Source organism: Scatophagus argus, chromosome 23 (assembly GCF_020382885.2).
Source record: "Scatophagus argus isolate fScaArg1 chromosome 23, fScaArg1.pri, whole genome shotgun sequence".
NCBI classification, from domain to species: domain Eukaryota; kingdom Metazoa; phylum Chordata; class Actinopteri; family Scatophagidae; genus Scatophagus; species Scatophagus argus.
In genome coordinates, this window is record NC_058515.1 from 4,185,337 (window position 1) to 4,252,705 (window position 67,369).

The 67,369-nt window shown below is 39.1% G+C and overlaps 11 protein-coding genes across 21 annotated transcripts in view; 1 reads left to right on the forward strand and 10 right to left on the reverse strand.

Annotated features, from left to right (window-relative positions):
* LOC124054445 overlaps window positions 1–18 on the reverse strand; it is a 5,124-nt gene extending 5,106 nt beyond the window's left edge. Inside the window, exon 1 of one of the 2 annotated variants that reach the window (XM_046380453.1) lies at window positions 1–18. This exon is cut by the window's left edge and continues 126 nt beyond it. The gene's annotated coding sequence lies outside the window, so the exon portion shown is untranslated. The other variant, XM_046380452.1, reaches the window with a different exon arrangement.
* A 4,363-nt stretch (window positions 19–4,381) lies between these two features.
* Window positions 4,382–6,843, reverse strand: LOC124054447. Of its 2 annotated transcripts, none has more exons than XM_046380457.1 (5): window positions 6,502–6,843; window positions 5,661–6,359; window positions 5,363–5,482; window positions 5,240–5,277; window positions 4,382–5,126 (listed from the first exon to the last, which is right to left on the reverse strand). In XM_046380457.1, exons 1-5 carry the CDS (start codon window positions 6,557–6,559, stop codon window positions 5,007–5,009), a joined length of 1,035 nt encoding a protein of 344 aa, XP_046236413.1. In that variant the 5' UTR covers window positions 6,560–6,843; the 3' UTR covers window positions 4,382–5,006. The 2 variants fall into 2 exon arrangements, with proteins under 2 accessions (XP_046236413.1, XP_046236412.1); XM_046380456.1 differs by having other exon boundaries at window positions 5,363–5,485; window positions 6,502–6,839.
* A 4,164-nt stretch (window positions 6,844–11,007) lies between these two features.
* On the reverse strand, window positions 11,008–12,540 carry LOC124054454. The gene is made up of 5 exons (XM_046380464.1): window positions 12,483–12,540; window positions 11,631–12,338; window positions 11,372–11,500; window positions 11,249–11,286; window positions 11,008–11,135 (listed from the first exon to the last, which is right to left on the reverse strand). Exons 1-5 carry the CDS (start codon window positions 12,538–12,540, stop codon window positions 11,016–11,018), a joined length of 1,053 nt encoding a protein of 350 aa, XP_046236420.1. The 3' UTR covers window positions 11,008–11,015.
* A 2,800-nt stretch (window positions 12,541–15,340) lies between these two features.
* Window positions 15,341–18,734, reverse strand: LOC124054446. Its single transcript, XM_046380454.1, has 5 exons — window positions 18,279–18,734; window positions 17,453–18,145; window positions 17,026–17,154; window positions 16,892–16,935; window positions 15,341–16,771 (listed from the first exon to the last, which is right to left on the reverse strand). Exons 1-5 carry the CDS (start codon window positions 18,331–18,333, stop codon window positions 16,652–16,654), a joined length of 1,041 nt encoding a protein of 346 aa, XP_046236410.1. The 5' UTR covers window positions 18,334–18,734; the 3' UTR covers window positions 15,341–16,651.
* Window positions 18,735–22,140: 3,406 nt separating this feature from the next.
* LOC124055041 lies at window positions 22,141–26,320 on the reverse strand. 2 transcript variants are annotated; one of them, XM_046381635.1, is made up of 5 exons: window positions 25,771–26,320; window positions 24,944–25,636; window positions 24,471–24,599; window positions 24,341–24,384; window positions 22,141–24,226 (listed from the first exon to the last, which is right to left on the reverse strand). In XM_046381635.1, the coding sequence occupies exons 1-5, from the start codon at window positions 25,823–25,825 to the stop codon at window positions 24,107–24,109; spliced, it is 1,041 nt and encodes a 346-aa protein (XP_046237591.1). In that variant the 5' UTR covers window positions 25,826–26,320; the 3' UTR covers window positions 22,141–24,106. The 2 variants fall into 2 exon arrangements, with proteins under 2 accessions (XP_046237591.1, XP_046237592.1); XM_046381636.1 differs by having other exon boundaries at window positions 24,341–24,381; window positions 25,771–26,314.
* A 4,226-nt stretch (window positions 26,321–30,546) lies between these two features.
* Window positions 30,547–32,350, reverse strand: LOC124055051. Of its 3 annotated transcripts, XM_046381648.1 has the most exons (6): window positions 32,256–32,350; window positions 31,888–32,121; window positions 31,429–31,794; window positions 31,023–31,151; window positions 30,894–30,937; window positions 30,547–30,773 (listed from the first exon to the last, which is right to left on the reverse strand). In XM_046381648.1, exons 1-6 carry the CDS (start codon window positions 32,308–32,310, stop codon window positions 30,654–30,656), a joined length of 948 nt encoding a protein of 315 aa, XP_046237604.1. In that variant the 5' UTR covers window positions 32,311–32,350; the 3' UTR covers window positions 30,547–30,653. The 3 variants fall into 3 exon arrangements, with proteins under 3 accessions (XP_046237604.1, XP_046237603.1, XP_046237602.1); XM_046381647.1 differs by having other exon boundaries at window positions 30,894–30,934; window positions 31,429–32,121; XM_046381646.1 differs by having other exon boundaries at window positions 31,429–32,121.
* Window positions 32,351–34,146: 1,796 nt separating this feature from the next.
* On the reverse strand, window positions 34,147–39,402 carry LOC124055025. 4 transcript variants are annotated; one of them, XM_046381618.1, is made up of 5 exons: window positions 38,662–39,402; window positions 37,868–38,560; window positions 37,462–37,590; window positions 37,332–37,372; window positions 34,147–37,227 (listed from the first exon to the last, which is right to left on the reverse strand). In XM_046381618.1, exons 1-5 carry the CDS (start codon window positions 38,714–38,716, stop codon window positions 37,108–37,110), a joined length of 1,038 nt encoding a protein of 345 aa, XP_046237574.1. In that variant the 5' UTR covers window positions 38,717–39,402; the 3' UTR covers window positions 34,147–37,107. The 4 variants fall into 4 exon arrangements, with proteins under 4 accessions (XP_046237574.1, XP_046237573.1, XP_046237572.1 ...); XM_046381617.1 differs by having other exon boundaries at window positions 37,332–37,375; XM_046381616.1 differs by having other exon boundaries at window positions 37,868–39,402.
* A 1,551-nt stretch (window positions 39,403–40,953) lies between these two features.
* Window positions 40,954–46,395, reverse strand: LOC124055011. The gene is made up of 5 exons (XM_046381598.1): window positions 45,979–46,395; window positions 45,084–45,776; window positions 44,636–44,764; window positions 44,503–44,546; window positions 40,954–44,344 (listed from the first exon to the last, which is right to left on the reverse strand). The coding sequence occupies exons 1-5, from the start codon at window positions 46,031–46,033 to the stop codon at window positions 44,225–44,227; spliced, it is 1,041 nt and encodes a 346-aa protein (XP_046237554.1). The 5' UTR covers window positions 46,034–46,395; the 3' UTR covers window positions 40,954–44,224.
* A 2,446-nt stretch (window positions 46,396–48,841) lies between these two features.
* Window positions 48,842–51,013, reverse strand: LOC124055058. Of its 2 annotated transcripts, none has more exons than XM_046381654.1 (5): window positions 50,801–51,013; window positions 49,978–50,682; window positions 49,752–49,886; window positions 49,542–49,579; window positions 48,842–49,182 (listed from the first exon to the last, which is right to left on the reverse strand). In XM_046381654.1, exons 1-5 carry the CDS (start codon window positions 50,853–50,855, stop codon window positions 49,075–49,077), a joined length of 1,041 nt encoding a protein of 346 aa, XP_046237610.1. In that variant the 5' UTR covers window positions 50,856–51,013; the 3' UTR covers window positions 48,842–49,074. The 2 variants fall into 2 exon arrangements, with proteins under 2 accessions (XP_046237610.1, XP_046237609.1); XM_046381653.1 differs by having other exon boundaries at window positions 48,842–49,185.
* Window positions 51,014–53,480: 2,467 nt separating this feature from the next.
* Window positions 53,481–56,085, reverse strand: LOC124055006. The gene is made up of 5 exons (XM_046381595.1): window positions 55,975–56,085; window positions 55,170–55,859; window positions 54,912–55,040; window positions 54,791–54,825; window positions 53,481–54,665 (listed from the first exon to the last, which is right to left on the reverse strand). Exons 1-5 carry the CDS (start codon window positions 56,015–56,017, stop codon window positions 54,540–54,542), a joined length of 1,023 nt encoding a protein of 340 aa, XP_046237551.1. The 5' UTR covers window positions 56,018–56,085; the 3' UTR covers window positions 53,481–54,539.
* Window positions 56,086–63,130: 7,045 nt separating this feature from the next.
* LOC124054637 (prostaglandin D2 receptor 2-like) overlaps window positions 63,131–67,369 on the forward strand; it is a 5,154-nt gene continuing 915 nt past the window's right edge. The window contains exons 1-2 of one of the 2 annotated variants that reach the window (XM_046380886.1): window positions 63,131–63,259; window positions 66,300–67,369. The exon at window positions 66,300–67,369 is cut by the window's right edge and continues 915 nt beyond it. In XM_046380886.1, the coding sequence (XP_046236842.1) occupies window positions 66,316–67,369 (1,054 nt within the window). In that variant the 5' untranslated portion in view covers window positions 63,131–63,259; window positions 66,300–66,315. Of the gene's footprint in view, window positions 63,260–64,976; window positions 65,050–66,299 lie in introns of those variants that run through there. The other variant, XM_046380885.1, reaches the window with a different exon arrangement.

A 67,369-nucleotide genomic window follows, 5' to 3' on the forward strand; every position in this document is an offset into this window, starting at 1 on the left:
TGATTGGCTACTCTGAAGTGACACAGTTGTACTCTGTAGGAAACATGAGCACATGTTCACCAACAGCTACTGTGTCAAGTCTGAGTTTTGAAAAAAAAAGGGAAAAAAAAGATTCACATGCTTAAACATATAAAAAGAACATTAAGGCTTCTTATTGGAATTAAAGTTTGAAGCACTGAAAATGAATACATCTTTATATCAATAGTGACACCAGTAACAATACACAAAACATAATATTCATGTTCAATATTTCATCATAGACTGATCATCATTATGTTTAACAAAAGAAAGATTTCGAGCAGTTCACCTATACTAGATACTAAATATTGATATACTTACTTACTTAACTGTATAGTCTCTTGTATTTAACAGGCAATTATTTGCAACATATCTGTCCTGTTTATCCTGAGAGTCGTACTCTCAATCACATGCATCTGCAGCAGCAGCTTATCCTATGTTTTTCATACATTTTTACATTTAAAGAAATATTGATTGAAATATTTGATAGTGACACTTTCACGAGCTGTATCTATTTTTCATCCTTATAATTTATATATAGTATATTGTGTAATATCCCTTTTAATGAAACATTGGTGGAGGTACAGCAAAAGATTAAATATGAATTCCTTCTTATTAGCCATCACACATGCAAAAGTGTCTACACTGGGTTGCAGGTCATACACATAGTCTGGCACTAAGTGCACTTTGTTTTTATCTACCTCACTCTGTATTCTGTAGTTTGTACTTTGCATTTTATATTTTTATATATTTTTTTCTAAGGTGTGCAATTTTAATTTTTTCTATTTATAAGTGTGTTTTGAAGCTGAGAATCTGCACAAAATTTCGTTATGCTTGCATAATGACAATAAAGACTCTTGAATCTTGAATCTTGAATCTTGAGGTGCTCTCTGTTACAACTGGCCTTAATATTTAGAACACACAATGCAGAACACACATACACTGAGGCGGGGCAATACGTAAAAGTAAAGTCTTTATTGTACACAACGTTCTTATCTGACAAGGAGTGTGACTGATTAGAGCTGAGTCCAAATGGTAAGCAGACAGCCAGAAGGAGTCTGAGAGAAGCAGGCTTGACAGATGTTTCTGTGGAATTGGATGACTAGGTACGACTTCCTAGTTATTCATCCTAGTTATGACCAGGAACTTCCAGAACTTTCAGATGGCTGGAAGTGGAGCTGAAGCTGGAGCTGGATTTGGTAGTCAGGTAGAAAGCTGGACTTGAGGCACATGGAGAGAGATGAATGGATCATAATTGAGAACTGGCACAAAAAATGCACAATGAGATATGCCTGAGACATAGTAACAAGGCATGGAACTGTACAATCTGGGGAGGGGTGGATGAACTCTTTAAATACTACAGGCAGGTGGTGAAGTTCATGAATGAATCAGACTTGGCTGTGTAGGTGAGTTGGTGGGAAACACGTTCTTGCCAAGATTAATGTTGCACATTAAACTCTTGTATTCACACTGTAGCAGTACCATGTCCAATGCTGCATTGCAGCTGTGTACTGCTGTCTGCATATTACCTCAAATAGTGACCAGGGCATTTATTTACCTACATTGCAGCATGGGCTTCTGTTTGACGCATTTAATTGGTCATATGATAGTAGAGAGCCTTGTTTTTATTTTTATTTTTATTCACTGTTTCAGTGAACAGAAACCTATAATTTCTTAACAGGGCTTTCACATAAATGTCCAATTTTATTGCACAAGTTTTAACATAAGTGTGCAATTTACATTAAAGCAGTTTACTATCTGTCTATGTGATGGCTGATGTCAAAATATGTCATAACTTTCTGTCCTCTGCATGCTTGCTGCACTGCTCTGCTGCAAATTTTATCCTTGAATTTGCATTCAAATCTCTATCTGAGTGCCAAGCTACTGAAATTCGCTGTCTTCTGTATTGTGGAATATTCAGTCACTGCACCAGGTGGGATTCCCATGGTTACTTCAAATGTAGTTACCGCCATCTATTGGTCCTTGTCACATGTCTCAAAGCCATCTTTCCGTCAGGTCCCTGTACCTCTTTGGCTATTGAAATATCTGTTTTCTCACCCCCATTCTTTGATATTCATTCTGATCTAGTAAGTTATGGCATAACAAATGCAACTCTTTCCTTTCTTTCCACGCACACAGACATCCTCAAAAACCTCAAAAACCCTAAAAAACATACTGGAATGTGTTCTCACCTTCAAAATTTAAAGTCCATCTCCAATTACCTGTGTGAACCAGTGAACCGTTTCAGTCTGGTTTCTGCTCACAGCTTAGTATAAAAACAGCCATCCTCAAAGTCACTAATATACCACTCCTCAGCACAGGCTAACTGTAACACTCCAAACATACTTGATTCATCAAAATCTCAAAACCTTAAATATTTAGGTTAATCAGAGGCCCGTCTCTGCCAGTTTACTTTGGGATCATGACAACTGAGTTTCACCTTGTTCTCACTTACTGCCATGGGTGATTTCACCATGATAAATGTGGTGTCACCAGGCATATATGTATGAAGGAGTCTGAGTAACTTCTGGACACACAGACACTTATTAATTGGAACTGAAAGCGCCTCAAAGATTTATTATGGCTCTATGATCATTAATGACATAACATTTACATAGAAAACTCTTGCATTATTGGGTTAACATCTATTAATAAACTGGGGGCAGCCGTGGCCTAGAGGTTGGAGAAGCGGCTTGTGATTGTAGGGTCACCGGTTCAATTCCCCCACTGAATGGGCAGGAAAAATTTGGATGTGGTGGAGTGATTAATGCGAAAAAATTGCCCCCCCCCCTCCATTAGCCGGCCGATGTGCCCTTGAGCAAGGCATTTAACCCCCAATATGTTCCCCGGATGCATGTAATTTGCCGGGTATTGCATGTGTGTTCAATTAAGGATGGGTCAAGTGCAGAAGACGAATTCAGTGTGTGTATGTAAAAATATATATGCTGCCAATAAAGTGATTCTTCTTCTTCAAAGAGTATGAGACAGTCTTGATCCTAAAAGCACATAAATGACTTCTGTGGCAACAATGAATCTGAGCTTCTAATATATTTACTAGTTTGCAAAAATGATTCATTCATAGGTGCTAGAATTAACCTATAGTTTGACATGATTATATACAAGAGACAGAGTAAAACCAAAAGGATCCTACACTCTTTAACAGTAGAGCTGTTTAATAGGCCACCAAGAAGTTATAAAAGCAAATTTACCTCAAAGAACACTTTAAAAGGGGCATTACGAAAATCTTTAATCTGAAAGTACAAATATAATGAGTTCAGTTCTATCGGTTTACTCTGTAGTACACACACACACACACACACACCTTCTGTCTTCTTTATCTCTTGTGCAGATTGTCTACTTTTTGGTAATCCTGGTAATAAAATATACAACCCATATAATTGGTTTTTTCTTCACAAAAATCGCAAAATATATTGATTGTGCATTAAAAATTTTAATGGTTATTTAACAGTTAATTTATAGTCAACAGTTTTTATTCATCAGTTATTCAATTATTTTATTCATTCAGGGAGCTGATCATCGCCTCTGCTTATGACACACAAAAAGCTCTTTATTCAAATGTTCAAGACACAAACAGCAACAGTTAACCTGAAGACTGGCAGACATTTCTCTTGTTCATCATGCACAATGTGAAAGTCGGTAAAACAATGAGGATGGTGGTGAATGCTGAAGCTCCCCTCCAGAAATCCACCAAGTCAATCTGTAAGAAAAGACGCCAGAAACACAGGTTTAGCATGTTTTTTGTTTTACTTACAAAAGAAAAATAATTTCCACTTACACAGTCCAGTTTGGTCAACGGAGTAGGTCTCAGCATCAGAAACATTCAGGTTCTTCAGCGCCAATTTGTAGACACAGGAGTGTGTTTGTGTGCTCGGTTTCCTCTCACACTGATCATTCCTGCCTCCATGGGTGTAAATGAGTCCTGGATGAGATTCTCCAGAGTTTTTGAACCAGTAAACACTGTGTTCCCCCTCACAGGTCCCAGTGTGTACTGTCACAGAGCCTCCTGGCAGGATGGTCTCAGATGCTGACTGATGGACCAAAGCTGGGATGTTCGAAGTTGAATCCTTCACACTCCTTTACACTTACAATCCTTCACAGTGTCAAATTCACATTTGTATGTATGGCATCTTACCCAGTGTTACATAACTGCATCTGAAGTGTGTGAATCTGTGATCATCAAGTGATTTTTAGTATTTTTCGTATCCAGTGGATTGTTTTTGAATTTGTCATCAAATACTGCATTTTTTCCATACTTGTAGTAACTTGCAAGGTCAAGTTGTCTCCAGTTTTAACTGAGACAAATCTTCTCTATTGATGAACAAATGAGGGGATTTCAGAGTAGTCGACTGAACTGAATGTTCATGATTATGATAAAGAATTCAGTGTAGTCAGTAAGGTCAAAATATTGGCATAATTAGAAGATCATACATTCAGGCAGATAAAAGTGACACAAATGCTGCCTACGCATTATCCCCAACAAACACGTAAGACAGACAGCAAACACTCCAAAATGTATTGCAGAATGAAACAAACATTCTGAAACAGTCTGAACAGTAACCCATCTTACAGAATTGAAAAACTGTACATAAAAAAAGCACAGATAGGGATGTGTTCAAAACCATGAGATAAAAATAGTCCATGACATACTTGATCTCTAAACATTTCTGAATCTGACCTTCTAAATGCACTGGTTTAATAAGAAATAGAAGAACCGTAAGATTTCAGATACCTGGATTCTAAGTAGGATAATAAAGTAACATAATAGAGGGAAACCACAAAAATACAGGGGTCAGTCTAAATGTGAAAATTATTCCACTTTATGTCTCAGAAAAATCAAATCCTTTAACTAAAAACCAAAAAGGAACAATGATAATTATGTCAAGGTCTACATCTAAATCTACCTCGTTCTTTACTCAGTAATAATAATAGTAATAATGACAGTAATAATAATGATAGCAATTCCAGTTCTACTGCTTCACACTTGAGTACACACACTCACTCTTGGTGTTGTCCCTCTGCCTTCTGGATCTGTTGGGCAGGTTAACATTTAAAGCAGCATAATGGAGGTCGTCAGCGTCTCGATAACCCTGTGAACAAAATAAGTAAAAAATGACAATAACCTGACAAAAATTGGTCCCATAAAACTATTAAATGTTGAGCAATGAAAATATATTTCACTGGAAATTTAGCAAAATCTTACCTCAGCATTTGACATGGAAGGAGCGGAACATCTTGCTTCTAGTTGTGAAACACAGAAAAAAGCTGTTTGTTTAAATGAGATGCTCAGTGAACACGAACATACAGACAATGTTAGTTACTGTACCTGGAGATTGGAAACTTTTGTTCATCCTGCACACCAAGAAAGCCAGTAAAACCAAGAAGACGGTGGTGAATGCCAAAGCTCCACTCAAAAAATACATCAAGACAAGAGAGTCTTCAACAGCTGCTAAAAGACAAACATCAGAAACACGACATTCAGCTTCTATCAATTTGTTCACTTTAAGTTTGATTAGTGACCAACTATGTATTTATCAGAATCATCGACTTAGGTTTAAAAATCTGATAAGGAACTAGTTATGTATTTTACAGATGCATTAACCTTGGCTCAAAAAGTTACTCACGCCCAAAGTCCAGCTTGGTTCCATTTCCAAACAGTATGTGTCCACATATGGCAACAGCACAGTAGTAGATTCCAGCATGAGAAAGATTCAGGCTCTTCAGCGCCAATTTGTAGACACAGGAGGGTGTTTGTGTGTTGGGGTTCCTCTCACACTGATCCTTCCTGCCTCCATGGGTGTAAATGAGTCCTGGAGGAGATTCTCCAGAGTTTTTGAACCAGTAAACACTGTGTTCTCCATCACAGGTCCCAGTGTGTACTGTACAGTTCAGAGTCACAGAGCCTCCTGGCTGGATGGTCTCAGATGCTGACTGATGGACCAAAACTGGGGTATTCAAATTTGAATCCTTCACACTGACAGTAATGCTCTCTGAAATATTTATTGTGTACAAAAAACAACTAATGCAGTTGTACGTAGCTGAGTCTGAAATATGTAAATCTGTCATTGTCAAGTCGTTTCTGCCGTTTTTAGTATCCAGCGTGAATCGTGGATTGTTCTTGAATTCATCGTGAAAAGTGCCATTTTTATCTAAAATGCTAAAGCTAGAGATCAACCTTGGTTTCTGTCCCAGAATTTGTTTAAACCAGTAATACTTTGCAGGAACGCCACTTTTATAAGAACATTGTAAAGTAAAGTTGTCTCCAGTCTTAACCAATACTAAATCTTTGTCTTGATGAACAGATGAGGAAAGAGCAGTTGTTGCTGAAGTGAAATGAGACACAAAGCAAATGCACACTTACTTTTAGGCTGTGATTGATTCAGCATAATCATTACATAAGAAACATTAGTATGAGCAGTGGTCTTAAATTACAACAAATATAATGAAGTCATAAAAACTACTCACTCATTTTCCACAAGAACAAACATTTCAGATAGAAGTCGACAGACAGAAGAGCTGTCATCTTGCTCAACTTCTACTGTTGAATGAAAAAAATCTCAACACTTTCTCCACTCTTAGAGACAAGACTGCATTTGATTGGCCAGCCTAAAATGACTCTGTATGACCTGTAAAGGAAACATGATCACATGCTCACTGCCACCTATACTTTCACGCTTGGTTTTTGAGAACATCCACATATTTGGGGATATACAAAGAACATCATTCTGGAACTAAATTTAAAGTCACTGAAAAACACATGATTCAATACAAACAATGCACAATGGGAGTCCTTGTTCAGTGTGGCTGTCATTATGTCATACATGATCTTTCACAGATCATTTATTGTTTATAATGAGATAAAACTTACTTCAAGCTGTGACCAACATTGTATTTTGTGTTGCACCATAATATGAAGAATGAAGTACTTTGTTTTACATCTTTGCATTGCCCTCAATAAACAGGACATTGATTCTGATATACCACAATAAAAGTCCAAGGAGCTTTAGTGTCACACAAAAGCAACATTATCTGCATGAACAGGTACATGGACCTTTTATCAGTGCAAGTGCAACGGCATATTAGCGGTCATATTTATCTTATATTGTCTTCTCTAGAATGGATGCCTGTAAAATTCAGAATAGAGTTTAAATTTCTCCTCGCATACAAAGCCCTCAATGGTCAGGCACCATCTTATCTCAAAGAACTCATTGTACCGTATTATCCAGGTAGAACTCTGTGCACCCAGGGTGCAGGGTTACTTGTGGTTCCGAGAGTCAGCAAAAGTAGAATGGGAACCAGAGCCTTTAGTTGTCAAGTTCCCTTCCTATGGAATCATCTTCGGTCTTCCGTTAGGGAGGCAGACACCCTCTCAACATTCAAGAGTAGACTTAAAACTTTTTTGATAAAGCTCATAGTTGGGGCTGGCCCATGCTGGCTCCTGGTTATGTTGCTATTGGCTTAGACTGCCAGGGATCTCCCATGATGTCCCGAGTTTCTCTCTCCTCTCACTCTCCCTCTGCACATATTCATATCCCATCAATGCACGTAACTAACTTGACGTCTTCCCCAGATTCTTTGTGCTTTCTCATCTCACAGGTTCACATAGATCATGTCTGGACCTCCTGTGGTCCTGCTAGACATAGACAACTGTTATTACCACTTGTTATAGTTCTACATTGTTATTATACAGTATCTACTACTATAACTACTGCTACTACAACTCTTTCGTCATTATCATTGTTTTATTGTTACTCTGTTATTATCGCTGTTGCTACAAATTTCTATCTGTGATCTAATTGACAATTGAGAGAGTAACAACTTCTGTTGTGATTTGGCACTATATAAATAAAATGAATTTGAATCACGGAGGGACAAGCCCTTGCACGGCATATATATTGACAGATAGAAGAAGTGGTTGATGTCAAGAAACCTTCCAATGGCCGAAGAAGGCTGGATTCTGTGCTGGAAGGATAGCACAGAAATGCTAATCATGGCAGCACATGAACAGACCCTCAGTCCAAGATCAATAAAGGCTGGAGTCTACCACACCAGACAGGACCCCAGGTGCAGGCTGTGCAAAGATGCCCCTGAAACAATTCAGCACATAACAACATGGTGTAAGATGCAGGCAGGGACAGCACACATGGAATGTCATAAAATGTCAAAAAAAACGTCAGGAACATCTGCACTGAGTATGGGCTGGAAGTCCCAAGGTCAGAATGGAAGACATCTCCCAAGGTGACTGAGAATGACCAAGCTAAAATCCAGTGGGACTTCCAGATCCAGTCTGACAAAATGGTGATGGTGAACCAGTTGGACAATGTGGTGGTTGACAAACAACAGAAGAAGGCAGTGGTGATAGATGTAGTGGTCTCAAGCAACAGCAACATCATCAAGAAGGAACATGAGAGCTCAAAAAATACCAGAGTAAAGGCAACAGTGGTGCCAGTATGAGTAAAGGCAACAGTGGTGCCAGTGGTAATCAGAGCACTGGGAGGCTGTGACCCCCAAACTGGAAGAGTGACTTCAGCAGATTCCAGGTACAACATCGGCGGTCTATGTTCAGAGGAGTGCAGTCCTAGGGACTGCTAAGATACTGCGCGGAACCTTCAATCTCACAGGTGTCTGGTAGAGAACCCAAGCTTGATATGGTTTAAGATCAAAAGACAGAAGATGATGAAAGATGAAAGATCAGCTTTTATTTTCTGGTATTTACATCCAGATCACATGAACAGCATAGGAAATAGAACCTTTATGTTCCAGATCACCCAGATTTTCAGTGAAAAGTATTGGAACATGTGACGGGCGGGTGTTTTTGTCATGTGTCCTGTGGTATTAATTGCTTAAACAATAAATAATTCTAAGTGACTACACTTGGATTTGCCTTGCATTTACCTGTGAAGGTATGCGTTGTAGGAGAATGAGAACCAAGGCTGTTCTGAGAATCGAATAGATAGGAAACACCTGGAATTATGAGAGCACAATGACCACTTGTCAAAATGACTTGGATTGGTGTCGCATTGGTGTCACTCTATGGACAGATAAGACCCAAATTAACTTGAATCAGAGTGATGGAAAGGCCAAAGTCTGGAGGAAGAAAGGGACTGTTCCTGATTCAAAACATATAAGCTCATCTATGACGCACAGTGAAGGTAGTGTCATGACTTGGGCTTGCATGGCTGCTTCTGGAACAAACTTACTAGTCTTTATTGATGATCTAAATTGTGATGGTAGCAGCAGAATGAATTCAGAGGTGAACAAAACATTTTAGTTAGCAATTTGCAGGAAAATGCATAAAAAGTAATTGGGAGGAGCTTTATCTACCAGCAAGACAATGATTCAAAACACACTACCAACTCAACAAGGGCTTCATCAGAGGGAAAAAGTGGAAGGTTTTGGAATGCCCAGGTCAATCTCACTGGAGATTTTAAATCATCACTTATTGCAAATGCATCTTATACATTATTGGCATTTTGTTGTAGTCTAATTATACAGCCCTGTTTGCATGTGATCCATTAATACCCAACTTTAGAAATACAATATATGAGCAGCAGCTGAAATATCAAATCCTTGCACCTGTATAAGAACTTCTTTTTGTGTGGTATGAAACCATCTATGTGATCTATGCCATGTAATATGGCTTGAAATGTGTTTACTGAGAAGGTTTTATGGTGTATTTTCAGTTGTGAGCCCATGTTACAAGCCTACACTACAAGTTATTACTCCAATATATTCCAATAATATAATGATCGAGGTAAGACTGAAGTTCTAAAGTTGTATGGAAATGCTTCAGATACATGTAAAGTTTCAGAGTTATCATTTCTATATAGTTCTCTATGAATTAGAAAATGATCAATGCAGATACAGGCTAACTGTAACACTCAAATATACTTTATTCATGATTCACAGTACAACCTCACATTTTTAGGCCAAACAGAGGCTACTCCTGAAACATAATCATTTAAACAGCACAATCCCCTGAAGAACTGATGAATATTGACTGAACACAAGAAAACCAACACCAACTTCTGGTACTGTAATCTAAAGGAGAATTGCAGTGGGCAGAACTACAACTTCATAGTCATTTTAGATGTTTGGTCAAAGTTGTTTGCAAATATGAAGAGAGATCCTTTCTAGATCTTCCAATCAATAACAAAGTCATCAATGCAGGCAGGGGCTGCACTTTGGAATGAAAATAAGCCTTCAGTAACAGTATGAACTGTAGAAAGTCCTACATATTTCATCTACCAACATCTCTAATGATAAAAAGTTGCAGATTGAAAGTACAGATAAGGATGTGTTTAAAACTACTGAGGGCAAAAAAAAGCTCTATGATGTCCTTTCTGAACTACGTTTCTGAATCTGACCTTCTAAATGCACTGGTTTAATAAGAAACAGAAGAACCATAAGATTTCAGATACCTGGAGTCTTCTTAACCCCTTATCGGGCAAGTGACCATATTTGAGCACACAACTGGAGTGCGCACGCGTCCCAAGAGGTTAGAGAACCATGTGATTCTCACCCAATCAGCAGGGCTCCCTGAAATACTGAAGCCGGAAAGGGAACATTTTGTGTTCATATGTGGTCTGTGGGGTCTGCAAGGTCCAACTCTGCATGATCGCAGAGCGCAACTGCTTTATTGCATATGATGAAGCAAAGGCCTAATGTTATTGTTATTGCTGTTTACCAGGAAGGAAAGGCCTAATGTTATTGTTAATGTTATTGTTGTTTATGTTTTGATATGTATTTATTTTTTTTTACCTCTAACAGGCAAGGAACCATATATGGTCACTTCATTCAAATTTATTTTCTACATGAAAATATGTTTTTTTTCAAAATGTTACAAAGTATGTTACAAGTAAAATGGTCATGTTATTTGCTCCAGCATAAATCCAACTAAATCTACACCGTACTTCGTACTTTACTCCATAAAAATACCATTAATAATGACAGTAATAATAATGATAACAATTCCAGTTCTACTGCTTCACACTTGAGTACACACACTCATTCCTCGTGTTGTCCCTCTGCCTTCTGGATCTGTTGGGCAGGTTAACATTTAAAGCAGCATAATGGAGGTCGTCAGCGTCTCGATAACCCTGTGAACAAAATAAGTAAAAAATGACAATAACCTGACAAAAATTGGTCCCATAAAACTATTAAATGTTGAGCAACGAAAATATATTTCACTGGAAATTTAGCAAAATCTTACCTCAGCATTTGACATGGAAGGAGCGGAACATCTTGCTTCTAATTGTGAAACACAGAAAAAAGCTGTTTGTTTAAATGAGATGCTCAGTGAACACAAACATACAGACAATGTTAGTTACTGTACCTGGAGATTGGAAATATGTTCTTTTGTTCATCCTGTACACCAAGAAAGCCAGTAAAACCAAGAAGATGGTGGTGAATGCCAAAGCTCCACTCAAGAAATACATCAAGACAAGAGAGTCTTCAACAGCTGCTAAAAGACAAACATCAGAAACACGACATTCAGCTTCTTATCAGAATCATCAACTTAGGATTGAAAATCTGATAAGGAACTAATTATGTATTTTACAGATGCATTAACCTTGGCTCAAAAAGTTACTCACGCCCAAAGTCCAGCTTGGTTCCATTTCCAAAAACTATATGTCCACATGTGGCAACAGCACAGTAGTAGGTTCCAGCATCAGAAACATTCAGGCTCTTCAGCGCCAATTTGTAGACACAAGAGTGTGTTTGTGTGTTGGGATTCCTCTCACACTGATCATTCCTGTCTCCATGGGTGTAAATGAGTTCTGAAGGAGATTCTCCAGAGTTTTTGAACCAGTAAACACTTTGTTCTCCCTCACAGACCTTAGTGTGTACTGTACAGCTTAGTGTCACAGAGCCTCCTGACTGGATGGTCTCAGATGCTGACTGATGGACCAAAGCTGGGATGTTCAAACCTGAACCCTCCACACTGACAGTAATGCCCTCTGCTAATTCAAAGTTGTATGCAAAGCAGCTTGCGCAGTAATAAGTAGCCGAGTCTGAAATGCGTAAATCTGAGATTGTCAAATGATTTTTACCAGGTTTTGTATCCAGTGTGAAACGTGGATTGTTCTTAAATTCATCATTAAAAGTGCCATTTTTATCTAAAACAAAGAAGCTAGAAATCTGCCTTGGTTTTTGGCCAAGGATTTGTTTATACCAGTAATACCTTGCAGGAACGTCACTTTTATAAGAACATTGTAAAGTCAAGTTGTCTCCAGTTTTACCCAATACAAAACTATTTCCCTGGCGAACAGATGAGGACAGTGTCAGAGCAGTTGTCTGAGCTGCAGTAAAATGAGACACAAAGCAAATGCACAGTCACTTTTAGGTTATGTGATTGATTCTGCTGATATCATTACCTTAGAAACATTGGCATGAGCACTGGTCATAAAGGATAAATACTCGAGTTATAAAAAAATACTACTTACCCATTTTTCGCAATAACAAACATGTCAGATAGAAGACAAACTTTTGAGGTGTCATCATGTTTGTATTCTGGTGCTGAATGAAAAGAATCCTGATACCTTCTTCACTCTTAGAAACAAGGCTGCATTTGATTGGCCAGCCTGAAATAACTCTGTATGGCCTGTAAAGGAACCATGATCACATGTTCACTTCTACCTATCCTGTCAAGCTTGGCTTGTGAGAACATTCATATGGCTGGAGGTATACGAAGAACATCATGTTTCATTTGATTTAAAGTCAGTAAAAAGAAATATGATTCAGTATAGACAACAGCGCCAATGCACAATGGGAGTCCTTGTTCAGTGTCGATGCCATTATGTCATATATGAGCTTTAATAGATCGTTCATTGTTTATGATAATAATAATAAAAAAATTAATAATCATAAAACTTATTTCAAGCTCTAACCAATGATTAGCCATTTATCAACAGGTAAAAACACTCTCTCTACATATATGTATATTAAGAATTAAATACTTTCTTTTACACCATGTTCTGATGTGCCATCATCAAGTCCACTCACATGTCACAGAAAAGCAACACTGTCTGCCCAAACAGATAACAGTTAAGTTATATGTATTGTGGTTTAGAAATGATTTTGTATATCTTTTTTTATTTACTTTGAATTGGAGGCTCATGGTATGTGACATTAGGTTCTAAATGTTAAAGGGCTACTGTTCGATTTCTAATATGAGCTATTCTAACTAGCATCGGTACCAAGTTATATTTTTGCCTGTGGATGCTTAACATTTGAATGCCCCAACTCTTTGTCCAACAAACCTTCTGCAAGACACCATAGCTGAAATGACTTATTGCTATGTGACTTTGGAAGAATAAGTCAAATGCCCAAATTTCAGCAACGCAGTTGTCAGTGATGCTGGTATTCAGTACAGTAGATCTTGAAGTGACTGTCAGCACTGTGGGCAGCCCTATTAGCACGCTATAGACAGGAGAAATTGACTGAAGCAAGGTTGTTGTTGAGGTCTAGTGCGTACCAGTACCAGTACCAGTACCAGAACCAGCCTAGAACCTTTGTATAGTGGCTACCATTAGTCTGCATTCTTATGTTCTTATTTATTATTATATATTTTCCACCATAAATCTACTGAATTGTTCCATTTTGGCTTGATCCAAAACATTTGATTCCTTTCATCATTAGGTAACAGCAATAATACATCTTCATTTACATCAATAAACTCCTTGAGTAGTTTGGAGCAGTCAGGAAGTCTTTGACCCAGGCAAGAGTGAGTGAGGGCAGGCCAACAGTTTGTTAACCAGGATGTCTGGGATGATTGTGTAGAAAGCAGAGCTGAACAGCATTCTCACATAGCTCTCCTGATGTTCCAGGTGGTTCCAAGCACTATGGACAGCTATGCCGATGGCGTCCTCTGTGTATCTGTTTTCCCAATAGACAAACTGATGCGGGTCAAAGGTGGGAGGGAAGCAGGCTTTAATGTGTTGTAAGACCAGCTTATCAAAGCACTTCATGACAACATGTGTAAGTGCTATGGGGCAGTAGTCATTAAGACAGACTGTGACTGAGCTCTTTGGTATAGTGATGATTGTAGCAGACTTCAGGCAGGGTGGGATAATGGCTTGTGTGAGGGAGCAATTGAAGATGGTGGCGCAGATCTGTGAGAGCTCGTCAGCACATGCTTTGAGCACCTTAACTGGGACTCTGTCAGGTTCTGCAGCCAGAGGAATACTGGAGGCTGAGAGGTGGGTGTTGGTTACTGGGGGCCGGAGGGCATTGTCAGGGTGTGGTTGAGTTCTGTTTTGAAGTCTTGAAGCATGCAAAGAAGCAGCAATTCTTCTGCCAGCTGCACACTTGGATTCCCAGTTTGCACATGACAGCCTCGGAAGTTCGTGATGTTCTGTATGCCCTGCCACACCTGCCTTGAATTGTTCTTAGAGAGCTATTTCTCAATCCTCCCCTGTGGTCCGCCTTTGCAGCATTAATTCCCCTGTTCAGGTCAGCCAGAGCAGCACTGTACAGAGCTCTGTCACTTGATCTGAAGGCAGTGTCGCAGGATCTGAGCAGCGCACAGACCTGGCTAGTCAACCCGAATGCATCTCTCCATAGTGGCATTCTTAGTGTAGAACCTGATGTTGGATAGTACAGTTTCTCTGTGTGTGCATACGTCCAAAGACTCAGTCTCTGTGTGTGGTCTGTCTTGTTTATTAGCACAACAGCAACTTTTCACAATAAAGTTCCACTTCCTGTGCATAGGAAAATAAATCACATTAAATGTTCAGCAATATTCCTCAACGTTATACTGAATCTCTCTCTGAACTCCAAAATTATACCATAAAATAATGAATAAACTTGTAACTTGTAAACGGCACTTACACTCTGTGAGGATGTGCTTTGAGTCAACAGCTTAACATGTTCACAAAGCCTCACTGAGATCAAGGTGTCTTTTATATCCTGCTGACAAACACACACACACACACACACCAGAGGTGGCCTCTTAGCTTCTCTGAGTCATTAGCTCAGTTACAACACAGACACCACGCTTTTAGAAAGTGAGATGACTGTGCTTCTAACTGTCAAAGCTCCAGTGGACTCTGGGTTTGACACAAAGAGTCTGACAACATCTGCTTGTGGCTGGTTGGCAACTACCTGCTGGCTGTTCCGACTGTTCCTGTGCCACAGTGATGGTCAGTCTGTCACACTGTCAAAGTTGTTCTACCACATCACATACTATACTAGCATGAAGCCATATCCCCTACAGGGGCAGTCGTGGATCAGTGGTTAGGGTGTCGGACCCGAAACCGGTGTCCATGGCTGAGGTACCCTTGAGCAAGGTACCTAACCACTTCCCCGGGTTTGCTGTGTGTGTGTGTGCACGTCACTTGGGTGGGTTAAATGCAGAGCACAAATTTCGTTGGAGTGAGTTCCCTCCAATGACAAAATATGTCACTTTCATCTTTCATCTACAGTGGTTGTCCCTTGCAGTCCTCTGCTGCATTTTTTTTTAAATCTGCTAGAGAGGGAGTTTTTAGTTATAGAATTTAGTTATATAGACTTTAAATGCATTTATCTTTCCCTCCAACTGGTCTTCTTGCAGTGTAAATCATTGTCTCACCTGTACCTTAAACTGCACACCCCCCCAAATGCAGAGCCCTGTGTGGTGTAACATGGAGCCGTTTTCAATCCGACTGCCCGCTAAGAGCACAAACGCCTCCACGTCCTGTTGAAAACCACAAAGGCTGCTACAGTGAAAGAGATACACAACAAAATGTCCGCAAGGTCAACAGGTCTCAGTGAAGCGTCTGTTTCATTTCTATGTTCACAACAGAAACAGAGCCAAAATAACAACTTAGCATGCTGATATAAATATAATAATTTAGAGCTTCAATTACATCACCTTCCTTTTCTCAGCCAAAGTGATGATTGCAGAATTTCTGAAACTTTTTTGGCTGACCTCTTCTACTTTATCCATAGCAACGAATTTTGTCAGTTTAATCTCTTGATACTGAGTCCTGCGAAGTCAGGTTATGACTTCGCAGGACTCAGTTTATCATGGAGATGGGAAAACAAGTAACCTTGTAGGTGCCAAGTCTTCCAACAGTCCCTGAACTTTCTTTTTTGTATGTTCTGTCATATTAGCAGACAAGCTAGTCACCCATACCTCCAAGAGTCACTTGGGTCAGTATTAGTGGTCTTTTTTTTTTGTTTTTTACTGGTAACTACAGGGAAGTGTAAATAAGTACTTGTTTTAGTTTTTTTCTTTGCTCTTAAATGGAACATATAAAATTATAAATTCCCTCTGCACTGTAGTCCCTGTCGCTGCTAAATCTATTCTCCTAAATAGACTTATAACAAAAAAATGCAATGTAAAAACAAAACAACAAAGAATTCATCTCTTGATTTCAGCAGTCCAGCACTGACAGATCAATACAGCATGTACAGTCTTGTGAAAATGGAAATCTGGCACCTTTACCAGCACATCATACATATAGTTGCTGCATAAGCTTGTTCAAATGGTTGGATACAAGGTTTTACATTTATTATACAGTATATACTATTACTGTTTTATTTTAAGAAAATCTAATGGCATTCATTTTAACAGGTGTTAACACAATTAGATCTTAGACATAAACAAAATACAGATGAAGCGTGTCCAGATCTACTGCCTGACACTGGAGTACACACATTCAGTTTCAGTGTTGTCTTTCTGTCTTCTTGACCTGCTGACTCTGTAATCCCTTAAAGCAGCATAATGAAGATTGTTTGCATCTTGGTAACCCTGGTAACACAAAATATACTCTGGTAATCACAATACCGTAGCCTACATTAGAAAAAGAACAATCTGTCAAAGTCCACAAAACAAGTTGCTGAACAGACATAGAACATAAATGATATTCACCTCTCCAATTGTTGTGGTAGAAACTGAAGCTCTTTGAGACTCCGCTTCAAATGAAAAAAATAAAAACTCATATCATCTTAAATACATTTTCAGTGTATATACAAGGGGATACATAATGACACTACTGCTATTACCTGTGCATTGGCTTCTGTTTCTCTTGTTCAGGTTGTACACTGAGAAAGTCAGGAAAACAACCAGGATGGCGCAGAATACCAAAGCACCACTCAAGAAGTACAGACGGCTGTCAGGAGGGTTCACCTCATCTGCAGACAGGCAGACATCAGGAGTCATTACAAGCCTTTTAGTAGAGCTAAACAGAGAAATCAGTCAGCCCAACTGTAGCTTATTGATATAGATGACAGATTCGGAAAAGTGTCTCCTATACAGTTTGTCCACCAGACAGCACTGTTGAATTTTACGTATCAAAAGTACACGCATCAAGATTGTTTATGTTACTTGTAACAGGGCTTGGAAATCCAATATTGTTCAGGCTATACCTTCTTAAAATTTGATGATGCAGTTATCATAATTATCTCTCTTCTACAATTTTGCTGTACTCACTCTTAAAGTCCAGCTTGGTCCCATTTCCAAACAGTATGTGTCCACATGAGGCAACAGCACAGTAGTAGGTCCCAACATGAGAAATATTCAGGCTTTTCATTGGCAAGTTGTAGACACAGGAGTGTGTTTGTGTGTTGGGTCTCCTCTCACACTGATCATTCCTGCCTCCATGGGTGTAAATGAGTGCTTGAGGAGAATCTTCAGACCTTTTGAACCAGTAAACACTGTGTTCTCCCTCACAGGTCCCAGTGTGTACTGTACAGTTCAGAGTCACAGAGCCTCCTGGCTGGATGGTCTCAGATGCTGACTGATGGACCAAAACTGGGATGTCCAAACCCGAACCCTTCACATTGACAGTAATGCCCTCTGCAAAATCAATGTCGTATGCATAGCAGCTTGCGCAGTAGTAAGTAGCTGAGTCTGAAATGTGCAAATCTGAGATTGTCAAGTGATTTTTACCCTTTTCAGTATCCAGTGTGAAGCGCTGGTTGTTCATGAATTCATCAGTAAAAGTGCCTTTTTTATTATGTATGTAGAAGCTTGAGATGAGCCTTGGTTTCTGTCCCAGGATTTGTTTATACCAATAAAACATTGCTGCAACTTCATCTTCATAGAAACATCGTAATGTCACACTGTTTCCAACATTAACAGATACAAAACCACTCTCCTGATGCAGAGACATAGTTGTCAGAGCTGAATGAAAAGGAAACCAAAGTAGATCAAAATAAGAGCAATGATGGAAATTTAAGTGAATGATTAGGAATTAAATCAGTGACTGTAGTCAATTGAAAATATACAAATAAAACTGAGAAAAGATCAAACTTACTTGTTGTCCACAAATATAGACAAGTCAGGTATAAATCACACTTCAGAGATGTCATTGTGGTCAAAATGTCTTGACGAATGTAGAGAGCTTGGATATTTTCTTTACTCTTAGAGAGAGGACAGCGTTTGATTGGCTAACAAGAAGTGACACTGAAGGTGCTATTTTGGAAACAGTGAACACGTTTCCCCCTGCATTGACTGTGTTGGTTCTTGAGTCAATAAACTTGGAGAGAGGTGCTAGAACCACAACGAGCTTGTAATCTTTGTTTTTGGAACCCTGATCTCTAAAAGTCCATTTCATTAGGTAGCATCATCAGCAGAAATTTCCAAAAACAAATGCACAAATGATGGATTATTGGACATTTATTCTCAGATTAGTATTTTAACTGGTAGTTTAAATATAAGTATACTATAAGTACTGAAGATTTTACTTGTGTAAATGTCATTGGTCAGTGCTAAGCTTAACACCAGTGAGACCTAGATTTTATTGTGTGGATGTGAAGATTTCTTTTCTTGACCAGCAAAAGATTTTTTGATGATATCATAAGCAGATTGTCGGTATAAATTAATCAGTAAATGGGAGTTATGCAAACTTTAAGGAACTAAAATTATTAAAGAGAAAATAAAGCAACCTGACCAAATTTAAAGGATAAAGTTTCTGGTTAGGATGATCTTTGACAAGTTACGCTTCCACATACATTTTCTTTAGGTGTGGGTGCACACGTGCTCTGTGCCGACAGGAAGCAGGTAGTGGTGTGTTGTTGTAGCGCCATTGTTATAAAACACTGGACTTGGAGTCTGCAGCCACATTAGCAACTTTTTTGGGCTGCTAACACACGTTCTAACACATCTTAGTTTAGCATGTTAGCATGCTAATTACAGTTCATCCTGATGAACTACCAAATGCAGCAAATTATCCAGTAACTGTTAGGACATTTCACTCACAATCACCGATGTGAATCTCATTCCAGTGCAAAACCAAATCTTAAGGGATCACCAAAATCAGTAGGATTCATCCTGTGCTAACCATCTGCACCAAATTTTGTGCCAATTCATCATCCATCCATCCATTCATTTTCTGTCAGGGTCGTGGGGAAGCTGGAGCCTATCCCAGCTGACTACGGGCGAGAGGCGGGGTACACCCTGGACTGGTCGCAAGTCAATTGCAGGGCCAACACACAAAGACAGACAACCACACACTCTAGCCAATCAACCTAATGTGCATGTTTTTGGTATTGTGGGAGGAAGCTGGAGTACCCAGAGAAAACCCACGCAGGCACAGGGAGAACATGCAAACTCCACATAGAAGGGCCCAGACCGGGATTCAAACCTGGAACCCTCTTGCTATGAGGCGACAGTGCTAACCACTGCACCACCGTGCCGCCCGCCAATTCATCATGTAGATAGTAATTTCGCAAGATAAAGAAAACTTTGATTAGGCTGGGGCAATACAGGAAAAAACAGGGTGTCACCAATGTCAGTGTTATTCACTCAGTGGATATGGATACCATGTATTCAATTCCCTGGAAATCCATCAAACAGATGTCAAGACATGATACATAAAAACAAAAATATCAACTTCAGGGCAACAACTTAAGACCTGTCAGGGGAATCAGTGATCAAGGTTTGTCGAAATTGGCTTCATGGGACCACGGCCATCTGCAGAGAAAATAAAAAATAATAATAATAATAATCTGTCCAGTAGTTTTTGGAGTATTTGAGTATGGATAAAGTTGACCCTGGACCAGCTGACCAATCAGCATTGCCAACCCAAAATATTTTTCTTGGCAATGGTTACTGATGTTGCAGCTAACCTGGGTGATTGCTGCTCATGAAAACACTGCAGAGACTTCCTGTTTGAAACCAGAGAGTGAAACAGGCTAACTCTAGAAGTCCCAACGTACTTGATTTATCAACATTTCAAAGACAGACCTGATTCACAGTACAACCTCACATTTTTGGTCAACCAGAGGCCCTTATTTGCCAATTTACTTTGGCAGTTTCACCACTCTCACATATTGGCATGGGTGAGGTCAACATCATAAATGTGGTGCCAACAGACACTTATATACAAAGAACCTACAACTTCTGGATAGAACATGCACAGACATATTGTTTGGAACCTTGTTGTCCTGATGATCATTAATGGCATAACATTTACACACAAAGTCACTTGTATTGTTTAAAATCCATGCATAAACATAAAGCATGAGACAGTGTTGATCCGAACAGCATATCTCTCAGGATTTGGAGTTTCTTTAGTTTATTTCCTGCTTTATTTTGTAGATTTTCTCCTCTTGTGTCCTGTTTAACTTTTCATTTCCTGTCTTTGTCTGCTTTCCCTCCTTTTTTGATTGTTTTCACCTGTGTTTAGTCCCCATTTTCTATACCTGCTCTCCATGTGTGATTTGTCTGTGTCTCGAGAGTTTTGTTTGCTGCCTTCTGTGGCCTCTGTGTTCCTCATGTCTTCTGTTCTGGATAGTTTCTTTGTTTTTGACTGTTGTTACTTTGACCATTGCCTTTTGTTTGCATCTGTTTTCCTTTTGAGTAAGTTTTGTTTTATTAGGTCGGTGGTGAATGCTGAAGCTCCCCTCCAGAAATGCACCAAATTGACCTCATCTGCAAAGAAAAGCACCAGAAACATAGTTTTTCTCAGATGCACCAACCTCGGGAAGAAAAGTTACCTACACTCAAAGTCCAGTTTGGTTCCGTTTCCAAACACCATGTCTCTATATTTGGTAACAGCACATTAGTAAGTCCCAGCATGAGAAAGATTCAGGCTCTTCATTGTCAAACTGTAGACTCAGGAGCGTGTTTGTGTGTTGGATTTCCTTAGAGTCACAGAGCCTCCTGGTCGGATGCTAACTGATGGACCATTACAAGCGTCTTCAAATTTAAATCTTTCATACTGACAGTCATGCCCTCTGAAATATTTATGGTCTATAAATGACAACTCAAGCAGTTGTAGGTAGCTCTCTGAGTCTGAAATATGTAAATTTGTCATTGTCTAGAAGTTTTAATTTCCAGTGTTAAGCATGGATTGTTTTTGAATTTATCACAAAAAGTGTCATTTGTTGTAATGGTGCTAAAGTTTGAGATCAGCCTTTGTTTCTGTCTCAGGATTTGTTTATACCAGTAATACTGCAGGAATGTCACTTTTATAGAAACACTGTACAGCTGTCTCTAGTTTTAGTTGAGTGGTAAGTAGATAAGAACAGGGTCAGAGCAGCTGTCTGAGCTGAAGTGAAAAGACACAAAGCAAATCCGCATATACTTTTAGGTTATGTGGCTGATTCAGCATTGTCATTACACATTAGAAACATGAGCAGTGGTGTTACATTAAAACATAAATTCTGGAGTGACTAAAACTTCTCACCCACTTTCCACAAGCGTGTCATTGTGCTCGACTTCTGGTGTGGGCAAGACTGTATTTGACTGACCAATCTGAACTGACTGTGTATGACCTATTAAGGGAGCAGGATGTTCACTACTACCTACTCTACTCATGATTCATTGTAAGTACCACCACCAATGCACATCTGGAGTCCTAGTTCAGTGTGGACGCCATCATGTCATACACGATCTTTAACAGATCATTGTTTATAACGATATAAAGCTTATTTCAAGCCGTAACGGACATTGTATTTTGCGCTGCTATGATCAGCCATTTTGTCTCCTCATTACCCAAGATAAACCTTCTGAAAACACTATAGCTGACATGACTTGTTGCTACACAGATTTTGAAAAAGAAGTCAAATGCATGCATTTCAGCACCACAGAAATTCACAGTGACTAACCCACCCTGAAAGTCCCTGCTGAAAGTCAGTTTGAAAAAACTTGAAATATCTTTTAGCACTGTGGACTTCTCTATTAGCTTGCTGTAGTTGGAAATGTACTATAACAAGGTTGTTGTTATTTTCTTGTGTGTCAGGGGCAGAGATCTTTGAGACTGTGCTTGATTGTGTTAAAACTCTGGAAACCAAGTGAGGGGAGTATGATGTGGTTACAATGAAAGTACTGAGCTCAGGGCACATTGCAGTTTTCTTTTTTTGTCTCGACTATGGGACGGCACATCAACTGCATGACTACTTTCACAGTATTTCCCTGTGAAGGTAGTCAATGCTAACATGTTCACAAAGTCTCACAGAGTTCAAGGTGTCTTTTACATCCTATTGATAAATAACACACAACATCACAACAACACAGAGTTGATAATGATAACTTAACTAGAATTTGTGACATACAGTATATTTATGTTACGACTGAACTTGTTGAACCAGGAAGGATACACTCATCAGGGTGGGTTGGAAAATGCACGCTTTTCTCATGCACATTAAAAAATGAAGAAGCCCAAGGAACTATTTCCACACATACTGCCTGAAGATAAAAGTGTCCATATACCAATGACAGACAATGTAATGTCAGCAGTCAAGATGGTATGTTGGCCAATCACATGGATGTAAGAACACACTGATAATTTCTAAAAACTGCATTTTGTGGGTCGAAAACATGACACATATAAAATATATATAAAATTGACATGACAATGCATCTCAATTTCCTTCCACTGTACAAAAATGAAGACATAAAGCTACAGCTACAGGAATACGTCTCCACACACACACACACACACACACACACACACACACGTGCGCAAACATATGAGAAGCAGCCTCTTACTTCGCTTAGTCATTAGCTCAGTTCCAACACAGACACTACACTACAGAATAAGAGCACAAACACATTCACATCCTGTTGAAAACTACAAAGGCTGCTGCAGTGAAAGAGATACACAAAAAAATATGCGCAAGGTCAACAGGTCTCAGTGAAACGACTGTTTCATTTCTGTGTTCATAGCAGAGCCAAATAACAACTCAGCATGCTATATTATAGATGTAAAATGAACTGTCATTAAGAAAACAGGTTAAAATGTATTTCCCTTAGGGTCCTTCACACACAGCAATGCATCTGGCCTTTTTAATGTACTGATTTTGATGAACCAACAAATCCATTATCAACTAAAATAATTTGAGGGATTATAACTACAAAGTGGTTATTGTAGAAAATTACAATAAGAACTCATTCTGCTACAAATGAAGCAAATGTTTCTAAATATGCATACATCTGACCCTTAGTAAAGCATACAGAGGTTTGATCTTTTCACTGCAGGCGAAGAGAGAAACTGTCAAAGAGTTTTTTACATCTTAAAGCAAAATTTGCAAAAACATTCATCCATCCATTCTCTATACTGCTTATCCATAAGGGTCGCGAGGTGGCTGGAATCTATCTTAGCTGACTACGAGCGACAAGGGGAACACACCCTGCTGACACACAAAGACAGACAGCCACACACGCTCACACACAGGAGCAATGTAGAGTAGCCAGTTAGTCGAATGTGCATGTTTTTGGGACTGTGGGAGGAAACTGGAATACCCGGAGAAAACCCACACAGTCACAGAAGGTCCCAGATTGGAACCTGGAACCTGGAAGCTGTTGGGCGACAATGGTAACCACATGCTGCCCTCTACAACAACATATAAAAACAAAAACATAAAGAATTCACCTCTTGTTTTCAGCCATTCAACACTGACAGATCAATACAGCGGGGACAGTATTGTGAAAATGGAAATCTGGCAACTTTACCAGCACATCATACATAGAGTTGCTGCATAAACTTGTTCAAATGGTTGGATACAAGGATTTACATTTATTATACAGTATGCACTATTACTGTTTTATTTTAAGAAAATCTAATGGCATTCATTTTAACAGGTGTTAACACAATTAGATCTTAGACATAAACAAAATACAGATGAAGCGTGTCCAGATCTACTGCCTGACACTGGAGTACACACATACAGTTTCAGTGTTGTCTCTCTGTCTTCTTGACCTGCTGACTCTGTAATCCCTTAAAGCAGCATAATGGAGATTGTCTGCATCTTGGTAACCCTGGTAACAAAAAATACACTCTGGTAATCACAATACAGTGACCTTCATTAGAAAAAGAACAATCTGTCAAAGTCCTCAAAACAAGTTGCTGTAAAGACAATAAATAATATTCACCTCTCCATTTGTTGTGGTAGAAGCTGAAGCTCTTTGAGACTCTGCTTCAAAAGACAAAACAACTTATATCATCTTAAATACATCTTCAGTGTGTATACAAGGGGATACATAATGACACTACTGCTATTACCTGTGCATTGGCATCTGTTTCTCTTGTTCAGGTTGTACACTGAGAAAGTCAGGAAAACAACCAGGATGGTGCAGAATACCAAAGCACCACTCAAGAAGTACAGACGGCTGTCAGGAGGGTTCACCTCATCTGCAGACAGGCAGACATCAGGAGTCATTACAAGCCTTTTAGTAGAGCTAAACAGAGAAATCAGTCAGACCAACTATAGCTTATTGATATAGATGACAGATTCGGAATAGTGCCTCCAATACAGTTTGTCCTCCAGGCAGCACAGTTGATTTTTACACTGTAAAATTTCCCATTTAGTGTCAGTCAAAATTAAAAACAAACCAAATCAAAAGTAGACGCATCAAGATCGCTTATGTTACTTGTAACAGGGCTTGGAAATCCAATATTGTTCAGGCTATACCTTCTTAAAATTTGATGATGCAGTTATCACAATTATCTCTCTGCTACAGTTTTGCAGTACTTACACTCAATGTCCAGCTTGGTCCCATTTCCAAACAGTATGTGTCCACATGTGGCAACAGCACAGTAGTAGGTCCCAACATGAGAAATATTCAGGCTGTTCATCGGCAAGTTGTAGACACAGGAGTGTGTTTGTGTGTCGGGTCTCCTCTCACACTGATCATTCCTGCCTCCATGGGTGTAAATGAGTGCTTGAGGAGAATCTTCAGACCTTTTGAACCAGTAAACACTGTGTTCTCCATCACAGGTCCCAGTGTGTACTGTACAGTTCAGAGTCGCAGAGCCTCCTGGCTGGATGGTCTCAGATGCTGACTGATGGACCAAAACTGGGATGTCCAAACCTGAACCCTTCACATTGACAGTAATGCCCTCTGCAAAATCAATGTCGTATATATAGCAGCTTGCACAGTAGTAAGTGGCTGAGTCTGAAATGCGCAAATCTGAGATTGTCAAGTGATTTTTACCCTTTTCAGTATCCAGTGTGAAGTGCTGATTGTTCATGAATTCATCATAAAAAGTGCCCTTTTTCTCATGTTTAAAGAAGCTTGAGATGAGCCTTGGTTTCTGTCCCAGGATTTGTTTATACCAATAAAAAGCTGCTACAACGTCATCTTCATAGAAACATCGTAATGTCACACTGTCGCCAACATTAACAGATACAAAACCACTCTCCTGATGCAGAGACATAGTTGTCAGAGCTGAATGAAAAAGGAAACCAAAGTAGATCAAAATAAGAGCAATGATGGACGTTTAAGTGAATGATTAGATATTAAGTCAGTGACTGTAGTCTCTTGAAAATATACCAATAAAACTGACAAAAGATCAAACTTACTTGTTGTCCACAAGCACAGACAAGTCAGGTGTAAATCACACTTCAGAGATGTCATCGTGATCAAAATGTCTTGACGAATGTAGAGAGCTTGGATATTTTCTTTACTCTTAGTGAGAGGACAGCGTTTGATTGGCTAACAAGAAGTGACACTGAAGGTGCTATTTTGGAAACAGTAAACACATGTTGCCCCCTGCATTGACTTTGTTGGTTCTTGAGTCAATAGACTTGGAGAGAGGTGCTAGAACCACAACGAGCTTGTAATCTTTGTTTTTGGAACCCTGATCTCTAAAAGTCCTTTTATTAGGTAACATCATCATGACAAGATGGATTATTAGACATTTATTCTCAGATTAGTGTTGAAAGTATTTCAACTGGTATAAATACTCAACGTACTGAGGATTTTACCTTTAATGGAGTGTAAATGTCATTGGTCAGTGCTAAGCTTAACACCAGTGCAGTCTCTGAGACCTAGATTTTATTGTGTGGATGTGAAGATTTCTTTTATTGACAACCAAAAGATTTTTTGATGATATCATAAGCTGATTGTCGGTATAAATTAATCAGTAAATGGGAGTTATGCAAACTTAAGGAACTAAAATTACAAAAGAGAAAATTAAGCAACCTGACCAAATTTAAAGGATAAAGTTTCTGGTTAGGATGATCTTTGACAAGTTACGCTTCCACATACATTTTCTTTAGGTGTGGGTGCACACGTGCTCTGTGCCGACAGGAAGCAGGTAGTGGTGTGTTGTTGTAGCGCCATTGTTATAAAACACTGGACTTGGAGTCTGCAGCCACATTAGCAACTTTTTTGGGCTGCTAACACACGTTCTAACACATCTTAGTTTAGCATGTTAGCATGCTAATTGCAGTTCATCCTGATGAACATGTACAAAATGCAGCAAATTATCCAGTAACTGTTAGGACATTTCACTCACAATCACCGATGTGAATCTCATTCCAGTACAAAACCAAATCTTAAGGGATCACCAAAATCAGTAGGATTCATCCTGTGCTAACCATGAACATCTACACCAAATTTTGTGCCAATTCATCATGTAGACAGTAATTTCACAAGATAAATGAAAACTTTGATTTGGTGGGGTCGCATTTAATAATAATCTGTCCAGTAGTTTTTGAGGTATTTGAGTGTGGATAAAGTTGACTCTGGACCAGCTGACCAATCAACATTGCCCACCCTAAACACTTTTCTTGGCAGTGGTTACTGATGTTGCAGCAAACCTGCGTGATAGCTGCTCATGAAAACGCTGCAGAGACTTCCTGTTTGAAACCAGAGAGTGAAACAGGTCCTCAGAAAGCAAGAACACTAAGAGCTAACTTTTCACTGTTGACCACACCAAGGCTAAAAAAAGCATGAGACAGTGTTGATCCGAAAAGCATATCTCTCAGGATTTGGAGTTTCTTTAGTTTATTTCCTGCTTTATTTTGTAGATTTTCTCCTCTTGTGTCCTGTTTAACTTTTCATTTCCTGTCTTTGTCTGCTTTCCCTCCTTTTTTGATTGTTTTCACCTGTGTTTAGTCCCCATTTTCTATACCTGCTCTCCATGTGTGATTTGTCTGTGTCTCGAGAGTTTTGTTTGCTGCCTTCTGTGGCCTCTGTGTTCCTCATGTCTGCTGTTCTGGATAGTTTCTTTGTTTTGGACTGTTGTTTCCTTGACTGTCACCTTTTGTTTGTATCTGTTTTCCTTTTGAGTAAATTTTGTTTTATTAGGTCGGTGGTGAATGCTGAAGCACCAAATTAACCTCATCTACAAAGAAAAGCACCAAAAACATAGTTTTAGCATATTTTCTGTTCCCTAACTTTGTATTGGAAGTAACCAGGAGTATTTCTCAAATGCACCAACCTCGGGAAGAAAAGTTACCTACACTCAAAGTCCAGTTTGGTTTCTTTTCCAAACACCATGTCTCCATATGAGGCAACAGCACATTAGTAAGTCCCAGCATGAGAAATATTCAGGCTCTTCATTGTCAAACTGTAGACTCAGGAGTGTGTTTGTGTGTTGGATTTCCTCAGAGTCACAGAGCCTCCTGGTTGGATGCTAACTGATGGACCATCACAAGCGTCTTCAAATTTAAATCTTTCACACTGACAGTCATGCTCTCTGAAATATTTATTGTCTATAAATGACAAGTTTCTGCCATTTTTAATTTCCAGTGTGAAGCATGGATTGTTTTTGAATTCATCACAAAAAGTGCCATTTGTATCAATGGTGTTCAAGTTTGAGATCAGCCTTTGTTTCTGTCTCAGGATTTGTTTATACCAGTAATACTGCAGGAACGTCACTTTTATAAAAACACTGTAGAGTCCAGTTGTCTCTAGTTTTAATTGATCCAAAACTATTTTCTTGGCAAGCAAATGAGGACAGTGTAAGAGCAGCTGTCTGAGCTGAAGGGGAAAGAGACACAAAGCAAGTCCCCATTTATTTTTAGGTTATGTGGCTGATTCAGCATTGTCATTACACATTAGAAACATGAGGAGTGGTGTTACATTAAAACATAAATACTGGAGTGATTAAAGCTACTCACCTACTTTCCACAAGAACAAATGTTATCGTGCTTGAATTTCGGTGTTTAATGAAAAGAATCTGGAAACTTTCTCCACTCTTATGGCCAAGACTGTATTTGACTGACCAACCTGAACTGACTGTATATGACCTGTTAAGGGAACGGGATCATATGTTCACTGCTGCCTGCTCTGTCAAGTTTGGTTTTTGAGAACACTCACATTGGCGACAAATGGAAAATATCAGATCATTGTTTATAATGATATAAAGCTTATTTCAAGCTGTAACGGACACTGTATTTTGTCCTGCTATGATCAGCCATTTTGTCTCCTCATTACCCAAGATAAACCTTCTGCAAAACACTATAGCTGACATGACTTGTTGCTACACAGATTTTGAAAAAGAAGTCAAATGCATGCATTGCAGCACCACAGAAATTCACAGTGACTAACCCACCCTGAACATGGAGCTACCCTTGGTGCTGAAAGTCAGTTTGATAAATCTTGAAATATCTAAATATCTTTTAACACTGTGGACTTCTCTATTATCACACTGTGGTTGGAAGAAATGGATCATAACCCAATAGCCATAGCCCAAGGAACTATTTTCACACATATTACCTTAAGAGAAAAGTGTCCAATATGTATATATATATTATATGAACACTGGTGAAATACACAAATAATGCTATGTTGGCCAATCACATGGATGTAAGAACACAGCCGGTAATTTCTAAAAACCTGCATTTTGTGGGTTGAAAACATTTGCATACAAAACATATAAAATATATATAAGATTGACAACACGAGTCTCCACTTCCTCCCACTGTACAATAATGAAGACATCAAGCTAAAGCTACAGGAATATGCATCCACACACACACACATCAGAGGGAGCCTCTTAGCTTCTCTGAGTCATTAGCTCAGAATTTAGTTACACAGATTTTAAATGCATTTATCTTTCCCTCCTGGTCTTCTTGCAGTGTAAATCTCTGTGTCATCTGTACCTTAAACTGCACACCCCCCCAAATGCTGAGCCCTGCCTGGTGTAACATGGGGCCGTTTTCAGTCTGACTGCCCACTAAGAGCACAAACACGTCCACATCCTGTTGAAAACCACGAAGGCTGCTACAGTGAAAGAGAAAAGACTGTCTCATTTCTGTGTTCACAGCAGAACAGAGCCAAATAACAACGTAGCGTGCTATGTTATATATATAAAATAGAAAGACCCCATCAGTTTTACATTTCTTTTTTGCATGTTCTGTCAAAGTAGCAGACAAGCTACTCACCCACGCCTCCAAGACTCACTTGGGTCATATGAAGTGTTTGTGCTCCAAACTAGCAACAAGAGTTGTTTTACTTGTTTTAGTTTCATTCTTTGCTCTTATGTGGGCATATAGAATGCTAAATTCCCTCTGCACTGTCATCCCAGTCACCACTAGTTCTGTTGACTTGAAGAGGGCAGCCACATGCCTTTTCTCATATCTGGAGTCAACGGTTACTTCTTTTGCACTGTCATTAAGAAAACAGGTTAAAATGTATTTCCCTTAGGGTCCTTCACACACACCAGTGCATCTGGCCCTTTCAGTGTACAGATTTCATTGAAAAAAACAAATCATTATCATTATAATCATTATAAAGCCTAGTGGTTATTGCAGACAACAAAATTACAATAAGTATAAGTATGCAATAACTCATTCTGCTACAAATGAAGCAAATGTTTGTAAATATGCATACATCTGACGCTTAGTAAAGCATACAGAGGTTTGATCTTTTCACTGCAGGCAAAGAGAGAAACTTTCAAAGAGCTTTTTACATCTTAAAGCAAAATCTACAAAAACATTCATCCATCCATTCTCTATACTGCTTATCCATAAGGGTTGCAAGGTGGCTGGAGTCTATTCCAGCTGAATATGAGCAACAAGGGGAACACACCCTGCTGACACACAAAGACAGACAGCCGCACATGGAGCAACGTAGAGCAGCCAATTAACCTAATGTGAATGTTTTTGGGACTGTGGGAGGAAACTGGAATACCCGGAGAAAACCCACGCAGGCACAGAAGGTCCCAGATTGGAACCTGGAACCTGGAAGCTTTTGGTTTGTTTTCAGCTATTCAGCACTGACAGATCAATACAGCAAATGTGTGAAAATGGAAATCTGGCAACTTTACCAGCACATCATACATAGAGTTGCTGCATAAGCTTGTTCAAATGGTTGGATACAAGGATTTACATTTATTATACAGTATGCACGGTTACTATTTTATTTTAAGAAAAACTAATGGAATTCATTTTAACAGGTGTTAACACAATTAGATCTTAGACATAAACAAAGTACAGATGAAGCGTGTCCAGCTCTACTGCCTGACACTGGAGTACACACATTCAGTTTCAGTGTTGTCTCTCTGTCTTCTTGACCTGCTGACTCTGTAATCCCTTAAAGCAGCATAATGGAGATTGTCTGCATCTTGGTAACCCTGGTAACAAAAAATACTCTCTGGTAATCACAATACAGTGACCTACATTAGAAAAAGAACAATCTGTCAAAGTCCACAAAACAAGTTGCTGAACAGACATAGAACATAAATGATATTCACCTCTCCATTTGTTGTGGTAGAAGCTGAAGCTCTTTGAGACTCTGCTTCAAAAGACAAAAAACTGATATCATCTTAAATACATCTTCAGTGTGTATACAAGAGGATACAAAATGACACTACTGCTATTACCTGTGCATTGGCTTCTGTTTCTCTTGTTCAGGTTGTACACTGAGAAAGTCAGGAAAACAACCAGGATGGTGCAGAATACCAAAGCACCACTCAAGAAGTACAGACGGCTGTCAGGAGGGTTCACCTCATCTGCAGACAGGCAGACATCAGGAGTCATTACAAGCCTTTTAGTAGAGCTAAACAGAGAAATCAGTCAGGCCAACTGTAGCATATTGATATAGATGATATAGATGTAACTAGCTGATAAAGATGTCAGTCAAAATTAAAAACAAAAACCAAATCAAAAGTACATGCATCAAGATCGTTTATGTTACTTGTTACAGGGCTTGGAAATCCAATATTGTTCAGGCTATACCCTCTATAACCTATCATAGTTATCTCTCTGCTACAGTTTTGCAGTACTCACTCTCAATGTCCAGCTTGGTCCCATTTCCAAACAGTATGTGTCCACATGTGGCAACAGCACAGTAGTAGGTCCCAACATGAGAAATATTCAGGCTGTTCATCGGCAAGTTGTAGACACAGGAGTGTGTTTGTGTGTCGGGTCTCCTCTCACACTGATCATTCCTGCCTCCATGGGTGTAAATGAGTGCTTGAGGAGAATCTTCAGACCTTTTGAACCAGTAAACACTGTGTTCTCCCTCACAGGTCCCAGTGTGTACTGTACAGTTCAGAGTCACAGAGCCTCCTGGCTGGATGGTCTCAGATGCTGACTGATGGACCAAAACTGGGATGTCCAAACCTGAACCCTTCACATTGACAGTAATGCTTTCTGCAAAATAAATGTTGTATGCATAGGAGCTTGCACAGTAATAAGTACCTGAGTCTGAAATGTGCAAATCTGAGATTGTCAAGTGATTTTTACCCTTTTCAGTATCCAGTGTGAAGCGCTGATTGTTCATGAATTCATGATAAAAAGTGCCCTTTTTGTCATGTTTAAAGAACCTTGAGATGAGCCTTGGTTTCTGTCCCAGGATTTGTTTATACCAATAAAAAGCTGCTGCAAATTCATCTTCATAGAAGCATCGTAATGTCACACTGTCGCCAACATTAACAGATACAAAACCACTCTCCTGATGCAGAGACATAGTTGTCAGAGCTGAATGAAAAAGGAAACCAAAGTAGATCAAAATAAGAGCAATGATGGACGTTTAAGTGAATGATTAGATATCAAGTCAGTGACTGTAGTCTCTTGAAAATATACCAATAAAACTGACAAAAGATCAAACTTACTTGTTGTCCACAAGCACAGACAAGTCAGGTGTAAATCACACTTCAGAGATGTCATCGTGATCAAAATGTCTTGACGAATGTAGAGAGCTTGGATATTTTCTTTACTCTTAATGAGAGGACAGCGTTTGATTGGCTAACAAGAAGTGACACTGAAGGTGCTATTTTGGAAACAGTAAACACATGTTGCCCCCTGCATTGACTTTGTTGGTTTTTGAGTCAATAGACTTGGAGAGAAGTGCTAGAACCACAACGAGCTTGTAATCTTTGTTTTTGTAACCCTGATCTCTAAAAGTCCTTTTATTAGGTAACATCATCATGACAAGATGGATTATTAGACATTTATTCTCAGATTAGTGTTGAAAGTATTTCAACTGGTATAAATACTCAACGTACTGAGGATTTTACCTTTAATGGAGTGTAAATGTCATTGGTCAGTGCTAAGCTTAACACCAGTGCAGTCTCTGAGACCTAGATTTTATTGTGTGGATGTGAAGATTTCTTTTATTGACAACCAAAAGATTTTTTGATGATATCATAAGCTGATTGTCCGTATAAATTAATCAGTAAATGAGAGTTATGCAAACTTTAAGGTACTAAAATTATTAAAGAGAAAATTAAGCAACCTGACCAAATTTAAAGGGTAAAATTTCTGGTTAGGATGATCTTTGACAAGTTACGCTTCCACATACATTTTCTTTAGGTGTGGGTGCACACGTGCTCTGTGCCGACAGGAAGCAGGTAGTGGTGTGTTGTTGTAGCGCCATTGTTATAAAACACTGGACTTGGAGTCTGCAGCCACATTAGCAACTTTTTTGGGCTGCTAACACACGTTCTAACACATCTTAGTTTAGCATGTTAGCATGCTAATTGCAGTTCATCCTGATGAACTTGTACAAAATGCAGCAAATTATCCAGTAACTGTTAGGACATTTCACTCACAATCACCGATGTGAATCTCATTCCAGCGCAAAACCAAATCTTAAGGGATCACCAAAATCAGTAGGATTCATCCTGTGCTAACCATGAACATCTACACCAAATTTTGTGCCAATTCATCATGTAGACAGTAATTTCACAAGATAAATGAAAACTTTGATTTGGTGGGGTCGCATTTAATAATAATCTGTCCAGTAGTTTTTGAGGTATTTGAGTGTGGATAAAGTTGACTCTGGACCAGCTGACCAATCAACATTGCCCACCCTAAACACTTTTCTTGGCAATGGTTACTGATGTTGCAGCAAACCTGCGTGATAGCTGCTCATGAAAACGCTGCAGAGACTTCCTGTTTGAAACCAGAGAGTGAAACAGGTCCTCAGAAAGCAAGAACACTAAGAGCTAACTTTTCACTGTTGACCACACCAAGGCTAAAAAAAGCATGAGACAGTGTTGATCCGAAAAGCATATCTCTCAGGATTTGGAGTTTCTTTAGTTTATTTCCTGCTTTATTTTGTAGATTTTCTCCTCTTGTGTCCTGTTTAACTTTTCATTTCCTGTCTTTGTCTGCTTTCCCTCCTTTTTTGATTGTTTTTACCTGTTTTCACCTGTGTTTAGTCCCCATTTTCTATACATGCTCTCCATGTGTGATTTGTCTGTGTCTCGAGAGTTTTGTTTACTGCCTTCTGTGGCCTCTGTGTTCCTCATGTCTGCTGTTCTGGATAGTTTCTTTGTTTTGGACTGTTGTTACCTTGACTGTCACCTTTTGTTTGCATCTGTTTTCCTTTTGAGTAAGTTTTGTTTTATTAGGTCGGTGGTGAATGCTGAAGCTCCCCTCCAGAAATGCACCAAATTAACCTCATCTACAAAGAAAAGCACCAAAAACATAGTTTTAGCATATTTTCTGTTCCCTAACTTTGTATTGGAAGTAACCAGGAGTATTTCTCAGATGCACCAACCTCGGCAAGAAAAGTTACCTACACTCAAAGTCCAGTTTGGTTTCTTTTCCAAACACCATGTCTCCATATGAGGCAGCAGCACAGTAGCAGGTCCAAGCATGAGAAATATTCAGGCTCTTCATTGTCAAACTGTAGACTCAGGAGTGTGTTTGTGTGTTGGATTTCCTTAGAGTCACAGAGCCTCCTGGTCGGATGCTAACTGATGGACCATCACAAGCGTCTTCAAATTTAAATCTTTCACACTGACAGTCATGCTCTCTGAAATATATATTGTCTATAAATGACAAGTTTCTGCCATTTTTAATTTCCAGTGTGAAGCATGGATTGTTTTTGAATTCATCACAAAAAGTGCCATTTGTATCAATGGTGTTCAAGTTTGAGATCAGCCTTTGTTTCTGTCTCAGGATTTGTTTATACCAGTAATACTGCAGGAACGTCACTTTTATAAAAACACTGTAGAGTCCAGTTGTCTCTAGTTTTAATTGATCCAAAACTATTTTCTTGGCAAGCAAATGAGGACAGTGTAAGAGCAGCTGTCTGAGCTGAAGGGGAAAGAGACACAAAGCAAGTCCCCATTTATTTTTAGGTTATGTGGCTGATTCAGCATTGTCATTACACATTAGAAACATGAGGAGTGGTGTTACATTAAAACATAAATACTGGAGTGATTAAAGCTACTCACCTACTTTCCACAAGAACAAATGTTATCGTGCTTGAATTTCGGTGTTTAATGAAAAGAATCTGGAAACTTTCTCCACTCTTATGGCCAAGACTGTATTTGACTGACCAACCTGAACTGACTGTATATGACCTGTTAAGGGAACGGGATCATATGTTCACTGCTGCCTGCTCTGTCAAGTTTGGTTTTTGAGAACACTAACATTGGCGACAAATGGAAAATATCAGATCATTGTTTATAATGATATAAAGCTTATTTCAAGCTGTAACGGACACTGTATTTTGTCCTGCTATGATCAGCCATTTTGTCTCCTCATTACCCAAGATAAACCTTCTGAAAACACTATAGCTGACATGACTTGTTGCTACACAGATTTTGAAAAAGAAGTCAAATGCATGCATTGCAGCACCACAGAAATTCACAGTGACTAACCCACCCTGAACATGGAGCTACCCTTGGTGCTGAAAGTCAGTTTGATAAATCTTGAAATATCTAAATATCTTTTAACACTGTGGTTGGAAGAAATGGATCATAACCCAATAGCCATAGCCCAAGGAACTATTTTCACACATACCGCCTTAAGATTAAAGAGTCCAATATGTATATATATATTATATGAACACTGGTGAAATACACAAATGATGCTATGTTGACCAGTCACATGGATGTAAGAACACAGCCGGTAATTTCTGAAAACCGGCATTTTGTGGGTCGAAAACATTTGCATACAAAACATATAAAATATATATAAAATTGACAACACGAGTCTCCACTTCCTCCCACTGTACAATAATGAAGACATCAAGCTAAAGCTACAGGAATATGCATCCACACACACACACAGCAGAGGCAGCCTCTTAGCTTCTCTGAGTCATTAGCTCAGAATTTAGTTACACAGATTTTAAATGCATTTATCTTTCCCTCCAACTGGTCTTCTTGCAGTGTAAATCTCTGTGTCATCTGTACCTTAAACTGCACACCCCCCCAAATGCAGAGCCCTGCCTGGTGTAACATGGGGCCGTTTTCAGTCTGACTGCCCACTAAGAGCACAAACACGTCCACATCCTGTTGAAAACCACGAAGGCTGCTACAGTGAAAGAGAAAAGACTGTTTCATTTCTGTGTTCACAGCCGAACAGAGCCAAATAACAACGTAGCGTGCTATGTTATATATATAAAATAGAAAGACCCCATCAGTTTTACATTTCTTTTTTGCATGTTCTGTCAAAGTAGCAGACAAGCTACTCACCCACGCCTCCAAGACTCACTTGGGTCATATGAAGTGTTTGTGCTCCAAACTAGCAACAAGAGTTGTTTTACTTGTTTTAGTTTCATTCTTTGCTCTTATGTGGGCATATAGAATGCTAAATTCCCTCTGCACTGTCATCCCAGTCACGACTAGTTCTGTTGACTTGAAGAGAGCAGCCACATGCCTTTTCTCATATCTGGAGTCAACGGTTACTTCTTTTGCACTGTCATTAAGAAAACAGGTTAAAATGTATTTCCCTTAGGGTCCTTCACACACACCAGTGCATCTGGCCCTTTCAGTGTACAGATTTCATTGAAAAAAACAAATCATTATCATTATAATCATTATAAAGCCTAGTGGTTATTGCAGACAACAAAATTACAATAAGAACTCATTCTGCTTCTGCCCTTAGTAAAGCATACAGAGGTTTGATCTTTTCACTGCAGGCAAAGAGAGAAACTGTCAAAGAGCTTTTTACATCTTAAAGCAACATCTGCAAAAACATTCATCCATCCATTCTCTATACTGCTTATCCATAAGGGTCACGGGGGGACTGGAGTCTATCCCAGCTGAATATGAGCAACAAGGGGAACACACCCTGCTGACACACAAAGACAGACAGCCGCACACGCTCACACACAGGAGCAATGTAGAGTAGCCAGTTAGCCAAATGTGCATGCTTTTGGGACTGTGGGAGGAAACTGGAATACCCGGAGAAAACCCACGCAGGCACAGAAGGTCCCAGATTCAAACCTGGAACCTGGAAGCTTTTGTTTTGTTTTCAGCCATTCAGCACTGACAGATCAATACAGCAGGGACTGTGAAAATGGAAATCTGACAGCTTCACCAGCACATCATACATAGAGTTGCTGCATAAGCTTGTTCAAATGGTTGGATACAAGGATTTACATTTATTATACAGTACGCACTGTTACTATTTTATTTTAAGAAAATCTAATGGCATTCACTTTAATAGGTGTTAACAAAATTAGACCTTAGACATAAACAAAGTACAGATGAAGCGTGTCCAGCTCTACTGCCTGACACTGGAGTACACACATACAGTTTCAGTGTTGTCTCTCTGTCTTCTTGACCTGCTGACTCTGTACTCCCTTAAAGCAGCATAATGGAGATTGTCTGCATCTTGGTAACCCTGGTAACAAAAAATACACTCTGGTAATCACAATACATTAGAAAAAGAACAATCTGTCAAAGTCCTCAAAACAAGTTGCTGTAAAGACAATAAATAATATTCACCTCTCCATTTGTTGTGGTAGAAGCTGAAGCTCTTTGAGACTCTGCTTCAAAAGACAAAAAACTCATCATCATCTTAAATACATCTTCAGTGTGTATACAAGGGGATACATAATGACACTACTGCTATTACCTGTGCATTGGCATCTGTTTCTCTTGTTCAGGTTGTACACTGAGAAAGTCAGGAAAACAACCAGGATGGTGCAGAATACCAAAGCACCACTCAAGAAGTACAGACGGCTGTCAGGAGGGTTCACCTCATCTGCAGACAGGCAGACATCAGCAGTCATTACAAGCCTTTTAGTAGAGCTAAACAGAGAAATCAGTCAGGCCAACTGTAGCTTATTGATATAAATGATATAGATGTAACTTGCTGATATAGATGTCAGTCAAAATTAAAAACAAAAACCAAATCAAAAGTACATGCATCAAGATCGTTTATGATACTTGTTACAGGGCTTGGAAATCCAATATTGTTCAGGCTATACCCTCTATAACCTATCATAGTTATCTCTCTGCTACAGTTTTGCAGTACTCACTCTCAATGTCCAGCTTGGTCCCATTTCCAAACAGTATGTGTCCACATGTGGCAACAGCACAGTAGTAGGTCCCAACATGAGAAATATTCAGGCTGTTCATCGGCAAGTTGTAGACACAGGAGTGTGTTTGTGTGTCGGGTCTCCTCTCACACTGATCATTCCTGCCTCCATGGGTGTAAATGAGTGCTTGAGGAGAATCTTCAGACCTTTTGAACCAGTAAACACTGTGTTCTCCCTCACAGGTCCCAGTGTGTACTGTACAGTTCAGAGTCACAGAGCCTCCTGGCTGGATGGTCTCAGATGCTGACTGATGGACCAAAACTGGGATGTCCAAACCTGAACCCTTCACACTGACAGTAATTCCTTCTGCAAAATTAATGTTGTATGCATAGCAGCTTGCGCAGTAATAAGTAGCTGAGTCTGAAATGCGCAAATCTGAGATTGTCAAGTGATTTTTACCATTTTCAGTATCCAGTGTGAAGCGCTGGTTGTTCATGAATTCATCAGTAAAAGTGCCTTTTTTGTTATGTTTATAGAAGCTAGAGACCAGCCTTGGATTCTGTCCCAGTATTTGTTTATACCAATAAAATGTTGCTCCAACTTCATCTTCATAGAAACATCGTAATGTCACACTGTTTCCAACATTAACAGATACAAAACCACTCTCCTGATGCAGAGACGTAATTGCCAGAGCTGAAAAGAAAAGAGACCAAAGAAGATCAACATAAAATTCAATGATGTCTACAGTCATTTGGGTGAAGATACAAATAAAACTGACAAAAGACCAAACTTACCCATTCTCCACAAGCACAGACAAGTCAGGTATAAAGCAAACCTCGGAGATGTCATCGTGATTAAAAAGTCTTGATGAGTGTAGAGACCTTCTATACTTTCTTTACTCTTAGAGAGAGGACATCATTTGATTGGCTAACAAGAAGTGACACTGAAGGTGCTATTTTGGAAACAGTGAACACATGTTTCCCCCTACATTGACTGTCTTGGTTGTTGAGTCAAGAACCACAATGTAACTCGTAATCCTCATGTTTTCATAATCCTTCATTCGCTGATATCATCACCACAAATTTTCAACAACAAAGACCCAAAATGGATTGTTGGACACTGACTTATCAGATTATTGTAGAAGATTGAAAAATGCTGAATTGAACTTTGCATCTTACTTTTGATCAGATGCAAATGTAATTTGTCAAGAGAAAACTTAAGCAACTTGGCTAATTTAAAGGGTAAAGTTTCTTCAAAAAAGTTAGGCTGCACACTATAGTTTCTTTAGAAGTAAGTGCACCCATGTGTAGGACACATGGTGTTTGAACAAAAGAAGAATCATTGCTGACAGGAAAAAGATAGTTGTGTGTTCTTGTAACCATTCATCCATAATCCATTTTCTATATCACTTTATCTATGCAGGGTCAGGGGGGGCTGGAGCCTATCCCAGTTGACAACAGGCGAGAGGCCAGGTACATTCTGGAATGGTCACCAGTCATTCACAGGGCTGACGCACAAAGACAATCACGCAAATACACACACTCACATCTAGAGGTAATGTAGAGTAGCCAGTTAACCTGAAGAGCATGTTTTCGAGACTGTGGGAGGAAGTTAGAGTACCCAGAAAAAACAAATGCAGGCACAGACGAACATGCAAACTCCACACAGGAGGGCCCAGACCCAGACTCGAACCTGGAACCCTCTTGCTATGAGGCGACAGTACTAACTATTGCTGTTGTAAGTCAATTATAAAACACTGGACTAGCAGCCTATAGCCACATTAGCAGCTTTGTAAGGCTGCTAACACACATTCTAACACATCTTAGTTTAGCATGCTAGCATGCTGATTACACTTCATGCTGAGGGGAAGATGAAATGAGTACCACAAGTAGACACATAGACACAGACAGACAGATAGATAGATAGATAGACTATATTGCCAAAAGTATTCACTCACCCATCCAAATCATTTAATTCAGGTGTTCCAATCACTTCATTGCTTCTACAAACATTTGTGAAAGAATGGGCCACTCTTTTTTTTTTCAGTGAATTCAAGCAGCCGCATCCAAGCTATACATCACCAAGGAGTCCTTGGGCTTTCTTGTCTTGCAGGTTCCCATGGATCGTGGTCGGGCCTCCTGCTGCAGTCCTGCTTGAAACTTACTGCGATTACTACTGTTTAGTCATAATCTGTTTTAATTCTATTACTACTCTGCTGCAGCTGCTACCATTATTATTGTTACTAATATTGCTATCATAATCACCATAGTACCTTATGTATACTTCATTGTCATTATCATTATCTACAGTTCCAATACTTCTGGTATTATTACTGCTGCTATACATCTCTGCTTGTGTGCTCCTTCTCTCATGCCCCAACCCCTTGTTGGGTTCTCTATATTACAGTTTAATTAAAGAGTTTGGTCTCGACCTGCTCTAATTGAAAAGTATCATGAGATATTTTCTGTTGTGAATTGGCACTATATAAATAAACTGAATTTAATTGAACTGAAGTGCAATGCAAATTGTCGGATGCAGTGGTGTAAAGCATGCCACCACTGGACTCTAGAGCAGTGGAGATGCGTTCTCTGGAGTGATGAATCACGCTTCTCCATCTGGCAATCTTTTGGACAAATCTGGGTTTGGCGGTTACCGAGAGAATGCTATTTGTCTTACTGCATTGTGCCAAGTGTGAAGTTTGGTGGAGGGGGGATTATGGTGTGGGGTTGCTGAGATTAGTTTCAGTGGAAAGGAACTCTGAATGCTTCAGCATACCAAGGGATTTTGGACAATGCCATGCTCCCAACTTTGTGGGAACAGTTTGGGGATGGCCCCCTCCTGTTCCAACATGACTGCACATCTTTGCACAAAGCAAGGTCCATAAAGACATGGATGAGCGAATTTGGTGTGGAAGAACTTGACTGGCCAGCACAGAGTCCTGACTTCAACTCAACAGAACACCTTTGGGATAAATTAGAGCCAAGACTGCGAGCCAGGCCTTCCCTGAAAAATTCCCATAAACACATTCCTTGTGGAAAGCCTTCCCAGAAGAGTCGAAGCTGTTATAGCTGCAAATGGTGGGCTGACGTCATATTAAACCCTATGGATTAAGAATTGGATGTTCATATGCGTGTAAAGGCAGATGAGTGAATACTGTTGGCAAGCTTATTTCAAGCTGTAACAGACACTGTATTTTGTGCTGCAATGATAAGCCATTTTGTCACCTCATTACCCAAGATAAACCTTCTGAAAACACTATAGCTGACATGACTTGTTGGAAAAAGATGTCAAATGCATGCATTTCAGCACCACAGAAATTCACAGTGACTAACCCACCCTGAACATGGTGTGGAAAGTCAGTTTGATAAATCTTGAAATATCTAAATATCTTTTAACACTGTGGACTTCTGTATTAGCACACCATAATTGGAAGAAATGGATCATAACAAGATTGTTGTTATTTTCTTGTGCGCCAGGGGCAGAGATCTTTGAGACTGTACCTGATTGTGTTAAAACTCTGGAAACCAGGTGAGGGGGGTATGATGTGGTTTTCACAGTATTTCCCTGTGAAGGTTGTCAGTGCTAGTGAGAACTCTACTGTTCCCATGTGTCTAAAGGGCTTTAAGGTGCATCTCTGTGAGAGTACAAACACTTTTGCAACCTGCTGAAAAACCATAATATTCACTGAACTGCCAGAGATACAATGCAGCTAAGAGACATGCTAGCAGCTGTGTGAAGCTGTGCTTTGAACCAAATGCTGACATAAGTAGGTTAACATGTTCACAAAGCCTCACTGAGTTCAAGGTATCTTTTACATCCAATTGATAAATAACACACAACATTACAACGCAGAATTGATAATGATAACTTAACTACAACTTGTGACATACAGTATATTTATGTTACAATTGAACTTGTTGAACTAGTAAGGATACACTCATCAGGGTGGGTTGGAAAATGCACGCTTTTCTCATGCACATTAAAAAATGAAGAAGCCCAAGGAACTATTTCCACACATACTGCCTTAAGATAAAAGTGTCCAATAAATGTATCAGCTTTATATGATTATTGGTGAAATATGCAAATGACAGACAATGTAATGTCAGCAGTCAAGATGCTATGTTGGCCAATCACATGGATGTAAGAACACAGCCGGTAATTTCTAAAAACCTGCATTTTGTGGGTCGAAAACATATGCATACAGAACATATAAAATATATATAAAATTGACAACACGAGTCTCCACTTCCTCCCACTGTACAATAATGAAGACATCAAGCTAAAGCTACAGGAATATGCATCCACACACACACATCAGAGGCAGCCTCTTAGCTTCTCTGAGTCATTAGCTCAGAATTTAGTAATACAGATTTTAAATGCATTTATCTTTCCCTCCTGGTCTTCTTGCAGTGTAAATCATTGTCTCATCTGTACCTTAAACTGCACACCCCCTCAAATGCAGAGCCCAGCCTGGTGTAACAGGGGACTGTTTTCAGTCTGACTGCCCACTATGAGCACAAACACATCCACATCCTGTTGAAAACCACAAAGGCTGCTACAGTGCAAGAGATACACAACAAAATGTGTTCAAAGTGAACAGGTCTCAGTGAAACGACTGTTTCATTTCTGTGTTCATAGCAGAGCCAAACAGCAACTCAGCATGCTATATTATAGATGTAAAATGAACATTAATAAAACAGGTTAAAATGTATTTCCCTTAGGGTCCTTCACACACACCAATGCATCTGGCTCTTTAAATGTACTGGTATTGCTGAAAAAACAAATCATTATCCATCAATTAAAGACCTTTAACACCACCTGCTGGGCCAGGCCCACTAAAGTGAAAGGACTTCGTTAAATGTTGGATTTGAAATGTATCTTGTGTATTATGAGATGAAAATGTGTTCATGTTTGATATCATTTTAATCGTCTCAGTGTGAGAAGTGCAAAGGTCTAAGTGAAGAAATGCTAGAGACAGTTTATATGTGATATTTCTGAACTTTGGGAGAAATGTCCCTGCTCTGGAGAGTCACTCCCCTTCCTGCTGTTATTGTCTTTAGATATGCACCGTGATAACCAAAAGGTACCCAAGCAGAAAGAGTGCCAATTTCCAATTAACATGTAAGTACGAAGTGCTTTGTTCTGGTTGGATATTTACGGGAAACACAAAGATATGGTCTTGGAGTTGTTCTACTATCTTCCGACCTCCCATGCTCTGCATGTAGCCATACCTATTTCAGGTATGCTGTGTGGTATTCTTGACTATTATCTTGCTTGATGGATCTGTTCACTGTTTGATTATTTTTTAGGATTACCTTAGGAATATAGTTTTATTAATTGTATGTCTAATTGGTTACAATAACTGTTAACCATTAAACTGTAGTATTGCCTTGCTGAGATACCTTATCTAGCGGGCCTAAATGCCTGTAGAGGTCTTGAGTCTGAGATTCTTGGAGTTTCTAGACTCTATAGTTATATAGTGAGTAACCGCTGAGGAAAATAGAAAAGATTGAGTGTTAGTTCTGAACCGCTGAACATCTCAACCCAGGGCCCGGGCTATTTCCCACGTTTCGTACCTTGTCAGATAACTTTATACCTAAATCACCTATCCCTGAACCATTTAACCAGACGTAGTTCTGTTGGACAGAACAGTTTCTTAGGAGGTATGCTACCGATAATGATTAACGATTAATTTCAACCTAGTAGACATTTTATAAATTGGAGTCAGAGTGGTTAAAATTATTATCTCACCTAAATCTCATTCAAGCACCGGAAAGACAGAACCCACATTAGTTTCTCCAATTTCAATACAATTTGAACTTTTCACTGCAGACGAAGAGAGAAACTGTCAAAGAGTTTTTTGCATCTTAAAGCAACATCTACAAAAACGTTCATCCATCCATTCTCTATACTGCTTATCCGTCTATCCCAGCTGACTACGAGCGAGAAGCAGTATACACCCTGCTGATACACAGACAGACAGCTGCACACGGTCACACACAGGAGCAATGTAGAGTAGCCAGTTAGCCTAATGTGAATGTTTTTGGGACTGTGGGAGGAAACTGGAATACCCGGAGAAAACCCACACAGGCACAGAAGGTCCCAGATTCAAACCTGGAAGCTGTTGGGCGACAATGCTAACCACATGCCGCCCTACATGTAAAAACAAAAACATGAAGATTTCACCTCTTATTTTCAGCTTTTCAGCACTGGTAGATCAATACAGCAGGGACAGTATTGTGAAGGAGTTGCTACATAAACTTGATCAAATGGTTGGACAAAAGGAATTCATTTTAACAGGTGTTAACAAAATTAGACCTTAGACATAAACAAAGTACAGATGAAGCATGTCCAGATCTACTGCCTGACACTGGAGTACACACATACAGTTTCAGTGTTGTCTCTCTGTCTTCTTGACCCGCTGACTCTGTAATCCCTTAAAGCAGCATAATGGAGATTGTCTGCATCTTGGTAACCCTGGTAACAAAAAATACACTCTGGTAATCACAATACAGTGACCTACATTAGAAAAAAGAACAATCTGCCAAAGTCCTCAAAACAAACAAATGTTGCGATGTTACATGTGTCAGAATGGCATTTTTACAGTTGTTTTACCGAAAAAAAATAATATTCACCTCTCCATTTGTTGTGGTAGAAACTGAAGCTCTTTGAGACTCCACTGCAAGTGAAGAGAAACAAACTCATATCGTTTTAAATACATCTTCAGTGTGTATACAAGAGGATACATAATGACACTACTGCTATTACCTGTGCATTGGCATCTGTTTCTCTTGTTCAGGTTGTACACTGAGAAAGTCAGGAAAACAACCAGGATGGTGCAGAATACCAAAGCACCACTCAAGAAGTACAGACGGCTGTCAGGAGGGTTCACCTCATCTGCAGACAGGCAGACATCAGGAGTCATTACAAGCCTTTTAGTAGAGCTAAACAGAGAAATCAGTCAGGCCAACTATAGCTTATTGATATAGATGACAGATTCGGAAAAGTGTCTCCCATACAGTTTGTCCTCCAGGCAGCACAGTTGATTTTTACACTGTAAAATGTCCCATTTAGTGTCAGTCAAAATTAAAAACAAGAACCAAATCAAAAGCATATGCATCAAGATTGTTTTTGTTACTTGTTACAGGGCTTGGAAATCCAGTACTGTCCAGGCTATATCATAATTATCTCTCTGCTACAGTTTTGCTGTACTCACACTCAAAGTCCAGCTTGGTCCCATTTCCAAACAGTATGTGTCCACATGAGGCAACAGCACAGTAGTAGGTCCCAACATGAGAAATATTCAGGCTTTTCATCGGCAAGTTGTAGACACAGGAGTGTGTTTGTGTGTTGGGTCTCCTCTCACACTGATCATTCCTGCCTCCATGGGTGTAAATGAGTGCTTGAGGAGAATCTTCAGACCTTTTGAACCAGTAAACACTGTGTTCTCCCTCACAGGTCCCAGTGTGTACTGTGCAGTTCAGAGTCACAGAGCCTCCTGGCTGGATGGTCTCAGATGCTGACTGATGGACCAAAGCTGGGATGTCCAAACCTGAACCCTTCACACTGACAGTCATACCCTTTGCAAATTCAAGTTTGTATGCATAAAAAACCGCGCAGTAGTAAGTGGCTGAGTCTGAAATGTGTAAATCTGAGATTGTCAAGTGATTTTTACCCTTTTCAGTATCCAGTGTGAAGCGCTGATTGTTCATGAATTCATCATTAAAAGTGCCTTTTTTGTTGTGTTTATAGAAGCTAGAGATGAGCCTTGGATTCTGTCCCAGTATTTGTTTATACCAATAAAATGTTGCTCCAGATTCATCTTCATAGAAACATCGTAATGTCACACTGTCGCCAACATTAACAGATACAAAACCACTCTCCTGATGCAGAGACGTAGTTTCCATAGCTGAATGAAAAGAGACCAAAGAAGATCAACATAAAAGCAATGATGTCTACAGTCACTTGGGTGAGGATACAAATTAAACTGACAAAATTCAATTTTCAGTTCAATTCAGGTCATTTATATAGCCCCAATTCACAACCAAACTTTCCAATTAGAGCAGGTCTAGACCAAACTCTTTAATTAAATAATAAAAGACCAAACTTACCCATTCTCCACAAGCACAGACAAGTCAGATATAACGCAAACCTTGGAGATGTCATCGTGATTAAAAACTCTTGACAAAATGTTGAGACCTTCCATATCCTTTCTTTACTCTTAGTGAGAGGACCTCATTTGATTGGCTAACAAGAAGTGACACTGAAGGTGCTATTTTGGAAACAGTGAACACATGTTTCCCCCTACATTGACTGTCTTGGTTGTCGAGTCAAGACACTTGGAGAGGGGCACTAGAACCACAGTGTAACTTGTAATCCTCATGTTTTCATAATCCTTCATTCGCTGATATCATCACCACAAATATTCAACAAAGACCCAAAATGGATTACTGGACACTGACTGATCAGAGTAGTGTAGAAGACTGAAAAATACTGAATTGAACTTTGCATCTTACTTATGATCAGATATAAATGTAATTTGTCAGTGCTAAACTCAACACTAGTGCAAACTCCAAGACCCAATTTTTTTTTTGTGTGGCTGTAAGGATTTCTTTTATTAACCACAAAACATTGTCTGATGATATCAAATGCAGACTCTCTGTCTAAATTGAAATGGTTAATTTCTTGAAACTCATGCATCCATAATCCATTTTCTATATCACTTTATCTATGCAGGGTCAGGGGGGGCTGGAGCCTATCCCAGTTGACAACAGGCGAGAGGCCAGGGACATTCTGGAATGGTCACAGATCATTCACAGGGCTGACACACAAAGCCAATCACACAAATACACACACTCACACCAAGGGGCAATGTAGAGTAGCCAGTTAACCTGAAGAGCATGTTTTTGGGACTGTGGGAGGAAGTCAGAGTTCCCCAAAAACCAAATGCAGGCACAGAAGAACATGCAAACTCCACACAGGAGGGCCCAGACCCAGACTCGAACCTGGAACCCTCTTGCTAGGAGACGACAGTACTAACTATTGCTGTTGTAAGTCAATTATAAAACACTGGACTAGCAGCCTATAGCCACATTAGCAGCTTTGTAAGGCTGCTAACACACATTTCAACACATCTTAGTATGGAATGCTAGCATGCTGATTACACTTCATGCTGAGGGGAAGATGAAATGACTTCCAAACGTAGACACATAGACACAGACAGACAGACAGATAGATAGGCTTTTTTTGACATTCACACTATGAACCATACAATGTTCATCAGAGGGAGAGGGCGAAATATACTGATTAAAACTATATAAAAAAATACAAAAATATATTGAACATTTGCATGAAATATATTGCACAGCAGCAGTGTGTAAGCTTGTACTCTAGTATAGAGCAGTCCGGTGAACAGTCCCATGTGAATGTGCATGCAAGCAGGTGAGGGATTGAATGTGGCTGTTCTGCTTCATATAATGCTGAACCTCTTTCCTGATGCCAGCAGAGAGAATAGTCCATGATGGGGGTGTGGGGGATCTCGGATGATTCTGTGAGCTCGGCATTTCGGCGAATGTAGGAATCCATCCAGTAACTGTTAGGACATTTCACTCACAACCACAAAGTGAACCTCATACCAATGCTAGATGAAGTCTTAAGGGAACACCAAAGTCAGTAGTATTCGGCCTATGGTGACCATAAATGTCTGCATCAAATGTTGTGCCATTCCATCCTCTAGATGTTGAGTAATTTCACAAGATAAATGAAAACCACTACAGGAAAAATCAGGGGTCACCAAAGTCAATGGGATTTACTCATTGGATATGGATATGGATGGATATCCGTTGAGTAAGTGTCGAGAGTTAACACATAAAAACAAAAATATCAGCCTAATAGCAACAATTTAGGAACAGTCAGGGGAGAGTCACTGGTCAGGAGAAACTGGATTCTTGGGACCATGTCTGATATATATCAGTTAAAAATCAGTTATAATCTGTCCAGTAGATAATGAGGTATTTGAGTCTGGAAAAAGCTTTGTGTGGCCCAGCTGATCAAACTACATTGCCAACACAATATATTTTTCTTTGCAATTTTTCATTGGAAAGAAAAATATTTTGCAGCTTAATGATGCTTGCAATAATATTACCAGCAATAAGATGCTTGTTATTGCAGCTAAGTTAATCTACAGTGTGACTACTGCATATGAAAACACAACAGCGACTTCCTGTTTGAAACCTCAAAGAGAGAGAGAGCAACGAGTACTGGGAAAGTACATTACCAGATATACTAAGAGCTAACTTTTGATTGCTGACCACATCAAGACTAAAAAACATGTTCTCTGGGTGAATGTAACAATGAACAACCTGCAAAGATATTTGGGGAAGAGAAATATGAGTATAGATAAGGTTTACACACTCTCTGACAGGCAGGCTCCCACCATGTTCAAAATGTGCTTTCAAATTACCCACCCACCATGAGGTCTGCTGAGTCACTTCCGTATCAATAGTGCTTGATGTTTGCAGAGGCTTGCTCTTAAATTTCAAAATGTAGAGTATGTGACAAACCATTGAAATACACTATATAGGCAAAAGTATCCAGACGTACCTCTTTACGGGACTGTTTGACAGGGATTGGGCCGGGCCACTTACTTCCAGTGAAGGGAAATCTTAATGCTTCAGCATATCAAGACATTTTAGACAATGCTTTACTTCCAACTTTGTGGTAACAGTTTGGGGAAGGCCCTTTTCTATTCCAGAATGAGATTAGTGTGGAAGAACTTGACTGGCCTGCACAGAGCCCTGACCACAAGCCATTCTGTTATAGTGGCAAAGCTGTCTACATATTTAGAATGTGATATCTTTAAAGTACTTATTGGTGTAATGGTCAGGTTCCTCAATAATTTTGTCTATACAATCTAAATATGCTACTTTTGTAGTTAATTATATATATAAACCCACATAGATATACTGTATATGTAGTTGTGTTTGTACATTGTAAACATGTTATAGTGAAAGTCGAAAAACAGCACATTTGACAACATCAGTGCATCAAGAAAGCTTGGCTGCTGATCGCAATGAAAACAAGTTTTTATTAGTTTCATTCATTGCTTTACATCTAGTTTACTGAGATGTAAACTGACAGCAATGCTCCTATTTTTGAAAGAAATCACAGAAACAAAGTAGAAAGCATACAAATATTATGTACAGCGCCTACTGCCTTACAATGGAATACACACATTCACTTTGTGGATCAACCCTCTGTCTTGTTTGTCTGTTGACTTTCAAAGCAGCATAATGGAGGTTGTCTGGATCTTGGCAGTGCTGGAAATAATATATCATTTAATAACAGCATTTCATCACATGTAAATACACATCACTGTTCTGGAATTAATGTATTTCACACACTAACAGCAACATCTGTACGATGCATCAAACCTCTGGACTTTATGGGGACTTTATGGGCTTTTATGACAGGTAATAAGCTGCTCATATTGACATTTTCATATATTGTGTTTAACTGACATACACAGTATGCAAAAACATTCTGATAAATGCAAGGCAAAACCTTGACCCTCGCAGTTTCTTAAAGGTATGGGTCAGGAGTATGGAATTGAATGATTTTGCAAAGGTGTTGGTGTTGCCATGCTGTAACATTGTTTTAGTAGTGCTCTACTCACCTCTGCATTTGGAGTCAAGGCAGCTGAAGATCTTGAGTCTGGTTAAAAAAAAAAAATCTTTCAAATTCACGCTAATGGTGAGACTGACTTCTTGATATACTTCTTGGATATGTTTGAAGATAAATCTCAATAGCATATCACCATAGATTATATATCAGCCTCAATTGGTTGCCTCTCCGTTATGAAATTAATAACTGGAAGCCAGCCTACCTGTACATTGGCAGCTGTTTCGGTTTTTCATTGTATATGCTCCATACGCCAGTATAACAACCACGATCATGACGAATACCAAAGCTCCAATCAAAAAATACACGAAGATAAAAGATTCCACTTTATCTGCAGATCCTGATGATAGGAGATATTACAAACCTGTAAAATACTGAGGAAGTAGTAATCATAACAACTTTACATATGAAACATCTGCTAGGTTACTTACTCTCAAAGTCCATCTTTTTTCCATTTCCAAACAGTATGTGTCCACATGAGGCAACAGCACAGGAGAAGGTCCCAGCATGAGAAACATTCAGGTTCTTCATTGGCAAATTGTAAACACAGGAGTGTGTTTGTGTGTTGGGTTTCCACTCACACTGATCATTCCTGCTTCCATGGGTGTAAATGAATCCTGGATGAGATTCTTCAGAGTTTTTGAACCAGTAAACACTGTGTTCTCCATCACAGGTCCCAGTGTGTACTGTACAGTTCAGAGTCACAGAGCCTCCTGGCTGGATGGTCTCGGACGTTGACTGACGGACTAAAGCTGGGATGCTCAGACCTGAACCCTTCACACTAACAATCATACCCTTTGCAAATTCAAGTTTGTATGCATTTAAACTCGCACAGAAGTAAGTAGCTGAGTCTGAAATGTGTAAATCTGAGATAGTCAAGTGATTTTTACCATTTCCTGTGTTTAGTGTGAAACGAGAATTGTTCTTAAATTTGTTATGAAAGACACCATTTTCTTCATGTTTATAGAAGGAGGAGATGAGCCTTGGTTTCTGCCCAAAAGTTTGCTTAAACCAGTAAAACATTGCCGCATTGCCTTCATAGAAACATTGCATGGTTAAGTTGTTACCAACATCAACTGACACAAAACCACTGTCTTGACGTACAGATATGGGCGATTTCAGATCAGTCATCTCAGCTGGAGAGAAAAGAGATCCAGAAAGAGCGTATTTAATTCAGTGAACTGACTTGAACATAAATTCTGTTTGAAAAATCTGTAATCATAGTAAATATGGAAATTACAACTGACGACTTACCTATTCTTCCCAAGAACAGAGAAGTCAGACAAAAAGCACACCACAGGATGTCCATCTTGTTCAGATTGTTGTGTTGAATGAATCTCTCAATATGTTCTCCAGTCTTCAGAGAGAAGACTTTGTTTGATTGGCTAAGAACAAGTACCACCTAAGAGTCACATTTGGAAGATCATGAACTCATGATCACTACTAAATTGCACTGCTTTAAGAGAATCACAATCTCAAACAGGTATTTTCTTTTTCTACTGAACATAATTTCTTATGCATGGGACATTTAAAATATGCCCCTTGATGACGCCTGTGTTTTGTTTTTTAGAACTCTTCCCCGTTAAGAAGCATAAGCATCTGTGATTGATATACAACCTCCCCACATCAATAGATTTAGCTATTAAAGGAACATGGCTCTGTGTTTAATAGTTCTTGATAACATTTTCTGTGGTGATTTTCCCTAAGGACTAAGTGTTGGTTTTGTTGGCTTGGATTTGATTTTGGATTGCGCAGCTGGAGGACTCCACAATCTAGATTTTAGATGGATTGTAGAGATTGTGATATTTAATGTTCTTTTAATCCTGTTTCCAAACTTTATTGACTATATCAATAGACCCAATCCTTGGGTGACAGATTGTAAAGAATGCGATGTGAGTCACAGATAGTGGCCTGGTGTGCCAAAAAAAGAACTAGTGTCGAGGCAATATTATGATTTAATGACGCAAATGAAAAAAAAAAGGTACTATTTCAAGTCTGGCTAGAGTCTAATTTAGAACATGGATTCTGACTGCAAATAAATAGACTGCGATATTATTTTTTCTTTATTATTTTTGATGAGATTGCCCACCCCTTTTATTAACAGTTTTTTGGTTGCTGCAACAGTCTGTGGAATATTGTCAGCAGAGTGTGGATTGACATGACATGTTTAAGCAAACATGAATCCAAGCACACTACTTCCCAAGCACAGCTGGTCCTCAGGGTTTCTGGTAATCCATCCATCCATTTTCTATATCGCATATTCATCAGGGTCACGGGGAAGCTGGTGCCTATTCCAGCTGACTATGGGCGGACTGGTTGCCAGTCAATCGCAGGGCCAACACACAAGACAGACAACCACACACTCTCACACTCACACCTAGGGGCAATGTAGAGTAGCCTGGTAATGTTACCTGTTAAAGGTACCATTTAATAAAATCCTTTTGAGGAACAACAAAAAAAAAAACACTGAGGTGGACTTCCCTCTGGAGCCTAATCACTGCTGGTGGTAAGTAGGAGTGACACTGACTATGTGGACGGGTAACTTGAAAATGGAGGATTTGATTGAAAATGGTCAGACATCACAGTCACAGTGGTGAAGGGGTGGACATGGGATGCAAATTTTCTCGGGGCTGAACAGATAGCTGAATGACAGTGAAGAGCGAGAACACTTTTAAAGTTTGACAGCTTGCTAGCAATTGAATGTAGGCAGAATGTGACAGAGAGAGAGAAGAATGGCGTAGTGGAATAGTTTGCTTGTAATAGTCTGCGTAGAGTTCAGCCGTGTTGCTGCTGTGCATGAAAACGCTGCAGAGACTTCCTGTTTAAAACCACAAAGACAAAGAGAGCAGAGGGGCCGGTTCGAAAAACACATGACCAAAGTATAGCGAGCAGTTATCTTTGACCACAGAGGGACAAACAAAACAGCCTTACATCTATGAGTGTGAGAAGGACTATCACATTTACGATAACAACAGCCTAAGCCACACTTGTTGACTCTCGCTTCTGGACAGATGAGTTTGTGCGACATAAAAAAATCATGTGTAGGTGAATTTTGTTGTCAACCCCTCCGAGAGGGCTGGCTGGATGTTTTTAAGCACACCACCACACACTGAAGGTCTCATGCCTGTATCGAAAGTGCACGATGTTCGCAATGCAAGACCGATTGCGTTCCGCTGATTCTGAGATAGTGTTGCTGAGAGGTTGGTGTGCTTTTCATTTTTAAAGATTTTGCTTTGTAAAATAAAAAGGAATTTATTTCTTTATCAATGGGTACTTTGTTCACTTTGTTTTTATGTTCCTTTTGCTCTGGCCAGTACCTGATCCTAAAATCACCACAGATTAGTTATGTATGGTAGTGTGTTTTTTGACTAGGTGTAGCGAGAGTGGAAATATTGAACCTCAGTGACAAACTGACTAACTGTAACTGTGGGAACATGCTTAACCCAGTATTATCCAATTAGAATAACTAGTTGTACTAGTTGTAAGCCTGTCTGTGCACCACTCAAGTTGCAGTCTGCATTCATATCTGTCAGAGGGCGATCCAGATTGTGAGACTGGTTACTGTCCCACACAGAGGCCAGACCTCAACCCCATCGAACACCTTTGGAGATGAACTGGAAAGAACATTGTGAACAAGGCTTTTTCATCCAACTTCAATGCCTGGCCTTACAAATGATCTCCTGCATGAAAGAGGGGAAAGAAAAGCAGACAGAAACACTTACAGAAATCCTTCCCAGAAGAGTGGAAACTCTTATAGCTGCAAATCTCTCTATCTATTTAGAATTTAATGTCAGTAAGGTTCCTGCTGGTGTAAATGTCAGTTGCCCCAGTCCATTTGTCCATATAGTGTACATGCTACCCATTCTCCCCAGGGGCAAACGTTTGTTAAAATTACTTTTTGTAGACAAGACTGCCTATGACTGATCATTCAGAAATGACTAAATGATCTTTCATGGAGACAAAACAGACTTTGGAAAGATTTATTTTCAAGAGGGCATCAGGATTCATTTAGAAAATTACATAATACAACATATACACAGTGAGTTACAATGAGCAAATAGATAAAACTCCCGAATCAACTGCTGTATCAATAAAGGAACACTGTAACTTTAATCATTGTTAAAGCACAAAATTAGAAGAAATATCTGAAATTTTTCATTGTCTAATGTTTGTGTTGTGAAAAGCAGTGATGAAATCATATACCACCAAATACCCATCACACCCCTCATCACCACCGCCTGTCCTGCTCCCGTTACAGAGCTCCTGTTTTTTTTACTGACTTTAAAAGACACATAATACATGTATAATAGCCTCTTGGCAAAACTCACACTGATCAGATACCATCTTTCCTTCATCAGAAGACATTTTTAATTTAATTAAACACTGGCTGTGTGACCCCCTGAACTTTCATTTTAATGTTCAAATTGTTGTGATTATTACATTATTCTTACAGCCATTTTGCCCACCACCTTGGCACATTTTTTTTTTCTTTCACTTCACCCTGAAGTCTATAGTCTAAATTCCTGCTTTATTTTAATGACAAAATGCTGCCAGCTTTTAGTTTTTCTTATCATCTGCACAGCATGTTTTCTGCATCTGGGCCCCAGTGCTTGTATCACAAAGTTCTGCAACACCAGTTTCGCTACAAGATGCTATGGTCTGCAAGCTGCAGACCGGTCTTCCTGTGCTGAAGCTATGCTGGGCCTTGATTTTCCACTGATGGAAACTTGCTGAATATGCTGTGGTTCACATCACCTTCACCGCAGGTGTGACAAGTAGACTGTTAGAAGCGGCCAAGTGATAAAAACGTGCTGAGGTTTCGGACAGGAATGATATTTATAACATCATAGGGGATTGATTGAATTGCCTGAATTTGTATCCAGTGTTATATACAGATGCACGAACACATGCACATATTATTTATGCATTTTTATATATTTAGTCATGTCATTTTCTTGCAAGTGATAGAAGCAGTTAGAAGCAAAGGCAAAGTTCAGTGTTTTCTATTCTTTACTCTAGAGTACACGCAAATGCTCTCCTCGCGTGCCTCTGGTCGATGTCGTTTGCTGGTTCCGCTCATTTTCAGAGCAGCGTAATGGATGACATCTGCATCTTGGCTCTGGTAATAACAAAATTGCAAAGGAAAAATGTTTGAGAAGTACTAGAAGTAAAAATATAACAGCTGTTATTAAAATCTTATTTATGCATTCGATAGGTTTTCTATCATGAAGTTATTTCACCTACCATATTGTCAGAAGATGTCAAATTAGAGACAGTTCCTGTAAATCAAAGCAAATCCTGTAAATCCAATCAAGCTGGGTCACTACAGAAAAAAAATTCAAATCCTTTGTTCTGAAAATCTTACCTTTGCAAACAGAACATATCTGTTTATTCAACTTGGATATGGTGAAAGCCAAGACAAGAAGAAGAATAATAGAAACTGCCAATGTCACACTCAGGCAGTGCACCAGGAGAGGGATGAGTCTGGTAAAATCTTGTCACATACAATCAAGACAAAATATATTTGATGTCCATTTTACATATTTACAAATATACAATAATCAGTTAATTTAAGTTTATTCTAACGTGCCATCCATATTAGGTATTAGTTATTATCACCTACCTGCAATCTCCACTTTCGTTCCATTTCCTAACACAATCTCCCCACAGGAGGCCAGAGCACAGTAGTACATTCCTGCATCGGACGAGTTCACTGACTTTATAGTGAGGTTTGATGTGCAGTTTTTTGCATGAGACTCTAAGTCATTCGTACACCATTGTGCACTGTGATACACAATTGCAGGCTGAGCTGCACCATGTCTGAACCAGTACAGACTCTGCTCCCCTACACATTTTTCAGCGTAACTTGTACAGCTTAAAATTGCAGGGTCTCCCAACTGAAGTGTCTCCAACACTGGCTGATGGACAACAGCATGGGTGTTGGACAGCGATGATTTGACATGAAGGAAAGCACCTTGTCCAAATTCAACTGTATTTAACTGTAAAATTCCACAGTAATATGTTGCTGAATCTGACAGCTGCACATGTGAGATTATTAGATTGTTGAAGTTTTCTTCAAATTCCACCCGAAACCTTTCTTTATATTGGGGGAAGATGGAAGCTTTTGTGCTGTACTTCATCCGAGATGACACAATGAGAGGTTTGCCCCCCAAGCTTTGCTGGTACCAGAAGAAGAAAGTTACAGAGTCATCTTGGCATAAGCATTTCAGAGTCACAGTCTCCCCAACTTCAGCTGTTATGACCTTGCTGTCCTGAATTATATCTAGGTTTTTGTCAGCAGCTGGCACCTGACCTGCACAGAAATACATAAAATTCCATTATTCATTTTTTTTAAAAACCTCTTTCTTCTCACTCACAATTATATTCATGCACATAAAAACAGCGACAAAAGCATTAAAAATACTCACAGATTTCACAGAGGAGCACAAAAAAAATACGAAGTGACATCATCCTTGAACTCTGCCGGCAGTATCTGTATGTCAATGGACCACACAACTCTTATAGGCGACGGATGCCGTTTATGATTGGCTAAGCTGACTGGTTCAGAATCAGACTAGCAATTTGCTCTTTGTCAAAAGCAGTCTGATCAGGTGACCCAAGGTGAAATTGAGGTTGATTGAGTGTTTTTGGTTCAATGACAGGACGGTAGGAAAGGTAGGTGTGAAAACATGTTTTTATACCATGAAAGGAAATGCTCCATTTCTGAATTGTGGCTCTGAAAGCTGTATTGTTCTCCTCATCGTGCACAGTGCTTTGTGTTGTTTTTATTTTTTAACTTTGGAAATACATGCTATTTTCTCTGTCATGGCACAAGTTTGTTAAATTTCAATGTCCTTTTTGTGTGTGTGTGTTTACTTTTCCTTAATGGGCCAACAACCCATGTACACGTCAGAGGTTCTCAAAGTAAAAACCATATTTTTGTTCTTCTTTTGATGTTTTTCATAGTGACTTACAACTAAACTAGTGTTGCATTACTGCCCTCAACTGTTCAGTTTTTCTTTACTAAAAGAGATCTCTAGATGAGGAACTACAGGAGCCTACCAAGATGCTCACTCTGCTCTAATTGTGCTTTGCATTACACTCTCAAAGTGGAAGTTGACTGGCTTGTTAACCAAGCTTAATGACACAAGCATCTTCCATTCCATGTTAACTTTTGTTCATGTTATTTTAATAGCTGATGAGTCACACTGCTGTGCTTGTCCCATCCACTGACATATATAAAGATGGACTATGTGTCTGTACTTCCTCCCACTGGACAAAAGTGAAATATGAAATGAAATGAAATATTCCATATGCGAGCCCTCTATGACAGGATACATGATTTGAAGCCAGAGTTTGTACAGTAGTGACTAAGCAGTGGGGTTGTGGTATCAAATTCCTGCCTACACACCCATCCGCCCCAATCATGGTTTCACCCCCTTGGATCTATGACATGTACTGGTGCCAGCCACCAGAGGGCGATCAAGATATCTCAGCTTCACTTTTGGAGAGCTCTCAGGCTCTGTCAGTGGTTCCACCATTAGAAAGAAGTGGGGCTACCAATGTTACAGGCCTCTTTGTCATAGGTCTAAAAGTAATTTTGACAACTGACAACTGTCAGACTTACAGCAAAAATAAACTCAGATTCTGTGGTGGCTTTATAGCACAGCTGATATGATTTTCTGCGAGTTCATTCTACTGTCATGTATATTTTGCTTTGTCATAACATTGGAGAAAAAAATAGAGGTTAAGTGATTTATAATCATTTTGTAATGCATACTGTTTTGGACTGACAGATATATTTATTTGCCTCCCAGACAGTTGTTGGTTTCACTTTTACTTCAACATGGTGAAATCATCTTGCACTTCTCAGAATCACATCACATTAAGCATGAGTATGGTAGCATGGTAGGCGTTACAGAGCTCTGTATGCCAAGACCACCAGACACAAAAACAGTTTCTTCCCCCAGGCTGTCTCCCTGATCTCCCCGTAATCCACCTGCCATTGTGTGAACCATCACACTGTTTGCACTACATCATTCCACTGTTTGCACTACATGTATATATATATATATATATATTGTATTGTAAATACTTTATTCTTAATTTTTATTATTATTATTGCTGTTTTGTATTTTGTATGGTGCACAGGACAGAGAAAAAAATCCGGAGTCAAATTCCTTGTATGGTCACACACACTTGGCAAATAAAGCTGATTCTGATTCTGATTCTGATTCTGATTCTGATTCTGATTCTGAGTTAATCCACCACAGAGGATAGAAAGCTTGATTTTCATTCTGTCAGTGTTACATACTTTGTTTTCCATCACTTTTTAAATTTTTTTTGTCTGATAATGCAGCTCAAAAATTAAAAAAAAAAACATATTTGGATCTACAATACAAACAGCAAATTTTAGATGTTTGTCAAATTTCCTCAGCCTTACTTATTCGTAAGAACTGTCAAGTCATTCAGCCGACCTTTGCCAAGCAGAGTCTACGTGTGACTCAAGCATATCTTTTGATGTTTGTGGTCTGCATTCACACACTAAATCTGTCTTAAAAGCTCTGTGGTTGTTCAAAGTTGTGCAAAATGAAAATATGACAGCATAATAGTCATAAGATAAAATGGGAACAGATTGACCCATTCATCTTTTAAGAGAAAATGAAAAAAAAAAAAAAGGACAATGAAAAGGGGAAGCATTGCTGCACATCAGAAGCTTACTTACTTAAGTTTACTTAAAGAACTTCCTCAAAATGTGTGAGCGGAGGACTCTTTTTGCTCAGGTCATTTGCTGCAAGTTTGACTTATTTCAGAAGGTGCCATTTTATTAGTCACTTCAACTTACACCAAGCTTTATTTAGAGACATAACAGACAAGAGACACTTTATCATGCATTCATGAGACCAAATATGCTCATAGGTCTTTTCACTGTCTCATAGGGCCACACACAGCTGCTGCTTGACAAATATAGAAAGTTGTCATTCAGAGCTGATTTTGTGGATGACCGATTAAAATTAAAATTTTGTCTGGCTGAGTTTAATTGGTCAATTTAGAACATTCATAAATAAAAATACATTTCAAAATTGAATGATAAGCTCTTAATGGCATATTTTTTTCATGACCTGACTGTTAATATCCAAACCTCATATGATTTCAGACTTCAGATTCCAATATCACAGTGCAGTGCATGCTATTTTATTATTTGTTTTATATACATTTTTGAATTCTAAGAATTTTTTGAGACATCAGATTTTAGATTTCCTGTGCAAGCTGCTACTGTGGTTTACTACACTAGACTTGGATTACTATTTATCTCATCTCACCCCCACAAATCAGATTTCTTCTTCTTGCACAAATGATGCGCAAAATGAAATATTTTGATAGTGCTTTTGTATCAAAATGTGGCTGTAATACCACCAGTAGGTGCATGATGTTTTTCTGGTTTAGACTACAAAGAAGCTGTTGTTAAATGGAGCAGAAGCACTTGACTTGGCCACCAATGCTTCTTGTGGCACTGCTGGATTTTTTTTTTTTTCTTTTCACTTTTCTTTTGGCATTACAAAGTAAATCAGGTCAGTTTGGGTTGACTCTACTCTCTTTGTACATTCTCCCTCTTCAGATAAACCTCTCTCTTTGTACAAGTTCAAAGTTCTTGATATTTGATCAAAGAGAGTATGAGAGTACAGTGAGAGTGAGAGTATTTTAGTTGCTTGGGTTTCACCAGCTTTTTTCTATGTATCAAAAATATGAACATGGGGACAAACCTTGAATTATCTACAATTAAAAATAAAACATAAAACCTACAATAACCTTGTCATAGTGCTCCTTCTCATCATTCCGTGTGTCTGATGTAACAGCTTCAAGTCAGCTTTATCAGGTGTCGCTTTCAAGTGTTTTTTAGGTGTAACTTTGTGTAGCGGGTTATTCATTTGTCAACACGTTATATATACATGGGGATGAAAAATGAAAGAGCAGAGGTGTAATGGTGAAGCAACTGGGCCAAACAAACAGCATCTCAAACCACACTGACATCCTGTCAGAGGGGAGGACAGGCGAAACCGTCTTGTTGATCAGAACTCAGAAGCAAGGCTTTTTTTAAGTCAGTCGGCTACAGACTTGAAAACACACCACCCTTTCTATGAGGGGAACAACTTACCACAAATTTCTCAACATTTTTTTTTTTTTTTTTTTTTTTTTTTGCCAGATGTGAGCATAATAAATGACCGAGAAGTTCAAAGGCAGACCTCAGTGAGGAAATTTAAATTCAGAATTTCTATATTTTTTGTATATTTTGTACTTGACTGTGCAAGTACATTTATCTAGAAGTCATAAAGCTGAGCATCTCTTATTGTAAAGTGACATTAAAAGTTGCTGTCACCACACTGGCTCAGTGCACTGAGGCTATAAGGGTAGAGGAGAGTATTTAATGTCAGTTGACCACAATAGTACCTCCCTCACTCTGTGGGTGGAACAAACAGGAAACACCTCACAAACTGTCTTTGAAATATTCAGATGTACTTGTGTGATAAAAAATGTGTCGACTGTTCTATAAATCATGATGCGGTACTCATGCAGTTCTACGACAGGTGACCTGCTGCTCCCTCCTGACCAAGAACGTAATTGCACACAGCAATCTAAACAGGGACAACCATGGCCGGATACTAAAGTGAAAGGATTAGTCATGATGAAAAGAACTTAGTCTGTAAATAATGATGTACAAAAATATCCTTAACTGTTTTCTACTTAACATCTGACTTATAATGTTCACCAGGCTTATCTGCAACACGAATTGTGTATTCTTTATTTCTTTTCTTAGGCGAGGCAGGATAAGTTCACAAATTAAAAACATTAAAAAAAACCCCAGAGGGATGGTATTTTTTGCCCTGTCACTATGAAAGCTGTAAACACTTAGAGTGAGAGTGCACCCTCAGCACTCTCTTTCACACACACCAAAAAAAGGGGAAGAAAGTGCTTGCTGCTTTATCTTTTGAACTATTACCATGTGCACAGTATGACTGAGATGTGATGAGATGATATGATAGATTCCACAAAGGGGAAGTACCAGCAAGCTTCTGAGAACATTAAATGGTCAACTCTCCTGGGAGCCAGCAGATGTCATTGTAAACCTTGAACACAGAGCAGTCAATTCTCAAGGTTGTATTTGTATTTATATCCTTATATGTCTTCTTATGTTTCACCATGAGACAGCTTCGCTTGTTTCTATGTTTGGTAACTTCTGCTTAGCTTGCTTTCTTGTTTCTTGAGCTTTGGTTTTAGTATTGCACAAGGTTCAGTTTTCTTCTCCTCCTAACTAATACTGATGTTTCAGTATTTCATGTAGATAAAAACTCTTGGAAATTGGGAGTTCGTTCAGGCTTATTTAATCAGGAAATCTGACTTCAGTTAATCTTGTGCAATAATATAATTTGAAGTCAAACCATCTTCTGATATGTTTTTACACGAATGCTGTGAACAAACAAAGACAAAACAAAATGAAAACCCCATCAAAAAAACAAAAACAGGTTAATTCAACCAAATTCTGCAAATGAAATTCAGGTCACTTGGTTCTGTGCATACTGGCATCCTTTGATGTTCATAATGCTGCCTAAAGTAATTTTGTTTGTGGTTTGGTAAAAGGTCATCAGACACCTTTCTGATGTCAAAAAGACACAATTTTATGCTACACAAAATTTTAGTACCACATAAAACTCCATAAATTATAACTCTCATTTCTTTGCTCATGGCTTGTGCTCTGAAACCAACTGATGAAAATATAATCTTTTCATGGAAGTGTGATGAATGCAATCACTTGAGTCTTGAGTATGAGTATCTTAGTTCTTTTTTCAGTGTCCAATGGTAGGCAGTGGTTTCAGAAAAGTGGCATCAGACTGAGAATATATCTCTATAATCCAGTGTAGATACAGTAGTAACACAGTTTGGGTTACATGAATGTCAATAAGTCAACATTTGATTTATCTGAACAGGGAGAATTAGGTGTTACACCTGCACAAAATTAATCCTGATATATAAAAAAGAATAAAAACAGAGCAAAGGAAACTATACAATTGTGTGTTCATAAGTATGCTTTATGTGCAGAAACAAAGTACCAATGGGGTGCTGAAGGAAGTTCAAATGGCTTCCGGTGTTGTAGTAAAGCTTTCATGTCTCTTAATTGGTTCACTGCCCTAAACACTGTCTCTAATCATACATGGTGGCTCTGTTGACACTGGAGCACTTATGAGAAAAAAGTTCAAAGATTTTGTGGCCATCAACAGGATTACAGTGCAATTGATCCAGAATTACATTCATCACATTGTGATCCATGTTATGACTGTTTAAAGCCACCCTAAACTGAATTCAGCACAGCCTCAAATGTGTGAAGCTTGCCCTGCATACAATACAGACTGCCTCCCTGACCTATTTCAGTATAAAGTACGAAGCATTTTCCCAAAAGAAAGCCATTCATCTACCACTGTAGGAAAGCAGACATCCCAGGCTTATAATGTGCACCAGGCTTATGTGCAGCACTGAATCATTTTTACAAGTTGAGACATATTTACAACTGCCTTGCACCCAGTATTCAGTCTTTTAGATGGATTGTGTATTCTTTTTTCTTTTCTTAGGCAAGGCAGGATAATTTCAATTGTACAGCACATTTCAATAACAAGGCACAATCCTCACAATGGAGAAGCTGGAACTAATGAATATTTGACCTTATCAATAGACAAATTCGCTTAAAGAAGTTTATTGATTAACAAACTAGTTGCTGGTTAATTTTCTGATGCTTGACTAATCACAGAGTTGTTCTACCTCTCATCAGAATGATTTCAGGTTACAGGCGTTGATACGCAGCCCAATTAACACAGCAGTTGAGCATGTGATCAATCAAACGGCATCATATTCATTACATGCAACATGCAAAACATGCAACAGAGAGAAAACACATAAAAGGTGGCTATTAAAGAGACAACCAGAATTTGAAATTCACTGAGAAAATGTCTTTTTTTAACATTAAAAAAAACCACAGAGGGATGGTATTTTTTGCCCTGTGACTATGAAAGCTGTAAACACTTAGACAGAGTGCATCCTCAGCACTCTTTCACACACACGCCCAAACACATACAGCACTGAGATGAAAAAAAACTGTCAGAAAGGGCTTGCTGCTTTATCTTTTGAACTATTACCATGTGCACAGTATGACTGAGATGTGATGAGATGATATGATAGATTCCACAAAGGGGAAGTACCAGAAAGCTTCTGAGAACATTAAATGGTCAACTCTCCTGGGAGCCAGCAGGTGTCATTGTAAACCTTGAACACAGAGCAGTCAATTCTCAAGGTTGTATTTGTATTTATATCCTCACAGTGGGTGAAAAAACAAAATATTCAGATGTTCTCAGAATTTATCCAAGGGATGTGTAATGCTAACGCTTTTTTAAATCTAGTGATTTGAATTGTCTTCTTATGTTTCACCATGAGACAGCTTGACTTGTTTCTATGTTTGGTAACTTCTGCTTAGCTTGCTTTCTTGTTTCTTGAGCTTTGGTTTCAGTATTGCACAAAGTTCAGTTTTCTTCTCCTCCTAACTAATACTGATGTTTCAGTATTTCATGTAGATAAAAACTCTTGGAAATTGGGATTTCATTCAGCTTTATTTAATCAGGAAATCTGACTTCAGTTAATCTTGTGCAGGAGAGTCACCACACACAGTAGGTAAGTGCTCAGGAAGAGTGAATGTCTCCGACTTTGTTTTCCACTTCATCCAATGGAACTTAAATATCAGTGATGAAAATATGATCTTTTCATGGAAGTGTGATGAATGCAATCACTTGAGTCTTGAGTATGAATCTTAGTTCTTTTTTCAGTGTCCAATGGTAGGCTGTGGCTGCATTTCTCAGAATTTATCCAAGGGATATTTAATGCTAACGCTTTTTTTTAAATCTAGTGATTTGAATTGTCTTCTTATGTTTCCCATGAGACAGCTTCACTTGTTTCTATGTTTGGTAACTTCTGCTTAGCTTGCTTTCTTGTTTCTTGAGCTTTGGTTTTAGTATTGCACAAAGTTCAGTTTTCTTTTCCTCCTAACTAATACTGATGTTTCAGTATTTCATGTAGATAAAAACTCTTGGAAATTGGGAGTTCATTCAGCTTTATTTAATCAGGAAATCTGACTTCAGTTAATCTTGTGCAGAAGAGTCACCGCACACAGTAGGTAAGTGCTCAGGAAGAGTGAATGTCTTTGTTTTCCACTTCATCCAATGGAACTTATATATCAGTGATGAAAATATAATCTTTTCATGGAAGTGTGATGAATGCAATCACTTGAGTCTTGAGTATGAATCTTAGTTCTTTGTCAAGTGTCCAATGGTAGGCAGTGGTTTCAGAAAAGTGGCAGCAGACTGAGAATTGATCACTATAATCCAGTGTCAAGTCAAGTCAAGTCAACTTTATTTGTATAGCCCATTTTTACAAGCAGTTTGTCTCAAAGGGCTTAACATAACATCAGCAACATCCTCTGCCCTTCGACCCTCACATCGACTAAGGAAAAACTCCCAGAAAAACCTTTAACAGGAAAAAATGGAAGAAACCTCAGGGTGAGCAACAGAGGAGGGATCCCTCACCCAGGATGGGCAGACGTGCAATGGATGTTGTACAGGCAATGTAGATACACTTATGAGAAAAAAGTTCAAAGACTTTGTAGCCATCAACAGGATTGTAGTGCAATTGTTCCAGAATCACATTCATCACATTGTGATGCATGGTATGACTGTGTAAACCCACCATAAACTGAATTCAGCACAGCCTCAGATTTGTGAAGCTTGCCCTGCATACAATACAGACTGCCTCCCTGATTTATTTCAGTACGAAGCATTTTCCCAAAAGAAAGCCAGTCATCTACCACTGTAGGAAAGCAGACATCCCAATAATATAATTTGAAGTCAAACCATCTTCTGATATGTTTTTACATGAATGCCGTGAATTTTGTAAAAAAAAAACAAAAAAAAAAACAAAGACAAAACAAAATGAAAACCCCATCAAAAAAACAAAAACAGGTTAAGTCAACCAAATTCTGCAAATGAAATTCAGGCCACTTGGTTCTGTGCATACTGGCATCCTTTGATGTTCATAATGCTGCCTAAAGTAATTTTGTTTGTGGTTTGGTAAAAGGTCATCAGACACCTTTCTGATGTCAAAAAGACACAATTTTATGCTACACAAAATTTTAGTACCACATAAAACTCCATAAATTATAACTCTCATTTCTTTGCTCATGGCTTGTGCTCTGAAACCAACTGACCAGACAGACTTTCATCAAGTCAAAGGCTTGATTCTTCGAGCTCTTGTAAGATAAGGCTGATTTGACAACTTCATCGTGTGAGAACAGTCTCAGTTCCTCTTGAAGTTTGTGACTTCCTGTTACCATAATGCTACACCCATGAGGCTATATAGAGTGATGTAACTTGATAGGGACCTCATTACACCTGCAAGAACCAGAGGAACAGGTAAGTAATTTAGAGAAATTGTTGAAATTAAGGCACAGGCTTCAGAATCAGTAGACAGATCTGCAGTCTGCAGTTTCTAAATGAGTGAAATGTTGTTGATCATTTCATCTTTTAGCGAAATGACAATTTTAAGATGCCAGACTTGTTGAAGTTATATTTGCTATGTTTACATCTAAAACAGAGTAGTGAACAAAAAACTCGGTAATGAGTCTAGCTAATATTTTTTTTTTTTCACTCGGAGCTGAAAACAAATGATGTGTATTTAGCATATTACTTGTTCCCAAATGTCAATCTGAATTCAAAGGTTTTCATAGTAAATTTAATTGTCACAAGCCATATGTATCACTCTTACTACTAGCCTTTGAGATTGATATCATGCAGCACCCATCAACACATAGATAAAGAGGCTAACAGTTACACAAGAGACCTTGAAATGAAAATGTAGAATTGTAGAGAGGATGTGGGGCATGTGAAAGATAAGAATGCAAAGAAACAGCACAGTGTCACTGCAACTGCAGAACAGAATAATGAAGAGAACAATAAAGCAGTGCTGCTTTGAAACACATTAAAATGCTGTCCTGAAACTTAAAGCACACAAAATAGGTTCTGTAATTGTAATTATCTAACAATAATTCTATGCTAGTTTTATGAGGATATAGAGTTGTTACCATCTTTCTTAGAGAATTTATGCACCACTTTCTGAAAATGTGGACAATTTGTGACTAACTCCCAAGGCAGACTCTTCTCCCACAATGTTCCACGCTGGTGGAAAAGCCTACCAGCCACAGTTAGAGCAACTGCACCTTCTCTACTAACAGCCCTAACCCTCTAACACGCTTTCCTCTTTCATGTTCTCTTGCTTTCCACTCTTACTCTTCTACGTAAGCACTTCTAATTATGTTTTAGCTCTCATTGCTTTAATGCAATTTTATTGAACTGAAACTTGTTGTCACTCACTCTGTAAGTCGCTTTGGATAAAGGTATTTTCTAAATGAAGTGCAATGTAATGTAACTGTGTTTTTAAAAGTAATAATCCTCATGTGGGTGTCAATCTTAAATACTGGAAAAAAGGAAACATGTACACATAAACAGCATGCAGAAGTCTGACACAGATGTGCAAAAGTTGTCATGAATAACTTCAACTTAAACTGAGTTGAATTTTATAGAACTAAATATGCAAAGAATACATAAGAAAGGTCCCAGAGAAAATATTCTTTTCATAATCTTGTTTTATTTCAACTCTTTTATAGAAGCACACCCTCCAGGATGATGTTCTGTCTTCTCAACCAGAAGGAAAATTTCACCAAGAGCCCATCATACCCAGCAGAGAATTTCACTTCTTTGAGTTATTTTACCATTTCCCTGCATGGATTATTCTCTTCCATTGGCATCATAGAAAACCTCATCATCCTTGGAGTAGTGGGTTTCCATGTCCGTCGCTCGGTTATCAGCGTCTGGATCCTGAACCTTGCAGCTTCTGATCTATTGGCCACCTCTAGCCTCCCCTTCTTCACCCTCTACATGGCCAAAGGTCACACCTGGACATTGGGAACAACCTTCTGCCGCATTAACTCCTCCATCTTCTTTCTCAACATGTTTGTCAGTGGCTTCCTGTTGTCGGCCATTGCTCTCGACCGCTGCCTGGTGGTTTTGAGACCCGTCTGGGCTCAGAACTATAGGAATGTTCAACTAGTAGGGAAGATATGTGGGGCGATTTGGGCTTTGGCTGTGCTCTGCACTATTCCCTTCTACATATTCCGTGACACCATTCCCCTAAATGGCAAGATTCTGTGTTACTACAATTATGCTCAATTCCTCCCTAATCAGCCGTATGACCTGGCATCTTTATGTAAGCAGCGCAAGGAGTCCTTGGCCTTAATGAAGCTTTTTCTAGCCTTCCTGATCCCTCTGCTCATCATCATCTTCAGCTATGCTGCTGTGAACAATTACTTGCTGCGCAGAGGCTGCCGACGGCCTTTCCGATTTGTTCGACTTGTTGTAGCTGTGGTGGTCATCTTTGTAGTCTGCTGGGCTCCGTACCACTTGTTCATCATCATGGAGGTGATGGCTCCCAGTGGGCATCCTGTTCAGATATTTGCAAGCCAGGCCCTTCCAATTTCCTCAACCATTGGCTTCCTTAACAGCATCCTTAACCCCATTCTTTATGTGTTCAGCTGCCCTGACCTCTGCAGTAAGATAAGACATTCTCTGGGTGCGGTGATGGAGAGTGTCCTGGTAGAGGATCTGGCAGAACTGGCCCGACGCCGTAGCACTCTTCGCAGCAGTGTCAGCACAACCGAGATTACATTGAAACAGATAA

Excerpts from the sequence above, each read along its gene's own strand:
- LOC124054447 (XM_046380456.1), bottom strand. The coding sequence starts at position 6,559 with ATGACAGCTCTTCTGTCTGTCGACTTCTATCTGAAATGTTTGTTCTTG. Across the intron at positions 5,278-5,362 it reads CAAAAGTTTCCAATCTCCAG|AAGCAAGATGTTCCGCTCCT; the intron begins GTACAGTAACTA and ends TTTCACAACTAG. Across the intron at positions 5,127-5,239 it reads CTTCCATGTCAAATGCTGAG|GGTTATCGAGACGCTGACGA; the intron begins GTAAGATTTTGC and ends TTTTGTTCACAG.
- LOC124054454 (XM_046380464.1), bottom strand. The coding sequence starts at position 12,540 with ATGATGACACCTCAAAAGTTTGTCTTCTATCTGACATGTTTGTTATTG. Across the intron at positions 12,339-12,482 it reads TTTGTTATTGCGAAAAATGG|CTCAGACAACTGCTCTGACA; the intron begins GTAAGTAGTATT and ends ATTTTACTGCAG. Across the intron at positions 11,501-11,630 it reads AACCAAGCTGGACTTTGGGC|CAGCTGTTGAAGACTCTCTT; the intron begins GTGAGTAACTTT and ends TTTGTCTTTTAG.
- LOC124054446 (XM_046380454.1), bottom strand. The coding sequence starts at position 18,333 with ATGACATCTCTGAAGTGTGATTTATACCTGACTTGTCTATATTTGTGG. Across the intron at positions 18,146-18,278 it reads TCTATATTTGTGGACAACAA|CTCTGACAACTATGTCTCTG; the intron begins GTAAGTTTGATC and ends CTTTTCATTCAG. Across the intron at positions 16,772-16,891 it reads CTACCACAACAATTGGAGAG|GGTTACCAAGATGCAAACAA; the intron begins GTGAATATCATT and ends TTGTGTTACCAG.
- LOC124055041 (XM_046381635.1), bottom strand. The coding sequence starts at position 25,825 with ATGACATCTCTGAAGTGTGATTTACACCTGACTTGTCTGTGCTTGTGG. Across the intron at positions 25,637-25,770 it reads TCTGTGCTTGTGGACAACAA|CTCTGACAACTATGTCTCTG; the intron begins GTAAGTTTGATC and ends TTTTTCATTCAG. Across the intron at positions 24,385-24,470 it reads AAACAGATGCCAATGCACAG|CAGAGTCTCAAAGAGCTTCA; the intron begins GTAATAGCAGTA and ends TGTCTTTTGAAG.
- LOC124055051 (XM_046381646.1), bottom strand. The coding sequence starts at position 32,310 with ATGACATCTCTGAAGTGTGATTTACACCTGACTTGTCTGTGCTTGTGG. Across the intron at positions 32,122-32,255 it reads TCTGTGCTTGTGGACAACAA|CTCTGACAACTATGTCTCTG; the intron begins GTAAGTTTGATC and ends TTTTTCATTCAG. Across the intron at positions 30,774-30,893 it reads CTACCACAACAAATGGAGAG|GGTTACCAAGATGCAGACAA; the intron begins GTGAATATCATT and ends TTTTGTTACCAG.
- LOC124055025 (XM_046381615.1), bottom strand. The coding sequence starts at position 38,618 with ATGACTGTAGACATCATTGAATTTTATGTTGATCTTCTTTGGTCTCTT. Across the intron at positions 37,591-37,867 it reads GACCAAGCTGGACATTGAGA|ATGAGGTGAACCCTCCTGAC; the intron begins GTGAGTACTGCA and ends GCCTGTCTGCAG. Across the intron at positions 37,228-37,331 it reads CTACCACAACAAATGGAGAG|GGTTACCAAGATGCAGACAA; the intron begins GTGAATATTATT and ends TTTTGTTACCAG.
- LOC124055011 (XM_046381598.1), bottom strand. The coding sequence starts at position 46,033 with ATGACATCTCCAAGGTTTGCGTTATATCTGACTTGTCTGTGCTTGTGG. Across the intron at positions 44,765-45,083 it reads GACCAAGCTGGACTTTGAGT|ATGAGGTGAACCCTCCTGAC; the intron begins GTGAGTACAGCA and ends GCCTGTCTGCAG. Across the intron at positions 44,547-44,635 it reads AAACAGATGCCAATGCACAG|TGGAGTCTCAAAGAGCTTCA; the intron begins GTAATAGCAGTA and ends CTTCACTTGCAG.
- LOC124055058 (XM_046381653.1), bottom strand. The coding sequence starts at position 50,855 with ATGGACATCCTGTGGTGTGCTTTTTGTCTGACTTCTCTGTTCTTGGGA. Across the intron at positions 50,683-50,800 it reads TCTGTTCTTGGGAAGAATAG|CTGAGATGACTGATCTGAAA; the intron begins GTAAGTCGTCAG and ends TTTTCTCTCCAG. Across the intron at positions 49,580-49,751 it reads AAACAGCTGCCAATGTACAG|ACTCAAGATCTTCAGCTGCC; the intron begins GTAGGCTGGCTT and ends TTTTTTAACCAG.
- LOC124055006 (XM_046381595.1), bottom strand. The coding sequence starts at position 56,017 with ATGATGTCACTTCGTATTTTTTTTGTGCTCCTCTGTGAAATCT. Across the intron at positions 55,041-55,169 it reads AACGAAAGTGGAGATTGCAG|ATTTTACCAGACTCATCCCT; the intron begins GTAGGTGATAAT and ends GTATGTGACAAG. Across the intron at positions 54,826-54,911 it reads GATATGTTCTGTTTGCAAAG|GAACTGTCTCTAATTTGACA; the intron begins GTAAGATTTTCA and ends TTTGATTTACAG.